The sequence below is a fragment of the Chrysemys picta genome, chromosome 12 (assembly GCF_011386835.1).
Source record: "Chrysemys picta bellii isolate R12L10 chromosome 12, ASM1138683v2, whole genome shotgun sequence".
In the NCBI taxonomy this organism is placed as follows: Eukaryota; Metazoa; Chordata; order Testudines; family Emydidae; genus Chrysemys; species Chrysemys picta.
The window spans coordinates 22,362,845-22,423,792 of record NC_088802.1 but is presented as its reverse complement, the minus strand read 5'-3'; the positions used below and the strand labels follow the sequence as shown (position 1 = coordinate 22,423,792).

Genomic DNA, 60,948 nt, shown 5'->3' with positions numbered 1-60,948 from the left:
TATAAAAAAAATCATAACACCATATACAATTATATATATATATATATTGACAGAAGAATGAGTTTCAGCAGATCATGACCTTTCATATGATACCTTACAAGGCATGTTTTTTATGAAATATCACAACCATATACAAAAGATGAATATGGGGGGTTACAGGATGCTATTTTGAGGTACAGTGCATCGCAGATTGATTGCTTCAACAACCAGACAGCTTCCAAAACCTCAGGCTAAATTATTATCTCAGAGTCTCTGCATGTTTTTTTGGTGAAAGCTACATTTACTGACTGCTTTGCTCAGTGCTTCCTTGACCTCTCTGTTTCTCAGGCTGTAGATGAGAGGGGTTACCAGGGGAGTTAGGACCGTGAAGCAAAGAGAGAGCACTTTCTTCAGAGCTCTGAGTGTATCACGTTTTGGTAGAATGTGGACAATCATTATGGTTCCATAGAAAATTGTCACCACAGTGAGGTGAGAGGAGCAGGTAGAAAAACCCTTTTATCTCCCGGTCGTGGAAGGGATTCTCAGGATACTGCCAAGGATAAACACGTAGGACATCGGGGTTAGTAGGAATGGAGGCAGGGTGAATACGGAGATTATTATGAAATCCACCAACATGCTCAGGTGAGTGTCACTGCACGAGAGTTCCATCAGTGGGATGGGATCACAATAGAAATGGTCAATTTCATTTGGGCCTCAGAATATTAACAGTGATATGAATAATATTAAGACGGTACTGGCCAAACAACCATTTAACCATGACCCAGCAACCAGCTGGAGGCGAAACCTGTTATTCATAAGAGTTGAATAGTGCAGGGGTTTACATATCGCTAAATACCTATCATAGGACATTGTTGCTAGGAGATAGCATTCCGTAGGAGCCAGAGGGCCAGAGAAATACAGTTATGTGATGCGGCCACTCACTGAGATGGTTCTGTCCCCAGTCAGCACACTGGACAGTAACTGGGGCAGGAAGGTCGAGGTGTAGCAGATCTCCAAGTAGGACAAGTTGACTAAAAAAAGGACATGAGGGGTGTGAAGGTGCTGACCAGTGACAACAAGCACCACAATGAGAGTGTTCCCAGCCACGGTTGCCATGTAGATCACCAGGAACAGTAGAAAGAGAAGAATTTGGGTTAGGGTTAGGTCGTTTGGTTTCTCCAATCTGTGTCTGCCATGGGTTGGGGCTAGGAACAAAAAAACAAGCTGGGCAATTGAATTGGAAGAACATAGCATTAAAAGTTAATCAAGTCTTGTGAATTAATACCAGAAATATTGAGAATATTCCCTTTCTCTGCTGGTTACAGGCTGAAATTTTAAGGCTAAATGTAGATTTCAGAGCAAACTGCCAGGAGTCTCAGTCCGAGGAAAGAACATTTTTACCCATGTAGACCTCCCTCTGCCATATCAGAGCAATGACTAATATAACAGTCTATATCTCTGGTAGAGAATTGGTGTGATCTGTCATACCAGACCTTGGCTATCTATCATATCCCATCTTGTGACATACTAGAGCTTAACAATGATGCTTAAGTTCTATATTTCACTTCTGTCAATAGCCAGAACCATGCCAGGTCGTAGGAGTCAAAACCAATATGTACGTCAACTAAAATCTTGGACTCAGATTTTTCATTGAAGTCTAGTTTCCATATTTATTGATTTCTTGTTAGAAATAATGGAAATTAATCTAACCATATGGAAAGATGCGGCCTCCTGCAGTAGGTTGCCTCACATCCTGAGGAGAGGGCCCTGCATGCAGTAGAACTGTCCAAGACACCTGGGGCTGACCAGATACTGTGTCCTGAGAACTAATCCTCTTGGGATGTGCATTTATTGCAATCAGTTTTAGGGATACTCATTGTAACAGGTTCCCTCCCTCTGAACTGCTCTGTGCAGCTGGCAGCAGCAAAGTAACTTCTGCCCTACAGGGTCACATGCCGAATCCCTCCTCGGTGCCCGTTTCACAGACCGGACCCCAGAAATGGCCTCAGTTCTATGAGTGCCCTGGCAAACTCCCAGCTGGGTCTCGACAGTCCCAATATCCCTGGCTTGTGAGTCTACCTCTTTGTTTGCCCAACCTCCCTGCCTCCAAGGGCCCTGGGAGCCTGGTGCTGTTGCTTTGCTGGAGCTGGTCACAGCCAGGTTTAGTTCAGATAAGAGCTATAATGTGTCCAGAGGTCATTGCTGGTGCCTGGCTGTTCATGAAAGGATAGTGGACATGCACCATCCCTTGTAATCTGAGCAGATTCCCCAAGCATTTTAGACAAACTCACTGGTTAAGATTAAAGATTAAAATAAGTTTATTAGCTACAGAAAGATAGTTACCTAAGACTTATAATCACTTAAAAGCTATCTCTGACCTTTATGCCTAAGAAATAAAAAGTAAACACGCATTCTAAATCCTAAATGTCATTAGACTCACTAAGATTTGAATCAAAAAGCTTTTCTCACTCCACTGGATGTTGCAGCCAGGTTACAGTTCTTAATACACAGGCTGAATTCCCTTCCCAGCTTGGGACCAACCTCCCCAGTTCAAAGTCGTTGGCTTCCCAGAATTCTTGTCGCCTCCAGAATAGGTGGGGGAGGAGAGAGGTGGTCTCATGATGCCACTGTCCCTTATTTTATACTGTCAATTCATGTCCCTGGAAAAATACTGGCCCAGACATGTCCTGGTGGGCTTTGCTGAGTCACAGTGTTGAGCAATTCCCATTGTGTTACAAAATTCTAAACCTCTCGTTTACAATTCCCATGCTGGTCAATGGATGGTGATGGTCATTTAACATCTGCCTGTGTGTGGGTCAGCTCCTATGTTATCACTGGAGAACTAACAGTGGGCAACTCCCAAACTTCCAACATATTTCAACAACAGCCATATAACAAAAACTCATAACACCATATACAATGATGATATACATATTTTGACAGAACAATGAGTTACAGCAGATCATGACCTTTCATATGATACCTTACAAGGCATGTTTTTTATGAAATATCACAACCATATACAAAAGATGAATATGGGGGTTACAGGATGCTATTTTGAGCTACAGTGCATTGCTTCAACAACCAGGCAGCTTTCAAAACCTCAGGCTAAATTATTATCTCAGAGTCTCTGCATGTTTTTTTGGTGAAAGCTACATTTACTGACTGCTTTGCTCAGTGCTTCCTTGACCTCTCTGTTTCTCAGGCTGTAGATGAGGGGGTTTACCAGGGGAGTAAGGACCGTGAAGCAAACAGAGAGCACTTTCTTCAGCTCTCTCAGTGTATCACGTTTCGGTAGCATGCAGACAGTCATTATGGTTCCATAGAAAATTGTCACCACAGTGAGGTGAGAGGAGCAGGTGGAAAAGGCCTTTTGTCTCCCGGTCGTGGAAGGGTTGATTCTCAGGATACTGCCAAGGATAAACACGTAGGACATCAGGGTTAGTAGGAATGGAGGCAGAGTGAATATGGAGACTATTATCAAATCCACCAATATACTCAGGTGAGTGTCACTGCAGGAGAGTTCTATCAGTGGGATGGGATCACAATAGAAATGGTCAATTTCATTCGGGCCACAGAATACTAACTGTGCTAGGAATAAGACAAAGATTGTAAGAGCCAAACAACCATTTAACCATGACCCAGCAGCCAGCTGGAGGCAAAACCTGTTATTCATAAGAGTTGAATAGTGCAAGGGTTTACATATCGCTAAATACCGATCAGAGGACATTGTTGCTAGGAGATAGCATTCCGTAGCTGCCAGAGAGGCAGAGAAATACAGTTGTGTGATGCAGCCACTCACTGAGATGGTTCTGTCCCCAGTCAGCAGACTGGTCAGTATCCTGGGCAGGAAGGTCGAGGTGTAGCAGATCTCCAAGTAGGACAAGTTGCCCAGAAAAAAGTACATGGGGGTGTGAAAGTGCTGATCAGTCACAACAAGCACTACGATGAGAGTGTTCCCAGCCACGGTTGCCATGTAGATCACTAGGAACATTAGAAAGAGAAGAATTTGAAGGTCAGGGAGATCACCGAATCCCAGGAGGATTAATTCTGTGACAGTTGTTTCGTTTCTCCAATCTGTATCTGCCATGGGTTGAGTCTAGGAGCAAAAATACAAACTGGGCAATTGAATTGGAAGAACATAGCATTAAAAGTTAATCAAGTCTTGTGAATTAATACCAGAAATATTGAGAATATTCCCTTCCTCTGCTGGTTACAGGCTGAAATTTTAAAACTAAATGTAGACTTCAGAGCAAAGTGCCAGGAGTTCCAGTCGGAGGACTAAACATTCGTACATATGTAGACCTCCCTCTGCCATATCAGAGCAATGACTAATATAACAGTCTATATCTCTGGTTGAGAATTGGTGTGATCTGTCATAGCAGACCTTGGCTAGCTATCATATTACATCTTGTGACATACCAGAGTTTAACAATGATGCTTAAGTTCTATATTTCACGTCTTTCAATATCCAGAACCATGCCAGGTCTTAGGAGTCAAAACCAATAAGTACGTCAGCTAAAATCTTTGACTCAGATTTTTCATTGAAGTCTAGTTTCCATATGCATTGATCTCTTGTTTGAAATAATGGAATGATGCCGCCTGTGGCAGGACACAACTGAGAGTATCAATTCATGATAAAATTGCTTTGAGCAGGGCAGTTACAGCCCAAAGCTGGAATTCCTTTACTATTAAGGCACCAAACCAGCCAAAGAGAGACGACTTTGGTTTAACTCACTGGCTAACCATACGTCGCACAAACAATTCCCTTAGACACTCCAGTTTACCAGTATCACCACCAGCACCGCTCCTTATGTGGATGACTGGTTATAAAAACCAATATCCCAGTAAAAGAAGAAAGATTCTCCTGATCCCAAAGGACCATGCCCCAGACTCAGGTCAATATACAAATCAGATCTTACCCACAAATCACGTTGTTGCCAATCCTTTAGAATCTAAAATCTAAAGATTTATTCTAAAAAGAAAGAAATATAGATGAGAGCTAAAATTGGTTAAATGGAATCAATTACATACAGTAATGGCAAAGTTCTTGGTTCAGGCTTTTAGCAGTGATGGAATAAACTGCAGATTCAAATCAAGTCCCTGGAATACATCCACAACTTGGATGGGTCATTCAGTCCTAGTTCAGAACTTCAGTTTGTAGCAAAGTTCCTCCAGAGGTGAGAAGCAGGATTGAAGACAAAATGGAGATGATGCAGCTGCCTTTTGTAGTCCTTTTGCAATGTGGCTTGTTCTTCCTTTGTCTCAGATACAAGCTACCCAGCACATGGCAATGGAAAACCTTAGAGCTGTGTCTATAGGCATATTCCTGTATATCTTTCTGAGTCACAAGGTGTATCTGCCTTCTCTCATTGGGTCAGTTGTATAGCTGATGGTCCTTAATGGGTCATCAAGCAGGCCAGGCTGATGCAAATTGTGTGGGGTGTCACCCAGAAGCATAGCACAAGTTTGAAATACAGACAGTACAGAGCCAGTACTTATAACTTTAAATACAAACATGATTCATGCAAACAGGAAGCATAATCATAACCAGCAAATCATAACCTCCTCATAGACACCTTACGTAATCTCCCTTATACAAGATTTGGTGCCACTACAGAATCTTGGTTGCAACAATGGTCTATACAGTCACAGTTTGTGTCAATAATGTCACAACATATATCCTGGTATATTCAGCATTTAAATGCCCTATAGGAAAAGGAACAATTTTCATCCCCACACAGAAGATCAGTTTATGTTGTAAATTATGAAATGGAGTAAATTCTCCCATAGTTGCTGTGGTGGTGATGGTGACGTGGTCTGGACCTGGCAATGCCTTTTCTGTTTCCTGATGTTGACTATGTAGCACTAATAAAATACAGCTCTTTGAATAGTGGATCTTAGGAAGGGACAAAACCAGGCTGATGTGCAACCCTGACTGGGGAGTGACCCACCGCACTCCATACTGATTGTGGGATGATAATATAAGAACAAGAAAGGCACTGGGGGGAAGACTCTGTCCCTGAACTCAGAGTCTAGAAACAATCTGGCATGTGTCATCTGGGCTAGTAAGACTCCATCAGCATTCGCCACCCCATTGGGGCACACAGTGAGCCAGATTCTCAGCTGGTGTAAATCAAGGTAGCTCCATTTGTGTCAGTGGGGCAGATCCCCAACTGAGGACCTGTCACGAGACATGGATCTCAAGCTCCATCTCTGTGAAATGGTGCTATGAACGCTGACTGGCACTGCTGTGGGAAGGTGAGGCTAAAACTGTTAATATTCACCTGAAGAAGAGCTCTGTGTAGCTCAAAAGCTTCACTCCTCCACCAACAGGAGTTAGTGCAATATAAGATATTACAACACCACCTTGTCCATCTACTATTCACAAAGCACATTCATGCCCCTGTTTTTTCGTGGTAAAGGCAGTCAGGAAGATGGTGCTCACCTGTAACCACAGAATAGCCCAAGCTTGAAGTAATGAGCTCTTATTGCTCAGGGCTTGGCCGCCAGGATGTAGGTTCGTCAGCTGAGGTTCTTGTTTCTCTTCTTTCTGCAGAAACTGGATTTTCTCAGTGAAGAGACCTGCAGTTACCTGAAGGAATGAGCAAGTACATTTCATCTACTTTTTGAAAATGAGCTTCTCCTTCTATTTAAAAAGTGTAAATGCTGCCTCATATTTGTATTCGGTCTTTTCTCTTTTTAATATGCTTCCACTTCAACCTTTCTCCCACTAGGTTCATTTTGTGTCTCCAAAGATTTGTAGCTAATGATGCCCAATGGGAATTGTACAGCGTGACTTGTATAATTGCAATTTTTTTTAAGTTTAATGAACCTATGTGTAAAATATTTGAGATCATGAACAAACACCAGCTTACATTTTTGGAATATGACTGTCCAAGGTGATGGCCTATTATAATGTACTTTCACTGCCCCTTTATTAATATTCAATATATGCTGCCGTCTAGTGGGCATTTCTGAAAATAGCTGCCCATATATCACCCTTACAACATGTTTTCACTTAGGGAAGAAAAAACAAATGCACAAATACAAAATGGGGGATAACTGGCTTGGCAGCAGAACTGGGAATTCTGGTGGGTCACAACCTCAACATCAGTTAGCAATGCGATGCTGTTTCAAAAAAAGCAAATGCAATTTTAGGTTCATTAACAGAGACATAGCATGCAAGTCTCAGGAGGTGATAGTACCGCTCTGCTGGGCTCTGGTTAGGCCTCAGCTGGAGACTGTGTCCAATTTTGGTCACAAATGTATAGCAAAGATGTAAAGAAACTGTAAAGGATCCACAGGCAAGCGACAAAGATGATCAAAGGGATGGAATGCAAGCCATATGAGCAAAGGCTGAAGGAACTGGGTATGTTTAGTTTGGAAAAGAGGAGATTGGGGACGGGGTATGATAGTGGTCTTCAAATACTTGAAAAGCTGCCATAAAAAAGATGGAGAAAACTTGTTCTCTCTTGCCACAGTGAGCAGGATAAGAGGCAATGGCCTCAAACTGCAGCGTAGCAGGTTTAAATAAAATCTCAGGAAAAACTGTAAGAACAGTAGGAAAATGGAACAGATCGCCTGGTAGGGTGACCAGATGTCCCATTTTTAAAGGGACAGTCCCGTTTTTTGGGACTTTTTCTTATACAGGCACCTATTACCCCCCACCCCCTGTAATGTTTTGTCACAGTTGCTATCTGGTCACCCTATCGCCTAGGGAAGTCGTGGAATCTCGTTCACTGGAAGTTTTCAAAAGGAGGCTGGACAGCCATCAATCTTGGATGGCTGAGACTCAACAAATCCTCCATCTTGGCAGGGGGTTAGACTAGATGACCCTTGCAGTCCCTTCTAACCCAATGGTTCTATGCTGCCACCTAGTGTCCATTTTACAGTATAACTTTCCCATTATTTTGTTGGCTAGTGAAATGTATTGGTTATTATTCAGTATTTCTGACAGCCCCCCCTTTCATTTCCTGTACTCTGCTGCCATCTAATGTCGATTTCCCAGCATGACAGCCTTTTACTCTGCTCTCCACTAGAGGATTCTTCTTCCTATAGCTGCCTCTTTCCCATTTTTGACTCTCATGTCACCTGGTGGACGTTATTTAGTATAACAGCCCATAACTCACTCAATAATATCTGATACTATCCACAGTTCATTACATAGTGTAGAGTTCCTTTTCTCTTCAGTGCTCTTTCCCCACCACTTATGCATCATTATACAGCTTCACCTCCCTTTCCACTTCCCTCTGTTGGTCATTTGGAAACTTAATTTCTTCTTTCTTGCCCTTCCACTTTGGCTGTTGGCCATTGGGCTGCACCTCTCCCATTCCTCTGCCCTCTAGTGCCCCTACACAGCATAACTATATCCTTCCTCATTTCTTACCCATTGCTAGGTGTCAAGACTCCTTCCCCACTCTGAACTTTAGGGTACAGATGTGGGGGCCTGCATGAAAACTTCTAAGTTTAACTACCAGCTTAGATCTGGTCCGCTGCCACCACTCCCAATGTGCTAATTCCCTTCCCTGTGTAGCCTTGAGAGACTCTTCACCAATTCCCTGGTGAATACAGATCCAAACCCCTTGGATCTTAAAACAAGGAGAAATTAACCATCCCCCCGCCTCTCTCCCACCAACTCCTGGTGGATCAAGATTCAACCCCCTTGGATCTAAAAAACAGGGAAAATCAATTAGGTTCTTAAAAAGAACACTTTTAATTAAAGAAAAGGTAAAAATCATCTCTGTAAAATCAGGATGGAAAATAACGTTACAGGGTAATCAAACTTAAAGAGCCCAGAGGACCCCCCTCTAGCCTTAGGTTCAATTTACAGCAAACAGAGGTAAACACCCTAGTAAAAGGTACATTTACAAGTTGAGAAAACAAAGATAAAACTAACATACCTTGCCTGGCTGTTTACTTACAAGTTTGAAATATGAGAGACTTGTTCAGAAAGATTTTGAGAGCCTAGATTGATGTCTGCTCCCTCTTAGTCCCAAGAGCGAACTCTCCCCAAAACAAAGAGAACAAACAAAAACCTTCCCCCGACCAAGATTTGAAAGTACCTTGTCCCCTTATTGGTCCTTTGGGTCAGGTGTCCGCCAGGTTACCTGAGCTTCTTAACCCTTTACAGGGAAAAGGATTTTGGAGTCTCTGGCCAGTAGGGATTTTATAGTATGGTACACAGGAGGGCTGTTACCGTTCCCTTTATAGTTATGACACGCCCCCCAAATCACAGATAGTGTTGGACAGCCGGCTCCACACTGGCTGTGATTTCTTCCTGGAGTGCTAGGAGAAAACAGAGTTAATAAGACACATGCACATAAGACATACTACTGCTTATATAAAAAGTAACAATATGTCCCACATTCCAAGAACAATTTTTAACCAGTTGATTCTGGGAAACTTTCCCGGGAGAGGGCATCAGCCACTTTGTTAGAAGCTCCTGAAATGTGTTGTATTTTAAAATCAAAATCTTGGAGAGCTAAACTCCACCGAAAAAGTTTTTTGTTATTCCCCTTGGCGGTATGAAGCCACTGTAGTGGAGCATGGTCTGTTTGTAGTTGGAAACGCCGTCCCCAAACGTATGGGCGTAGCTTTTCCAGCATGTATACAATGGCGTAGCATTCCTTTTCACTGATTGACCAGTGGCTTTCCCTCTCAGACAGTTTCTTGCTCAGAAACACGACAGGATGGAATTCTTGATCCGGTTCTTCCTGTATTAAAACTGCTCCCACACCCAGCTCGGACGCATCTGTGGTTACTAGGAATGGTTTGTCAAAGTCTGATGCCCTTAGCACAGGGTCAGACATGAGTGTCGCCTTAAGCTGGTTAAAGGCCTTTTGACACTCGTCAGTCCACTGAACTGCATTTGGCTGTTTCTTTCTGGTTAGGACTGTTAGTGAGGCAGCGATTTGGCTGCAGTGTGGTACAAATCACCTATAATATCCGGCCAAGCCTAAGAAGGATTGGACCTGTTTCTTTGACTTTGGAACTGGCCACTTTTGGATAGCATCCACTTTGGCCTGTAGGGGATTTATAGTTCCTTGACACCCCTGGTGCCTCAGGTAAGTCACTTTGTTTTGGCCTATTTGACACTTTTGAGCCTTAACAGTTAGTCCTGCCTGCCTGATGCGCGTGAAGACTTTTTCAGGTGCTCCAGGTGTTCTGCCCATGACTCAGAAAAAATGGCCACACCATCGAAGTAGGCAACGGCAGATTCTCCCAATCCCACTAGGAGACCATCTACAAGTCTTTGGAAGGTGGTGGGTGCATTTCGCAGCCCGAAAGGGAGTACATTGAATTTATGCACCCCTGCCTGAGTGACGAAGGCTGACCTTTCCTTGGCGGGTTCATCTAGTGGTACTTGCCAGTACCCTTTGGTTAAGTCTAAGGTAGAGATGAATTGGGCATGTCCCAATTTCTCCAATAGCTCATCTGTGCATGGCATTGGATAGTTGTCAGGACGAGTTACAGCATTTAGCTTACGGTACTCCACACAAAAGCATATTTCCCCATCTGGTTTGGGAACTACAACCACTAGAGATGCCCATGCCCTCTTAGAGGGACGGAATATACCCATCTGTAGCATGTCCTGGATCTCCCTTTTTATAGCAGTTTGGGCTTGAGGTGACTCCCGGTAGGGTGGGGTTCTAATTGGGTGAGCATTACCTGTGTCAATGGATTGGTATGCCCGTTCTGTCCATCCTGGGGTGGCTGAGAAGATTGGCAAAAAGCTAGTGCACAGCTCCTTGATCTGCTGCTGCTGCAGACGTCCAAGGGTCGCGGAGAGGTTCACCTCTTCCACGCCACCATTACTTTTTCCTTCGTGGTAGACACCTTCAGGCCACTCCGTGTCATCTGTTTCCTGGGCTGTAAACTGGGAAACCTTTAATTCTCTGGAATAAAAGGGCTTAAGAAAATTAACATGGTATACCTTAGGCTTTATGTTGGAGGTGGGGGATGCTATGAGATAGTTAACAGCTCCTAGGTGCTCCTGGACCGTGAATGGTCCTTCCCACGATGCTTCCATTTTATGGGCCTGGAGCGCCTTTAAGACCATGACTTGGTCTCCTACTTTGAAGGACCGTTCTCTGGAATGTTTATCATACCAGGCCTTTTGCTCTTCCTGAGCATCCTTTAGGTTTTCTTTAGCAAGGGCTAAAGAGTGTCGGAGGGTGCTTTGTAGGTTGCTTACAAAGTCTAGAATGTTAGTTCCTGGAGAAGGCGTAAACCCCTCCCATTGCTACTTCACCAACTGTAAGGGCCCCTTAACCTCGCGGTCATACACAAGTTCAAATGGTGAAAACCCTAAACTGGGATGTGGTACAGCCCTGTAGGCGAAACGCAACCGCTGCAACACTAGGTCCCAATCATTGGAGTGTTCATTTACGAATTTACGTATCATGGCCCCCAAAGTTCCATTAAAATTCTCCACCAGACCATTGGTTTGATGGTGGTAAGGGGTGGCAACGAAGTGATTCACCCCATGAGCTTCCCACAGGTTTTTCATGGTCCCTGCCAGGAAATTAGTTCCCAAATCTGTAAGGATGTCGGAGGGTCAACCTAACCTAGCAAAAATGTCTGCTAATGCCTGGCACACACTTTTAGCCCTGGTGTTGCTTAAGGGTACTGCTTCCAGCCATCGGGTAGCAAAATCCATGAAAGTCAGTATGTACTGCTTTCCTCTAGGTGTCTTCTTTGGGAAAGGTCCCAGAATATCCACAGCTACTCGCTGAAATGGGACCTCAATTATGGGTAGTGGCTGGAGAGGGGCTTTGATCTGGTCTTGGGGCTTTCCCACTCGTTGGCAAAACTCACAAGACCGGACATAATTAGCAACGTCCTTGCCCATTCCCTCCCAGTGGAAGGAGTTCCCCAACCGGTCTTTGGTTCTGTTCACCCCAGAATGGCCACTGGGATGATCATGGGCTAAGCTCAAGAGCTTTACATGATACTTAATGGGAACTACGAACTGTCTTTGAGATGCCAGTCTTCCTGGTGCCCACCAGGAAGACTCTCCTTGTATAAAAGTCCTTGTTCTACAACAAACTGGGATCAGTTAGAAGAGCTGAGAGGCGGTGGGATGCTCCGTGCCGCCGCCCAAGCTTTCCGAAGGCTGTTATTTGCTTCCTGCTCAGCCTGGAACTGTTCCCTTGATGCTTGAGACATCAGTTCCTCCTTGGACTGCGGACTGGGGCTTGGTCCCTCTGGAAGCGATGCAGGTGATGGGGCTGTTTCCGTTGACTGTGAACCGCTGTTTGCTGGTGCACTATGTTGTATATCAGGCTCTGGCTGAGCCTCTTGGGTAGGGTTATCTGCTGCTTCTGTCAGTTCAGGCTTGCTGGTGCCCTCTGGCATTGGAGTTGTAGATGGGTTTGCAAATGCTGTACTCAGTGCTGGCGATGGTTTTGGCGCTGGTTGTGTTGCCAGTTCTGGTTTTGGGACTGGCTTTGGCTGGGTCTCTGGGATTGGATCCTCTAAGGCTGTTGCAATCGTTGGCAGGGGATCCGGTTCCACCACCTTTGTCTGGATCTCTGGTAACACAGACGGGGCCCTGGGGAACGGCTCAGGAACAGGGATTGGGGTGAAAGCTTGCTTAGCCTGGCTGCGGGTGACTATTCCCACCCTCTTGGCTAGCTTCACATGGTTGGCCAAGTCTTCCCCCAGCAGCATGGGGATGGGATAATTGTAATAGACTGCAAAAGTCCACATTTCTGACCAGCCCTTGTACTGGACATGCAACTTGGCTGTAGGCAAGGTTACAGAGTGTGACATGAAGGGTTGAATTGTCACCGGAGCCTCCGGGTTGATGAGTTTGGGGTCCACTAGGGATTGGTGGATAGTTGACACTTGTGCCCCAGTGTCCCTCCACGCGATAACCTTCTTTCCTCCCACTCTCAAGGTTTCCCTTTGCTCCGAGGGTATGAGAGAGGCATCTGGGTGTGGGGATCTTTGGTGTGATTGTGGTGTAATGAACTGTAATCGGTTGGGGTTCTTGGGGCAGTGGGTCTTTATTCAGTCCCAGTTCATTACATGTAAAACATCACCCTGCTAAGGTATCACCGGGGCGACGTTGGTTGGTTGAAACTGGTGTGGTGGGGTGAGAAGGCGCCTGGGGTTTCCCTTGGGAGGTAGGTGGGGCCTTGGGTTGTCCCCAGTGGTAAGGTTTTGTTTCGGGTTTCCCCTTCTGATATTCGCTCCAACTGCTATTCGTTTTTTTCTTTTCTGCCACCTCCACCCATTTGGCTTCAATCTCCCTCCCTCGGTTACAGTTTTGGGCTTCCCATCTAGTATGTACCTTTCTATTTCCTCAAGAACACCCTCTAAAAACTGTTCAATTTGCATTAGGAAGGGCAACTCTTCTGTAGATTTAACATTTGCTCCTGATATCCAGGCCTCCCAATTTTTTCCCAATGTGGTAGGCATGTCGGATAACAGACACATCTGGTTTCCACCTTAGGATTCTGAACCGCCAACGGGCATGCTCGGGTGTTAGCCCCATTCGGATTCTGGCCTTGTTTTTAAAAAGTTCATAACTGTTCATGTGTTCCTTAGGCATTTCAACCGCCACCTCTGCTAAGGGTCCACTGAGCTGCGGCCTCAGCTCTACCATGTACTGGTCTGTAGTGATGCTGTACCCAAGGCAGGCCCTTTCAAAATTTTCTAAAAAGGCCTCAGTATCATCGCCTGCCTTGTAGGTGGGGAATGTTCTGGGATGGGAAGCGGTACCTGGAGAGGGGTTGCTAGGGTTGCCTGGTATATCCGGCCTAGCCCGTGCTAATTCCAGTTCATGCTTCCTCTCTCTTTCCCTCTCCTCCATAGCTCTCTTTTGGGCAACCTACTCTTCCTTATTTTCTAATTATTTTAGTTCCATCCGTCTCTTATGTTCATTTTCCTTTTCTGTTGCTTCCAGTCTAGCCAGTTCTAGTTTGTTAGCTGCTTACTGGTAGTCATTTCCCTGCTTTCTTGGGCTGGGCCACACCCCTCTGAAGTTCACTGAAACTGGGATGCACTCAACTCAGGGCTGCCTTAAGTAACAGAGACTTTCTAACTAGCTATCCCAGAGAGGTAGAAAGAAAAAAAAAACAATTCAGCTTGTAAATTCCTTTTGCCAGCTGTTTGCTCACTGCTTGAACCCTTCTCTTAACAAAGACCCTTGTTAAAAAACCTTAACACCTCTGCATTCAGGCAAGGAAAGATAAGATATGCATCTACCTTCAGCTCTGCTTTCCAAGCAGCTAGAAAGGAGAAAAAAAAATCTTACTGGCTTTTGGTTTAAAATGATCTCACCGCTCTGCCACCATGTCAAGCCTCCTTCCCCACTCTGAACATTAGGGTACAGATGTGGGGGTCTGCATGAAAACTTCTAAGCTTAACTACCAGCTTAGATCTGGTCTACTGCCACCACTCCCAATGTGCTAATTCCCTTCCCTGTGTAGCCTTGAGAGACCCTTCACCAATTCCCTGGTGAATACAGATCCAAACCCCTTGGATCTTAAAACAAGGAGAAATTAACCATCCCCCCTCCTCTCTCCCACCAACTCCTGGTGGATCAAGATTCAACCCCCTTGGATCTAAAAAATAGGGAAAATCAATCAGGTTCTTGAAAAGAAGGATTTTAATTAAAGAAAAAGGTAAAAATCATCTCTGTAAAATCAGGATGGAAAATAACATTACAGGGTAATCAAATTTAAGGAGCCCAGAGGACCCCCCCTCTAGCCTTAGGTTCAAAGTTACAGCAAACAGAGGTAAACACCCTAGTAAAAGGTACATTTTCAAGTTGAGAAAACAAAGATAAAACTACCACACCTTGCCTGGTTGTACTTACAAATTTGAAATATGAGAGACTTGTTCAGAAAGATTTTGAGAGCCTGGATTGACGTCTGGTCCCTCTTAGTCCAAAGAGCAAACTCTCCCCAAAACAAAGAGCACAAACAAAAGCCTTCCCCTGACCAAGATTTGAAAGTATCTTGTCCCCTTATTGGTCCTTTGGGTCAGGTGTCCGCCAGGTTCCCTGAGCTTCTTAACCCTTTACAGGTAAAAGGATTTTGGAGTCTCTGGCCAGGAGGGATTTTATAGTATTGTACACAAAAGGGCTGTTACCCTTCCCTTTATAGTTATGACACTAGGTGTTTGCTGTTCAAAATTATAATCATTGGGAACCAAATAACACAATAGCATGATTGGAACATTAGAGGCTACAAATACTCGTACAACATTAGCAGGTCTCAACAATTTATCAGGGGTTTGCCATTAATCCAGTGCATTTTGGTTTGTTTGGATTCTCTTTCCAATGGAAATCCATAGATAGAAACTACAGTGATAGCAGCCCAGCTCTCACTGGTGCCCAGCTCCCCTGCCTCTGCGCGAGTCCTGACATGCTCACAGTGGCTGAGCCAGCACTGCTGTATTGGCACCACAGGAGTTCTGCTCGTTGCTAGGCGGTAGACACTTCCTCTCACCATAGGTTATGTCATGCCCTGAGGAGAGCCCCTGCATGCAGCAGAGCTGTCCAAGACATCTGGGGCTGGCAGGACACTGTGTCCTGAGAACGAGCCCTCTCGGGATGTGCACTTGTTGCAGTGATTTTTGGGAACACTCATTGTAACAGGTCCCCACCCTTTCAACTGTTCTGTGCAGTTGGTGACAGCAGAGCAGCTGGTGCCTTAAAGGGCCACATGAAGAGTTCCTCTTCAGTGACCATTTGACAGATCCGATCCCAGAAATGCCTTCAGTTCTACGGGTCCACTGGCAAACCCCCAGCTGGGTCTGGACAGTCCCAGTGTCCCTGGCTTGTGAGTCTACCTCTTTGTTTGCCCATGTTCCCAGCCTCCAAGGGCCATGTGAGCCTGGTGCTGGTGCTTTGCTGGAGCAGGTCCCAGCCAGGTTTAGCTCAGATAAGAGCTATAAAGCTATTCCTGGTGAAGTGTCCAGAGGTCACTGCTTGGGCCTGGCTGTTTACATCCAGCCTGTTGAGTGTAATGAAGGTGGTTGGTTTGCAGGGGGGTATGGTGGGAATGGAATTAGCCGCAATTTCAGAGGTAGCTGATTTCCCAGGCTTACGTCCCCACATAGGCTGCAGCAGAAGTTAGTATTTTTATTGACCAACCATTTATTTTAGAGATATAAAAAAATGGTTAAAATTGTCTCCACTCTTCCTGGTGCCCAGTTGAAAAATCCATGATGGAAACATGGCTATGGCCATCTCCCACCCTGGTCCTTCCACTTAGATGGACAACACTGAGTGCTGAGACTTTCAATGGGAGTTTTCAAATTAATTTTATTGGGGCACTGTGACAGGACCCCCGGGGTACAACCTTGAGCTGTGGGACTGTTGTACCTCCTTACCTCTCCAGCCTAGGTTGTTTCTCATGATCCTTTAATAGGAGAAGCAGCAATCTCCTCTCCCTCTCCCCCCAGTTGCTGTTATCTCTCAGTCACAAGCATACACAGACACACTTGAATGCTCTTCAAGCTACTCATGAACTATACGGAGGCAGACATCAGCAAATACCCCCAGCCTTGCACCCCAAGAAATATATAATCTTAAACTGCTTAAGACCTTCTCTCGAACAATGCAAGCTCATTAATTAGTTCACCACTTCATCAAAGGATAGTGGACATGCACCATCCTTTATAATCTGAGCAGATTCCCCAAGCATTTTAGACAAACTCACTGGTTAAGATTAAACATTAAAATAAGTTTATTGACTACAGAAAGATAGATTTTAAGTGATCATAAGTGTTAGGTAAATATCTCTGATTTTTATGTCTAAGAAAAAAAAATACAAACACATTCTAAATCCTGAACTTTATCAGACTCAGTAATATCTGAATCAAAAAGTTTTCCACACCCCACTGGATGTTGAAGCCAGGTTACAGTTCTTAACACACAGGCTGAATTCCCTTCTCACCCTGGGACCAACCTCCCCAGTTCAAAGTCTTTGTCTTCCCAGTGTTCTTGTTGCCTCCAGAGTAGGTGGGGGAGGAAAGAGGTTGTCTCATGATGCCCCTGTCCCTTACTTTATACTCTCAAGTCATATCCCTGGAAAAATACTGGGCCAGACATGTCCTAGTGGGCCTTGATGAGTCACAGAGTTGAGCAATTCCCATTGTGTTGTGCTTGCGCAATTGCCTGTTACAAAATTGTAGACTTCTTCTTTATAATTCCCCCCGCTGGTGATGGTTGTTTAACGCTTGCCTGGGTTGGGTTACCTCCTATGTTGTCCCTGGAGAACTAACAGTGGGCGACTCCCAGACTCCTAATATATTTCAATAACAAACATACAGCAAAACTGATAATGACATATACAATGAAAATATACATATTTTGACAGAAGAATGAGTTTCAGCAGATCATGATACCTTATAAGGAATGCTTTGTATGAAATATCACAACCAAATACAAAAGATGAATATGGGAGTTACAGGGGGCTACTTCGAGGTACAGTGCAACACAGGCTTATTGCTTCAATCACACAAAATTTCAGGCTATTTTATTTTCTCAGAGTCTCTGCATGTTTTTGTGAAAGCCACATTTACTGACTGCTTTGCTCAAGGCTTCCTTGACCTCTCTGTTTCTCAGGCTGTAGATGAGGGGGTTTACCAGGGGAGTTAGGACCGTGAAGCAAAGAGAGAGCACTTTCTTCAGATCTCTGAGTGTATCATGTTTCGGTAGCATGTAGAAAATCATTATGGTTCCATAGAAAATTGTCACCACAGTGAGGTGAGAGGAGCAGGTGGAAAAGGCCTTTTGTCTCCCGGTGGTGGAAGGGATTCTCAGGATGCTGGCAAGGATAAACACGTAGGACATCAGGGTTAGTAGGAATGGAGGCAGGGTGAATACACAGGCTAGTATGAAATCCACCAAAATGCTCAGGTGTGTGTCACTGCAGGAGAGTTCCATCAGTGGGATGGGATCAAAATAGAAATGGTCAATTTCATTTGGGCCACAAAATGTTAACTGTGATAGGAATAATATAAGGACTGTACTGGCCAAACAACCATTTAACCATGACCCAGCAGACAACTGGAGGCAAAATCTGTTATTCATAAGAGTTGAATAGTGCAGGGGTTTACATATCGCTAAATACCGATCATAAGACATTGCTGCTAGGAGATAGCATTCTGTAGCTACCAGAGAACCAAAGAAATACAGTTGTGAGAAGCAGCCCCTGAATGAGATGGTTTTGTCCCCAGTCAGGAGACTGGCGAGCATCCTGGGCAGGAGTGTGGAGGTGTAGCAGGTCTCCAGGCAGGACAAATTCCCCAGGAAGAAGTACATGGGGTTGTGAAGGTGCTGATCAGCCATAACTAGTGCAATTATGAGCATGTTCCCTGCCACGGTTGCCATGTAGATCACTAGGAACATCAGGAAGAGAAGAATTTGCAGGTCAGGGAGTTCTCCGAATGCCAGGAGGATAAATTCTGTGACAGCCGTTTGGTTTCTCCAGTTTCTGTCTGCCATAGGTTGAGTCTAGGAACAATAAAGAAAACTGTGCAGTTGAATTGGAAGAACAAAGAGCTGAAAGGTAATCTAGTGTCATGAATTAATTCCATAAATATTCAGAAACTCCCTTCCCTCTCCTGCTCACTAGCTGAGGACATGTCACAAAACATGGATCTCAAGCTCCATCTCTGTGAAATGGTGCTATGAACGTCGACTGGAGCTGCTGTGGGAAGGTGAGGCTAAAACTGCTAATATTCATCTGAAGAGCTCTGTGTAGCTCAAAAGCTTCTCTCCTCCACCAACAGGATTTAGTGCAATATAAGATATTACAACACCACCTTGTCCATCTAATATTCACAAAACACATTCCTGCCCCTGTTTGGTGGTCAGGAAGGAAGATGGTGCTCACCTGTAACCACAGCACAGCTCAAGCTTGAAGCGATAAGTCTTATTTCTCAGGACTTGGCCACCAGGACGTAGGTTCGTCAGCTAAGGTTCTTGTCTCTCCTCTTTCTGCCAAAACTGGATTTTCTAATTGAAGAGACCTGCAGTTACCTGAAGGGATGAGCAGGTACATTTGATCTACCTTTGGAAAATGAGCTTCCCCTTCGATTTACAAAGCGTAAATGCTGCCTTATATTTTTATTCAGTCGTCACGCTTTTTAATATGGTCCCACTTCAGCGGTTCTCCCACTTGGTTCATTTTGTGTCTCCAAAGCTTTGTAGCTAACAATGCCCAATGGGACTTGTACAGCGTGACTTCTATAATTGTAACTTTTTTTTAAGTCTAATGAACGTATGTGTCAAATATTTGAGATCATGAACAAACACCAGCTTACATTTTTGGAAAATGCCTATCCAAGGTGATGGCCTGTTATAAGGGCAGCTATTTTCAGAAATGCCCACTAGATGGCAGCATATATTGAATATTATTAAAGGGGTGGTGTAAGTACATTATATCACCCTTACAACATGCTTACAACTAAATGCACAAATACAGAATGGGGGGATAACTGGCTTGGCAGCAGCACTGCTGAGAAGTATCTGGGAGTTGTGGTGGATCACAAGCTCAACAGGTGTCAGTAATGCAATGCTGTTGCAAAAAAAGGAAATGCAATTTTAGGTTTCATAAACAGAGGCATAACATGCCAATCTTGTGAGGTGATAGTACCACTCTGCTCAGCTCTGGTTAGGCTTCAGCTGGAGACTGTTTCCAATTTTGGTCACCAGTGTATAGAAAGGATGTAGAGAAACTGCCGAGGATCCAAAGGCAAGCAACAAAGAAGTTCAAAGGGATGGAAGGCAAGCCATATGAGGGAAGGCTGAAGGAACTCGGTATGTTTACTTTAGAAAAGAAGAGGTTAAGGGGGGACATGATAGCGGTCTTCAAATACTTGAAAGACTGCCATAAAAATGGAGAAATTTTGTTTTTCCTGAGATTTAATCTAACTGTAAGGACAGTAGGATAATGGAACAGATCGCCTAGGGAAGTCGTGGAATCTCCTCTGGAAGTTTTCAAAAGGAGGCTGGACAGCCATCAGTTTTGGATGGCTGAGACTCAACAAATCCTGCATCTTGGCAGGGGGTTAGACTAGATGACCCTTGCGGTCCCTTCTAACCCAATGGCTCTATGCGGCCACCTAGTGGCTATTTTATAGTATAACTTTTGCATTATTTTATTGGCTAGTGAAATCTATTGGTCACTAGTCAGTATTTCTGACCCCCCCCACCTTCATTTCCTCTACTCTGCTGGCATCTAATGTCAATATCCCAGCATGACAGCCTGTTACTCAGCTCTCCTTTAGAACCTTATAAAAGTGAGAGACATTTTCCATGCTCTCTCTCTTCAACCTCCATCTACAAATCACCACCACCAAGCGACTGAATCACTGATCAAAGGCAAGAGCCTGGCTGAAAGGCAACCAGTTAGCCTGTGGTGAAACGCATCTAAGTTGTAAGGGTACTGAGTGTTAAGATTACTTTAGAATGTGTTTTGCTTTTATTTCTTTTGGTAACTTCTCTGAATTTTTTGCCTATCACTTATAATCACTTAAAATATATCTATTGTATCCAATAAACTTACTTTTATGTTTATCCTCATCAGTGAGTTTGTCTGAACCGTTTGGTAAATCTCCTCAGGTGGCAAAGGCTGTGCATGTCCACTTTCCCTTGAAGTAAGTGGTGAATCAATTAATAAATTGTCATTGTTCTGTCCAAGATGGTACATCCCTGAGGTAGAAGGCTGGGAGCTGGTGGGATCCGGTTGGTGTCTTTCTCTGTGAGATTTATGAGTGGCTCTGGGAGCATTCATGCAATCTAACTGGGTGTGGGGCTCCACCTGCTGCTGGACTGAGTGATAACAGCACCTGGAGGGGTTTGCTTCTTGTCACTAGCAGAGCATTGTGACACACACCCCAGACTAGTGTGTTCAGGGGGAGAGCAGGTCTCACAGTTCCAGGTTGTACCCTGGGAAACCACCCAGACCGTTAAAGTTTCCCATTGGAGGAGAATCCAGTGATGTGGCCTCTTAGTGTAACTCATTTGTTTACACTATATACACCAGTCCTGGAACAGAGGTGGCCACAGACAAGAAGCAGTGTCTCCCCTCTTTTACGGATCTTTGCCTATATGCCAGGAGCAGGACTAGTGTGCAAGGACCTTTCCCCCACACAATATTTTCAGCCTAGGACACTAAGGATGAAAGCTGGGTCATCACCAGTGAGTGGGAGCTGGGCAAGGCAGCGTACTTCTCTGCATGACCTCTCTGACAAGTGTCACTGTGCTTCTTTCTAATGCTATTGCATCATGTGTTTACATATTTTTGATGCAACAGTCCACTGGTCTGTATCCTAATAACTATTGCAATAACTTTCCTATAGATCCATTGTCGTTCCTAGTATGTGCCCTATGGGTTGCCTGAGCATTCTGTGTGTTGGATTCTCATTTCTGAGAGGTTCCTGCCTTTTCCAAAGGAACAGAAAATAAATCGTTTGAAATGGGAAAGGAAATGTCCAGCCTTCTCTGTCCTGAGGCTACTGGGATTATGCACAGTGACCACTTTTTGGGGCAATCCTGTTTTAAAGTAAACTTCTTAGGTTTTCAGATCGCTTTGATTTGGCCAATGTTCATGCCAAGCAGCACTGAGGAATTCTCAAAACTGTACCTGAAAAAGTGCCAGTGAGATTGTAGAGATGACAGTTTGGAAGGGTTTTCCATAAATGTGTCCTTTTATAACAGCTCTTTTTGAGCCCCTGCCTAGTGACAGAATGGGAACTGGATATTTTGAGGATGTCTAAGTAGTCTCTCCTATCCCTGGCATTACTGACTGAAGTGATAAGGAGAGAGACAATGTATTCTAAGTCACATCCTAATTGAAATACCTGAGCAGGTGAAAAGCAGCCCTATGTACAGAGTAACTGCACAGGAGTTGTTCTAAGGTAATAAACCTGTGGGCATGTCATGGTCATGGTCATTATTAAACTGCAAAGCATCACTGTTTGCAATGTCAGGGACTGGATATTTACATGGATATCAGTAATGTCCAGAGATATCATAATTAATGACAACCAACATTCTGGAAGGGATATTAAACCTCATGCTTCAGGGCTTGAGCCAATCTCTAAGTATCAGAGACCAAAGTGAGAGCTATATGGGGAGCAGATTATTCCACTTCTACCTCCTATGGGATTCTTCCATCTTCCTCTTAAACATCTGACTATGGTCCCTGTCAGACAGGATATTAGTCTAGATGGACCTAGTGTCTGATCCAGTCTGGCAATTCCTATGAAAATAGAATAGGTAAATCTGGGGTCATTCTGCTCAAAGCACAGACCAGTATCTGAGTTCTGGAATATTTGAATAAGATACTAGTTGAAGAGGCCACATTTGACAGGATCTATTTCCAACCACTAAAGGGCAGTTCCCCCCCACACACATTTCCTTAAATTATTTTTATATTGTCTCCATACACCTGCTTTCCAGAAGTCGGTATAAAAGCATGAAGTTCTCATTTTTGTAACCCAAGTTTTCTCGTATGAACCAAAAAAATTATTATTCAGATTTTCAGCAACAAACCACTTGATTTATTTATTATTAATTTGGTTGCAAAATAGATTGGGAAAACATTATTCTCAACCCATTTTGGGGTTGGTTTGTTTGTTTTTATGGTGATGGTGTTTGAACTTTTTAATAAGGATCCCACTTCAACCTAGCTTTTAGCTGACTAATTTTGTTTCTCCAAATCTTTGTTGCAAACATTGCCCAATGTGACATATCGATTCCTTATGTAACCCTTCTGCCAGTTGGAGTCGGCAGCAACAAGGGCCGGGTTCAATATCTAAGGGATCCTTTCCAACACTACAACACAAAACTGAATCCAGCCCCAACCCAGTAACCTGAGACAATTTCACACTACCCATTGAGCACCTCTAGAGGCAACAGTTTCCCTCTCACAAGCACAGAGTCTGAGAGCGGAAAAGAAAGTTTTAATAAAAAGGGGGAAAGTAACCTGGCATTAACTTGGGAAAACGCTGCAAGCAGAATTCATAACATAAAATCATGAGCAAAACACCTAACCCAGAGTACGTTGGACAGTGTCCTTGTGCCTCAGGTTCTTAAGTCCAGCAACCAAAAGTTCCTTTAGCGTGCCCCTCTCTTCACCACAACCCACCCACAGTTATTGTCCTTGGTCATTAAAGACCCAGAGTTCAGAAATGTATCTGCGTGAGTTCACCTCCCACCTGGGGGAGTTGGGGAGAAAAAAGCACCTTGCTGGCTCCGCTGCCCAGGTTCTTGCCCTGACATCTGCCACTCCGCTGGCCACTCCCTGTACCCTCTGGAGTGGTTTGAGGGCCCACAACTTAATATAGCTCTCTGTGATTTCAGCTGTTAGTGGGCAAGGCCAACTACTAGTGTAGGCTGGACAGTCTCTGGCATCAGAGACACTGCTGTAAAACAGGTCTAATGCTTAGAGCTGGTAATTAGTGATTTCAATTCTGTTGTTTTACAACAAGACTTTCAAGTGAGTCTTACTAAACTCTATTATTAAACAGTGGAGAAAAGAAAGCCACACCACAAGCTACCTGTCCCCACCCTCTCTCAATTCCACTCAGCTTTGGCACCCCTGTCTTCCGCTGACTGAATGCAGTTTAGCTGAGGGTGAGTCCCTCCATCAGGGTATACCAAGTTTAGTTCCCTCCACCAGGGTATGCCAAGTACAGTTCTGCTACCCTTGATCCCTGCACAAGGATACACAACTCTTTATTACCCCTGCTCCAATAACAAAGCGACTTCTGATCCAACACCACCAAAAGTCATTATTTAGGCAAAACATTTCCATCGTGCCTAGGCAGAATAGGCATGTCTATGCAAACAAGGTCAGTTCATCACTAGCGGTCAGGGGAGTATTCATGCAGACCTTGCTTACAATTATAAAAGGGAAAAAATCCCACAGGTGAAAATACTTCACATAATGATGAAACTCTACTTGATGGCCTGTTCAAAGCTACTGCCCATAGAATAATAAATAATATTAAGCCTATATCTGCTGTCACCTACTGGGCCTTTCGGAAAATAGCTGCCTATTTCTCCTGCTTTGAATGTGCTGCCCTCTAGTGGACACCTTGCAGCATCACTGACCTTTCCTTTTCACATTACAGGACTTTATCCTGTTCTTAAATATATTGGCCAATAGGACGGACCTTTCCTCATTTCTTTCAATCTCCTGCCCCTAGAGTTCATTATACAGCATGACAGTCTATTGCTCTGTTCTTACTCTCTGCTCTCTTCTGCAGTTAACTACAGTGGATGTTGTAGCTTCCTCTTTCGATCCTTGATGCTCTTGTGTCCCCGTTGGTCATCGTTCCACCATGGTACACTTTTCCTATCTTTAGGTAGTGTTGGTAACCTAGGACTAGCTAGGCTGGCTGTCTCTGATTCCCTTATTAACACGGCTTCAGAATTCCTCCATATCTTCATTTATACCTTGCTCACTCATATTCCTCTCACTTTGGTTTCTAAAGATATTTCCAGTTCATTACATAGCATAGAGGTCCATTGATCCACAAAATTCTTTCCTCACCATTTACACTGATGCCATCTAATCTTTATGATACAGCTTTACCTCTTTCCACTTCCCTTTGCTGGTCATTTGGCATCATAACTTCACCTTTCTTGACTTCCACTTTGGATGCTATCCACTGGGCATCACCACTGCACCTTTCCCACTCCTCTACCCTCTAATGACCCTAGAGAGCATAATCACATCTTTCCTCATTTCTTACCTACTGCTAGGTGTGCACTGTTCCAAATTAGAGCCACTGGGAACAAAACTGTACAACAGCAGGATTGCAACATTAGTGGCTACAAAAGCACATACAATAGCAGTGGCTTTCGAAGGTTTAGCAGGTGTTTCCCATCCATCCAGTGCATTTCTGTTGCTGTGGGGTCTGTTTCCATTGGAAATGCATAGATTGAACCTGTATGAGAGAAAGCCTCAGACTGTGCAGAGCAGAGACAACACGACACACACACATACGCAGCCGAAAAACATTTGACTACAGAACCTACCATGACAGAATCCCAGTTACTCTCGAAGCTGAGATTCTCAGAGGTATCTAAGAGAGTTAAGCATCCAACTCCCATTTCAAAGGGATTTGGGTGCCTAATTCTGTTAGGTCCCTTGGAAAATGGTTTCTGCAGGGCTCAAGTCCTACCATTCTCTCTGATGCCCAGCTCCCCTACCCCTGGCCAAGCCCTGACGTTCTCCCAGAGACTGAGTCAGCACTGCCATTTTGACATCACAGGAGTTCTGCCCGCTGGTAGGTTGTAGCCGCTTCCTCTCGCCCTAGGTTGCCTCACGGCCCGAGGGGAGGGCCCTTCATGGAGCAGAGCTGTCTATGGCACCTGGCCTGTCTTGACACTGTGTCCTGAGAACTAACCCTCTCGGGACATGCACTCATTGCAATCAGTTTTAGGGACACTCATTGTAACAAGTCCCCTCTCTTTGAAATGCTCTGTGCATCTGGCAGGAGCAAAGCAGCTTCTGCCCTGCAGGGTCACAGGCCGAATCCCTCCTCTGTGCCCGTTTGACAGACCCGACCCCAGAAATGGCCTCATTTCTCCATGTGGCCTGGCAAACCCCTACCTGGGTCTGGACAGTCCCAGTGCCCCCGACTTGTGAGTCTACCTCTTTGTTTGCCCAAGTTCCCAGCCTCCAAGCGCCCTTTGAGCCTGGTGCTGGTGCTTTGTTGGAGCTTGTTCCACCCGGGTTTAGCCCAGATAAGAGCTATGAAGCTTTTTCTGGTGAATTGTCCAAAGGGCACTGCTGGGGCCTGGCTGGTTGCAGCCAGCCTATCTGAGTGCAGGGAAGGTGGGGTTGCAGAGAGGTATGATGGCAATAAGCATAATTTCACGGGTGCCAGATTTCCTAGGTTTACATCCCCATCTATGCTGCACCAGGAGTTAGTATTTTTATTGTCCAAAAATAATTTTGATCAAAACCAGCTTTTTTTATGGAAATAAAATTTGGTTAAAATTGTCTCAATTCTGCCTGGTGCCCAGTTAAACTCCATGATGGAAATATGGTTATCGCCACCTCCCTCCCTGGTCCTTCCACTAACATGGACAACACTGACCCGAGTTCCTGCTGGATTGTCCATTGTGTCCTTCGGGTCACAAGAATTGCAGCACAAAACATGATGTCACCCATTGTGCTTTGTAATCTAATTCAGACAGTCAAATAGAAATAAAACTTTATTATCTAACACAGAGAAACAATGAACAGGGCGCATACAAAGGGATTTATTTTGATCGTTAGTGGATTTTGTGCCTTACACAATGTCAGACCTGTGCAGTTTCAAACGCTGTACACACTCCTCACATAGGGTGAATGTTTAGCCAAGACCATGGACAAAAATACCATCATACTCCATGTATCAGTGCTGAACATGAGAGAGTGACAGAGCTCTCCACAACTTCATTTTCTCTATGATGTGTTACATGGAGACAGCATGGAACTGTAAACACTCTCTCAGTAACTCCATACAGAACATCTCCATCTTTTTCACATTACAGGTGAGATTTTCAATGGGGGTTTTCAACTCAATTTCAGTGGGGGCTGATAGCCTGAGGTTTTCACAGCTGCCTGGCTGATTTAGGCAAAGTTATTCTCTAGGAGTCTCTGCATGTTTTTCTGAAAGCCACATATTTACTGACTGCTTTGCTCAAGGCTTCAATGACCTCTCTGTTTCTCAGGCTGTAGATGAGGGGGTTTGCCAGGGGAGTCAGGACTGTGTAGCAAAGAGAGAGCATTTTGTTTAGGAAGCTTAATGTGTTGCATTTCGGTAGCAGGTACACAATCATTAGGGTTCCATAGTAAATTGTCACCACAATGAGGTGAGAGGAGCAGGTGGAAAATGCCTTCTGCCTCCCCATGGTGGAAGGGATTCTCAGGATGGTGGCGATGATACACACATAGGATGTCAGGGTTAGTAGAAATGGAGGCAAGGTGAATACACAGGCTAGTATGAAATTCAACAATACGATCAGGCGTGTGTCCCAGCAGGAGAGTTTTATCAGTGGGATGAGATCACAATAGAAATGGTCAATTTCATTCGGGCCACAGAATATTAACTGTGACATGAATAATACAAAGATGTCAGTAGCCAAACAACCATTTAACCATGACCCAGCAGCCAGCTGGAGGCAAAACCTGTTATTCATAAGAGTTGAATAGTGCAGGGGTTTACATATTGCTAAATACCGATCATAAGACATCGCTGCTAGGAGACAGCATTCTGTAGCTGCCAGAGTACAAAAGGAATACATTTGTATGAAGCAGCCACTGAATGAGATGGTTTTGTCCCCAGTGAGGAAACTGGCCAGCATCCTGGGCAGGATGGTGGAGGTGTAGCAGGTCTCCAAGCAGGACAAGTTCCCCAGGAAGAAGTACATGGGGGTGTGAAGGTGCTGATCAGCCACAACAAGCACCACAATGAGGGTGTTCCCAGCCACAGTTGCCACATAGATCACTAGGAACATCAGGAAGAGAACAATTTGCAGGTCAGGGAGATCCCCGAATCCCAGGAGAATAAATTCTGTGACAGACGTTTGATTTCTCCAGTCTGTGTCTGCCATGGGTGGAGTCTAGGAACAAAAAAGCTAACTGTGAAATTGAATAGGAAGAACATAGACCTGAAAGGTAATCAAGAGTCATGAAGTAATTCCATAAATATTCAGAAACTCTCCTCCCTCTCCTGGCTACCAGCTCAAATTTTAAGGCTAAATGTTGACTTCAGTCAAAGTGCAAGGAGTCTCAGATCGACAACAGATCTTTTGTATCCATGTAGACCATCTTCTGCCATATCAGAGCAATGACTATATCAGTCCATTTCTCTGGTAGCTGAATACTGATAATCAGATCAGTCTCTTTCTTTATCTACTATTGTATTCCATAGAGTGACATACTGAAGCTTTACAATGATGCTTAAATGCAGTATTTCATTTCTGGCAATTGCCAGAATCATGCCATGACTTAGGACTCAAAATCAATATATACATCAAATAAAATGTTGAACTGAGATTTCCAGTGCAATCTACTTTCCTTAGGTATCGGACTTCTGTTAGAACTAATGGAAATTAATCTAACAATGTTTCCTGGTATATTCAGTATTTTAATGTCCTGTAAGAGAAGGAATAATTTGCACCCCCCTCACAAGAGATCAGTTTATGCCATAAATTTATGAAGTGGAGTAAATTCTCCCTTAGTTCCTGTGGAGGTGATGGTGACATGGTGAGGGGCTGGCAATGCCTTTTCTGTTTCTTGATGTTCACTATGTAACAGTAATAAAATACAACTCTTTGGAAGTTGGATGTTAGGAAGGGAAAAAACTAGGCTGATGTAAAACCCTAAATGGGGAGTGACCCTCCCCATGCCATAATGATTGTAGGATGATAACACAAGAACAAGAAAAGCACTGGGGGCGGGGGAGAAGATGCTGTCCCTGAACTCGGAGTCTAGAAACAATCTGGCATGTGTCATCCTGGCTAGTAAGACTCTATCAGCATTTGCCACCCCATTGGGGCACATAGTGAGCCAGATTCTCAACTCATGTAAATCAAGGTAGCTCCATTTATGTCATCAGGGTAGATCCCCAGCTGAGGACACGTGACAAGGCATGGATCTCACGCTCCATCGTTGTGAAATGGTGCTATGAACGCTGACTGGCACTGCTGTGGGAAGGTGAGGCTAAACCAGCTAATATTCACCTGAAGAAGAGCTCTGTGTAGCTCAAAAGCTTCTCTCCTCCACCAACAGGAGTTAGTGCAATATAAGATATTACCTCATCACCTTGTCCAGCTAATATTCACAAAGCACATTCATGCCTCTGTTTGGTGGTGGTATAGAAATACAGTCAGGAAAATGGTGCTCACCCGTAGCCACAGCACATCCCAAGCTTGAAGCGATGAGCTCTTATTTCTCAGGGCTTGGCTGCCAGGAGGTAGCGTTCCTCAGCTGAGGTTTTTGTCTCTCCTCTTTCTGCAGAAACTGGATTTTCTCAATGAAGAGACCTGCAGTTACCTGAAGGGATGAGCAGGTATATTTGATCTACCTTTGGAAAATGAACTTCCCCTTCGATTTACAAAGTGTAAAGGCTGCCTCATATTTGTATTTGGTCTTCACAGTTTTTGGTACGGTCCCACTTCAACTTTTCTCCCACTTGGTTCATTCTGTGTCTCCAAAGCTTTGTAGCTAACAATGCCCAGTGGGACTTGTACAGCATTACTTGTATAATTGTATCTTTTATTAAGTCTAATGATTCCATGTGGAAAATATTTGAGATCATGAACAAATACCAGCTTTCACTCTTGAGAGATATCTGTCAAGATGATGGCCTGGTATAATGTACTTGCCCTACCCCGTTATTAATATTCAATATATGCTGCTACCTAGTGGCCCTTTTTCTAGTATAGCTTTTCCATTATTGTATTGGCTACTAAAATCTTTTGGTCACTACTCAGTATTTCTGACACTCCCCTCAGTTCTCCTCCTCTGCTGCCATCTAGTGTTGATTTCCCAGCCTGTTTCTTTGCTGTCCGCTATTGGATTCTTCTTGCTATCATAGCTGCCTCTTTCCAGTTCTTGACTCATGTCACCTGCTGGCCATTATTCAGTATAACAGCCCATTTCTCACTTCCCAACATCTGCTACTATGCACAGTTCATTACATATTGCAGGGGTCCTTTTATCTTTAGGGCCCATTCCTCACAATTAATAAACCGTTATTCAACTTCACCTTCCTTTCCACTTCCCTCAGGTGGTCATTTGGCAACATAACATCTCCTTTCTTGCCCTTCCACTTTGGCTGCTATCTACTGGGCAACGCCGCTACATCTTCTTTGTTCCTTTGCCCTCTAGTGACCCTAAAGAGCATAATCACACCCTTCCTCATTTCTTACCCACTGCTAGGTGTGCGCTGTTCCAAAGTATAGCCACTGAGAACCAAACCGTAGAACAGCCTGATTGCAACATTAGTGGCTGTAGTAGAGAGAGCCTGAGACATAAGGCCTAAGGCCTGAACAGAAGTCAGGCCCTTCTGCTATAAAGCAAAGTCAGGCTGTGAGCAGAAATCAGGCTGTTACAAAACATGCCTGCTGACAGGTTCACTCTCTGATATATGAACTTCGCAAGAACAGGGCTGGCATTGCAAAAACAGAAGCAGTCCTAGGCACTAAGCAGTCACGTAAACACATTCCAGAGGGATGGTACCAGAACACCCCGATACCAAGAACGGTAGAAGCACGCCCCCCAAAGATAAGAGGAACATCCTGCTTCCTTAAAGATAAGGTCAGGGTGACAGTAAGAAGGATAGAGATGTTTTGATAAGGTATTGGGCGGTAACAAACCATGTCAGGGGGCAGTCACTAAATATGTCAGAGTGGCAATATGAAACTTGTTTGTATCAGTGTAAAAAAGAGGAGTAGCAAAGGGGGTTTCTTTGTCTGGCCTAGGATGGAATGGAAATACCCGCTGTTCACTGAGCCGTGTCTATTTTCATGGGCATAGATGTTCTAGTGTAACTGTAGACACTGATGAAGGCAACCAGGACCGTGCTTCATCGGCAATAAACCTGGACAAGTATCTTCACTACTGAACAGGAGTCTGGTGGTTTTATTGGGCAGTTCGACCAAAGTCTCCTGTACTGGCTACCTGTCCAGAGCCAGCGCAGCAAACGAGAGAACACACACACGCAGCCAAAACATCTAATGACAGCGGCTACAACAGCAGCGGCTCACAAACTTTTAGCAGGGGTTTCCCATCCATTAGGTGAATTTCTGTTGATGTGGGGCTTAGCTCAGATAAGAGCTATGAAGCTGTTCCTAGTGAAGTGTCCATAGCTCACTGCTGGGGCCTGGCTGTTTGCATGTGACCTGTGTGAGCACAGTGAAGATGGTGGATTTGCAGATGCATATGATGGGAATAAGCACAATTTCAGGGGTGGCAGATTTCCCAGGCTTGCGACCCCATCTAAGCTGCACCATGAGTTAGTATTTTTATTGTCCAAACATTTATTTTGATCAGAAATGGCTTTTTTATGGAAATAATAAATTGGTTAAAATTGTCTCCACTCCGTCTGGTGCCCAGTTAGAAAGTCTATGATGGGACCATGTTTATGGCCACCTCCTTCCCTGGTTAGATGGACAACGCTGACCTGAACTCTGTTTAGATTCTCCATTGTATCCTTATGGGCATAAGAAAGGATTTGTAACTACAAACATGAAGTCATCCTGTCACGGATATGCAGCTCCAGTGTTCTTGAACAGCTCTGGAACAGTCCCTGGGAGGACCCCTTCAGTGTGTCAGCCCACTTAGGGTCACACTTTCACTAAGGTATACCTCTTGGCTTCACCACATCCTGGGACCCAACTTTGGAGCCTTCAGCACCCCTGCTTCTCACCGTGAGCTCCCCTCAGCAAGTCCACCTGAATTGGACACCTGGGGATGACTTGTACACCCAAAGGGAGCAATGCACCCTAACTTCCTGGCTCTGGAGTGACTCTCAGCCAGTGTTGTAAAAGCGGGGGTGGGAGAGTGGGGGGGAAGGGTCGAGATTATTATCTGTCTGGAACACAGCATAGAAAGTCCTTAGTCAATTCAGAGAACAGAAACTTATAGCATAGTCCATTTGGGTCAGTTCGAAGCCCAGAACCCTATGACCCCTTTTTAGTCCCAGTCCAGAAGCTTCTCCCCTGCCTCCAGAAACCCAGGCTTAAGAACCCCACCTGGCCCCTCCCCAGTCCTTTGTCCTCCAGCTGGTCACACCCGGCTGACTTTCTAGGGTAGGTAGGCCATCCATCGTTGTTTGTTGCTAGGTGCCAAATATCCAAACAATTGTAGTGACCATTGTCTTCTGAGACTCTCCATGGGCATGGAGCCTAGGCCCCAGGCAGCTAGGCAACGGTCACACCTGTGTCTCTTTGTCTCTGCAAAGAGTAAACATCCCTTCCCCCATCACACTCTGTACCTTTGGGGAGCACCCTGTAAACCCCCATATTTATCAATGGTATATAATTGTAATACTTCATGTAAAGCATGCCATGTAAGGTATCATGGGGAAGATTATGATCAGCTGAAAAACATCGTTTTCTCGAATTATGTGTAGCATGCGTGCATATGAAATTATAAGATTGTGCTTTATGATTATCATTAAAATATGCATGCTGTAAGTTTGGGTGTAGCCCAGAAACCAACTCACAGAGTGACAAAGGAAATGATTAACGACTGGGCAGGCATTGAAGATCATCGCAATGTATTGTCCGGTAAGGCAGGGACGAACCCAATGACTCACCTGGCAGAAGACCACACCAGGGAATTACTCAACCCTGTGACTCAGCAATGTCCTCCCCTCCCCCCACCAGACATGCTTGGACTTGTCTTCCAGAGTACATGGCTAATATATAAAATGGAACACAGGGGCACCAAAGTTTGTCCTTTCTCCTCCCCCCACTTAGAATGAAGGCAACAGGAATGCTGGAGCTGGGGAGACTGGTCCCAGGCTAGGAAGGAAGCCTGTGTAAGAAAGACTGTCCCCAACCTGCAATATGCAGTAGGGTGAAAAAAACTGCTTAAACTAGATATTGTCTAAGTGTAACCAGGTTGAGAGTCTAGACCAGGGGTAGCCAACCTGTGGCTCTAGAGCCACATGCGGCTCTTCATAAGTTAATATGTGGCGCCTTGTATACACACCAACTCTGGGGTTGGAGCTACAGGCCCCAAGTTTCCAATGTGCCGGGGGGTGCTCATTGCTCAACCCGTGGCTCTGCCACATGTCCTGCCCACACGCCAACCCTTACTGCCCCCTCCCCTGGGACTGCCGTGCCCTTGCTCCTCCCAGAGCCTCCTGCACGCCACAAAACAGCTGATCAGGAGGTGTGGGGAAGGAGGGTGAGGCACTGATTGGCGGGGCTGCTGGTGTGTGGAATGGAGTGAGGGTGGGGAGATAGCTGATGGGGGATTGCTAACATATTACTGTGGCTCTTTGGCAATGTACATTAGATCACGAGTGGCCAACCTGAGCTTGAGAAGGAACCCGAATTTACCAGACTGCGGGCTTATCTTTTATTTTCTTTTGGGAACTTTTCTGAACTTTTTGCCTATCACTTATAACCTCTTAAAATCTATCTTTTGTGGCCAATAAACTTACTTTTATGTTTATTCTTACCAATGAGTTTGTCTGAAGTGTTTGGTAAATCTGCTCAGGTAACAAGGGCTGTGCATGTCCACTTTCCCTTGAAGTAAGTGGTGAATCAATTAATAAATTTGAATTTTTCAAGAAAGGATCTTGAACAGTGCAGGACAGTATATTCCTGAGGTACAAGACTGGGAGCTGGGCAGATCTGGTTGGTGCCTTTCTCTGTGAGATTTCATGAGTGACTCTGGGAGCACTCAGACAAGCTACGTGCATGTGGGGCTTCACATGCTGCTGGATTGAGTGATAACAGCACCTGGAGGGGTTTGCTGATTGTCACTAGCACAGCATTGTGAGAGACACCCCAGGCTAGTCAGTTCAAGGGGCACAACGGTCCCACAGTTACAGGTCATACCCTCCACCTAGTTAAATATTCAACACATAGGGGAAACTGAGGCATACAAAATATTCATACAAAACATTATGAAAAATGCCCAGTTCATCACATCTCTTCCCCCTTTAAGACTGAACCGAGCGGGGTCACTTCAGGCAGTGACCTGGGGAAATTCAGGTACCCCTTTCTGTGAGAAAGCATCTGCCATAAGATTTGCACTCGCATTAAGATGAATAACTTTCATATCATAATCCTGGAGGATCAGATTCCATCTCAAAAACTTGGCATTAGCCCCTTTCATTTGATGCAGCCATGTCAGGGGAGAATGGTCAGTATACACAGTAAAGCGTCCCCCAAATAGATATGGCTGCAACTTTTTAAGAGCCCACACCCTTGGTCAGGCTTTCATTTTCTAGGATGGCCTAGTTCTGATCCCAGGGAAGCTGTTTCTTGCTCAGGTATACAATCGGGTGTCTGTCCCCCTTAGCACCAGCTTGCATCAGAACCGCACAGCCCTGTGTCTGTGGCATCTGAGAACACCAGGAAGGAATTACCAAAACCAGGCCCTGTCTTAGAGCCTCCTTCAGGGCAGGGACAGTGCTCTTTACAGACCACTTTGTCCGGCTTGCCATTCCTACATTGTTCAGTGATGGGGGCTGCAAAGGTGATAAAATGGGGTACAAACCTCCGGTAGTGCCTCGCCATCCTAATAACGGCCTGTGACTATTTCTTGATTTGGGGAATGGGCCAATCTCTGATCGCCTCCACCTTGGTGGGCTCTGGCCTTATGTGGCCGCTCCCCACCTTGTGGCCCAGGTACGACACTTCAGCCTTCCCCACTTTACACTTTTCAACCTTTACAGTCAGTCCTGCCTCCTAGAGGTGACCTAGCATCCTCTTCACCTTGGACATGTGTTCCTCTGAGATCTGGCTAAAGACACAGATGTCATCAATGAACGGCAGGGCAAAGTTCTCCATCCCCTGAGCAATTGGTCGACTAGGTGGTATGGAATGTGGCAACCTTGAAGCAGAAAGGTAGGACCAGGAACTCAAAGAGCCCTATTGGGGTGATGAAGGCAGATTTCAGTCTGGTGTTTGGGTCCAAAGGCACCTGCCAATAGCCCTTGGTGAGATCCACAGTAGTGAGGTAACATCCCCCTCTAATTTGTCCAGGATCTCATCAGGCCTAGGGATTGGGTAGGCATCTGTCAAGGCTGCTTCCCCACTTTGAACTTTAGGGTACAAATGTGGGGACCTGCATGAAAACTTCTAAGCTTAACTACGAGCTTAGATCTGGTCCGCTGCCACCTGTCCCAAATGCTAATTCCCTTCCCTGGGTAGCCTTGAGAGACTCTTCACCAATTCCCTGGTGACTACAGATCCAAACCCCTTGGATCTTAAAACAAGGAGAAATTAACCATCCCCCTCCTTTCTCCCACCAACTCCTCGTGGATCAAGATCCAACCCCCTTGGATCTTAAAAACAAGGAAAAATCAATCAGGTTCTTAAAAAGAAGGCTTTTAATTAAAGAAAAAGGTAAAAATCATCTCTGTAAAATCAGGATGGAAAATAACATTACAGGGTAATCAAACTTAAAGAGCCCTGAGGAATCCCCTCTAGCCTTAGGTTCAAAGTTACAGCAAAAAGAGATAAACACTGTAGCAAAAGGTACATTTACAAGTTGAGAAAACAAAGATAAAAACTACCACGCCTTGCCAGGCTGTTTACTTACAAGTTTGAAATATGAGATACTTGTTCAGAATGATTTGGAGAGCCTGGATTGATGTCTGGTCCCTCTCAGTCCCAAGAGCGAACAACCCCCAAAATAAGAGCACAAACAAAAGCCTTCCCCCCACCAAGATTTGAAAGTATCTTGTCCCCTTATTGGTCCTTTGGGTCAGATGTCAGACAGGTTACCTGAGCTTCTTAAGCCTTTACAGGTAAAAGGAGTTTGGAGTCTCTGGCCAGGAGGGATTTTATAGTACTGTACATAGGAGGGCTGTTACCCTTCCCTTTATAGTTATGACAGCATCGGATACGGTGATGGAATTAAGCTTCTAACAGTTTACACAGAATCTGAATGATCCATCCTTCGTGGGCACCAGCACCCCGGGTGAGGCCCATGCGCTGGTGGACGGCTGGATTGTCACTAAGGCCAGCATGTCTCTGATTTCTCTCTCCCAGTTCCTGGACTGTTTTCCCAGTGACTCTATATGGGGAAGACCGGATGGGAGGGTTTCCTTCCATCTCCATCCAGTGGATAGCCAGGTTAGCGAACCCAGGCCTGCTGGGGGACAGTGGCTGGTGAGAAGGCAGCACCACTCTGATCTGTGCCTGCTGGGCAGGGGTTAGCTGGTCAGAGAGGGGAATTGATTCCAGTGGGAGCCCGGCTGCTGTCTGAGGGAAGAGATCCACCAGGCGATCTCCCCGCTTCTCCTACCCCTGCCCATATATGGCCAGCACCCAACCTCTCCCTATCAAAGTACAGCTCCATCATGTCGCCATGGTACCCTTGGTGGCTGTGAGCCCGGTTGGGCAGCTCCACCACATAGTTCACCACATTCCGCTGCTTGATGACCTCAAAGGGCCCATCCCAGGCAGCCTGGAGATTCTTATTCTTATTCTTCTGCACGGAGATGAGAACCATCCCCTGGTCCCGAGTACCATAGAAGCAGGCATGCAGTGAGCGGTCGCACCCAACCTCCTGTTTCCCTTGGGCCCAGGCTAGGTTCTCCCTGGCCAAACCCATGAGCTCAGTGAGTCTTTCCCGAAAAGACAGCACATATTCCACCACCCAGTCCCCATCAGAAGAGTCCTTCCCCTCCCATCTGTCCCTCAAGTCCCAGGGTCCCCTCATTCTCCTCCCATACAGCAACTCGAAAGGGGAAAACCCTGTGGATTTCTGAGGCATTTTTCTGTATGTGGAACAGCAGGTGGGGTAAATATTTGTCCCAGTCCTGGGCATGTTGGTCCATAAAAGTCCTCAGCATCTTCTTCAGGGTCCCATTAAACCGTTCCGCCAGCCCGTTGGACTGAGGGTGATATACAGAGGCCCTGATGTGCTGAACCCCACATTTCTCCCACAAGCAGCAGAGCAGGGCTGACATGAAATTAGATCCCTGGTCTGTAAGGACCTCTCTGGGGAACCCCACCATGCTGAAAATGGTCAGCAGCGCATCTGCCACGGTGTCTGCCTTGATGGAGGACAGTTGCACATCTTGGGGTAGTGGGTAGTGAAATCTACCACCAGTATGTATTTCTTCCCTGACTGGGTCTCCTTGCTGAGGGGCCCCTCTATGTACACAGCCACCTTGTGAAAAGGTTGCTCTCTGATGGGCAAGGGCCTCAAGGCTGCTTTACACTTAAACTGGGGCAACAATTTGGAATCTAGGGGCACGTCTACACTACGAAATTAGGACAATTTTATAGAAGTTGATCTTTAATAACCAATTTTATACAGTTGATCGTGCATGTCCCCACTAAGCACATTAGGTCAGTGGAGTGCACCCTCAATACCGTGGCTAGCATCGACTCACGGAGTGGTGCACTGTGGGTAGCTATCCCACAGTCCCTGCTTCCCATTAGAATTCTGGGTTAAGCTCCCAGTGCCCGATGGGGCAAAAACATTGTCACGGGTGGTTTTGTGTACATGTCTCGTCTCCCCTCCCCTCCCTCCTTGAAAGCAATGGCAAACAATCATTTTGTGGCTTTTTTCCTGGGTTATCCATGAAGACTCCATAGCATGGAGCCCGCTCAGATGAACACTGCTTTTATGAGCATTGCAAACACCTCGTGCATTATCCTGCAGTATGTGCAGAGCCTAGCTAGGAAGATTGTGAGGAGGACATGAACACAGAGGCTCCTGAAAGCATGGTATGTGACAATCGGAATATCATGGCAGTATTGGGGCATGTTGATACAGTGGAACGCCAATACTGGGCTGGGCAAACAAGCACAGACTGGTGGGACCACATAGTGTTGCAGGCATGGGATGATTCCCAGTGGCTGCAAAACTTTCCCATGTGTAAGGCCACTTTCAAGGAACATAGTGATTTGCTTTCCCTACCCTGAAGTGTAGGAATACCAAGATGAGACCTGCCCTGACAGTTGAGAAGTGAGTGGTGATAACTGTGTGGAAGCTTGCAATGCCTGACTGCTACTGGGCAGTCAGGAATCAATTCCGAGTGGGCACATCTATCGTGGAGGCTGCTGTAATCCAAATAGCCAGGGCAATCAATACCCTTCTGCAAAGAAGGGTAGTGACTCTGGGAAATGTGTGGGTCATAGTGTTGCCGACCCAGAGGGCCCGAGGGGGGCAACAGGTTTTGTTGCCCTGTGTGTGTCACACAAATAGACACACCAGGGTGGAGAAGCAAACCAAATTTATTCAAGAGATCTGAATAGGCACTAGGAGACCAGCATGTCTCAAATCAAGCACAGCAAATACAAGCAAGTTTCCCATTTTATATTCCAAGCTGCTTGTGTACAAGCCTTTGTTCTGTCCCTTCCCCCTACCCCTCCCTTCTCGACAGAAGTTACAGCTGGCAGTACATTGTGGTGTGTTAGAAAAGTTCGAGTCCACATGGTTATCTTTGGCCTTGCAAGCTAAGATGTAGTAGGCTACTCCCTCCCCCTTTCCCCCTCATTATCACTAATGCTTCTGCTAGTGTGAGTGAAACTGCAGCTGTCTGCTAAAAAGCTGACCATTACATATTCTGCTTCAGCATTTAGGCTGTTAGCATGGAGGCGGGTTAAAGTTCACAAGATGGAGTTACTGTGGCTCACTTAGACCCAGAGCAGGGGTGTTTCATGGGCACTTATGGCCTTCCACCCCCCGAGTTACCTGGTAGCTATGCCTAGTGAGGCCAACAATTCCCTCCTTTGAGAACACTCAACAAACCTTTGGCAGAGTTTTCTCATACTCTAAAGACAAAATGCGATTAAGCTCCATGCAATTGGGATCATCAATGAGAGGATATAAAGGAACTTCTGGGGAATGGGAGGTGCAAATCTTATGTATGAGCACTTTACAGAAAGCGAGCAAAAGAAAAAGAACAAAACATATCACAACACCTGTGAGCAAGAGGTGAACAATGCCTCCCGCTAGTCCCCCTAGACCAGGTAATCAACCCCAAAGGGAATCAAAAAATAGTGGGTTCTTCTTCCTGGGCCTTCCACTGGGTCAAGGCCCGTTCGGCTGACAAGATGTGCTTGTTAATATCCTGTGAAAACTCTGGGACATAGGTACAACATTCTTCTCCAATAAGGGCACAGACCCCTCCCCGTGAGGCTAACACATAATTTAGGGCCTGGCTGTTTTGCAGAGCCAGCAATCGAACCTGGTACAGCTCAGAGCTTATGCCTTTTTCTATGGCCAGGATATCATTGGCAAACTGGGTGAGAAATTTAGAAAGTCTCCTGTAGAGTTGGGTTAGCCGTTCCACCCCATAAGTAGGGAGGAATATCATCCCAAACCTGTCTCCTTCTCTGATGGGTTCAATTGTAGCTCTCAAGGACCGATAGTACCTGGGGTGACCTGAGGGAGCCTGGGTCAGAACACGGAGGGGAGGAGCGAGATAGCCTTTATAACAGCTACCATGCCAACCATGAGGAAGCCATTTGTAGGCACTATTACCACAAACCCAGAATGCTTCACCATAACTAGCCTTTCCATTTTTATCTTATAGGTCCCGTAGGGTGGCTTGTGGGGAAAGGGCAAAAAATGCAGTGCCGGTTTGCCAACCAGTGGCATTTAGTACAGGAACAGTGAGACTTATATCAGGACCAATATAAAATCTACATGTACTAATGCCGGCAAACCAGGTATGATTACTTGTACTGGCTTGCTGAAAACATATGAGACCAACAGGTGGAGAGCGTAAACGAATAGGCTGGGGCTTAAGAGTGCTACTATAGTGGGAATTCCAAGAGCCATTGTGTAGGCCATAAGGAGCTTCCGCAGTACAGTTGGATCACAAACTTAAATTGTCAGAGGTGCTGCTGCTGGTAACCTTTGACAAAAGTCTGACCAATTTTTGGGAACTACTCTCCAGGGCAATCCAGCTGAATGGTGGGGAGTCTGGGCACATATCCAACAGTGGGAGAGATTGAACTCACGGGCAAAATACCCTGAGCCGTTTATGGTTGCTTGGGATAGGAACTTGGCAGATAGCCTCCTTTCTTTCATTTGAGAGCTGCCTCTCTTCCTGCCTTATGTGAAATCCCAGATACTGTGCTTCTGAGAGAGCAATTTGAGCCATGCTCCGAGCTACCCGGTATCCTCGGAGTCCAATAAAGTTCAGGAGGCTCACAGTGGCTTTGAGACAAGGGATCAGACCCACAGCAGCAATTAGCAAGTCGTCTATGTATTGCAGGAGGAGGACTCTGAATTATTTCACTGCTTCAAGTCTCTGGCCAGAGCCTGGCCGAACAGAGTGGGGGAATTTTTAAATCCCTGGGCCAATACCGTCCAGCAAAGCTGCTTTTTAACCCTTCTGTTGTCCTCCCACTCAAAGGAGAATATCTCCTGAGATTGGGTGTCGACTGGAATCGTGAAAAAAGCATCTTTTAAATCTAGGACCGAAAAATGGGTATACTGCTGCCCCCCTTTTCTTGGTTGTCAGCCAAGTCTTAGCTGTGAACAATGTCCTTGGATGGGGCCAGCATGACTGAGCTTGCTAGCTATATTTTCCAGTAGCTCGTTCTGTTCTTTTTCCTTCTCCCTTTCTTGGCTTCTTTTAACCTACAAAGGAACCTTCCACTCTTCACTCATACACCTTTTCCCAACAATGAACACATACACATTGCCATTATACACCCTTCCAGTAAAATAACTTCTATACAGATCTTTGAAGCAACAAACCAGGATGAGCACACCCACTTTCAAGGATTCCACTCGGTACAACCTCTGGTGTCCAATAGCTTTCCTTTTAAAATCTTAAATGCCTTTTTTGTGCCTCCTCCTTAGCCTTAGCTATAACTTAATTCTGCTCCACCTCAGACAACAAGGTTCTCATAAGTATATTACAATCATCCCAATCAGGCTTATGGCTTGCTAGACACCCTTCAAACATTGAAATAAACTTGCTTGGATTCGTGGAGAATTCCCCTGCTTCTGCCTTAAAGGCAGCTAGGTGCACTGAGCTAAAAGGAACATGAGAATACACAGGCACAATCTGGGCTGCACGATCCTGTGTTCCTGGATGGGCTACCACATTCTCAGTAATCAACGGATACAATCCCACTGAGGGGGTACTCTCTGGAGCCTGTGGGGGTGCTGGAGCCAAAGGGGATACCGATTCTGCCATTACAACTGTGGGAGGGTTCTGGGGATTAGCAGCAGGTACTACCGAGTTTGTTGTAGTCAAATGGCACTTGTGCAAAATATCAGGCCTATTTCTTAACATCATAAACGTATACGCATAGAGATGTTCATTCCATTTACCTGTTCGCTGACAAAACAAAAGTAACTGAAGGATTGTGTTGTAATTAAGTGATCCTTCCGGTGGCCATCTTTCCTAGCACTCTAGCTGGTATTGAGGCCAGTCAACTGTACAGAACCTTTTTAATTTACTTCTAAGCATCGAATCTGACCCAAACACATCCCAATTTGCTAGAATGCATTCTAAGAGCGTACACTGTGCCCCGCCGCCTCTACTCTGTCCCTGCCCCATACTCCAGGGAGAAACTGGACTGTTCCTACCTTATCCAAGGGTCCGGTTCCTCACCGTCACCCACAACTGCTTCTGCACTACTCGAGCGCGTTGCACCGTTGTGCCCTCCGGGGTCGATGACTCTACGTCTCCGCCGAGGCCCCCGATGAAGTCACCTGTGCGTGCTGGGCATCGGTCGTCGCCATAGTCCATTGACCTCCAGGAAGGATCCGGGCACGGCTAAATTTCAGCCTCGAGCCCCACATTGGGCGCTGTCAAGGCTGCTTCCCCACTCTGAACTTTAGGGTTCAAATGTGGGGGCCTGCATGAAACTTCCAAGCCTAACTACTAGCTTGGATCTGGTCCGCTGCCACCACTACCAAATGTGCTGATTCCCTTCCCTGGGTAGCCTTGAGAGACTCTTCACCAATACCCTGGTGAATACAGATCCAAACCCCTTGGATCTTAAAACAAGGAGAAATTAACCATCCCCCTCCTTTCTCCCACCAACTCCTGGTGGCTCAAGATCCAACCCCCTTGGATCTAAAAACAAGGAAATATCAATCAGGTTCTTAAAAAGAAGGCTTTTAATTAAAGACAAAGGTAAAAATCATCTCTGTAAAATCAGGATAGAAACTAACTTTACAGGGTAATCAAACTTAAAGAGCCCAGAGGAATCCCTTCTTGCCTTAGGTTCAAAGTTACAGCAAACAGAGATAAACACTCTAGCAAAATGGTATATTTACAAGTTGAGAAAACAAAGAACAAATTAACACGCCTTGCCTGGCTGTTTACTTACAAGTTGGAAATATCAGAGACTCGTTCAGAAAGATTTGGAGAACCTGGATTGATGTCTGATCCCTCTCAGTCCCAAGAGTGAACACCCCCCAAAACAAAGAGCACAAACAAAAGCCTTTCCCCTACCAAGCTTTGAAAGTATCTTGTCCCCTTATTGGTCCTTTGGGTCAGGTGTCAGCCAGGTTACCTGAGCTTCTTAACCCTTTACAGGTGAAAGGATTTTGGAGTCTCTGGCCAGGAGGGATTTTATAGCATTGTACACAGGAGGGCTGTTACCCTTCCCTTTATAGTTATGACAGATGCCAAAACTGTTGCTGGCCCAGAGGGCCCGAGGGGGGCAACAGGGTTTGTTGCCCGGTGTATGTCGCACCAATAGACACACTAGGGTGGAGAAGCAAACCAAATTTATTCAAGAGATCTGAATAGGCACTAGGAGACCAGCATGTCTCAAATCAAGTGCAGCAAATACAAGCAAGTTTCCCATTTTATATTCCAAGCTGTTTGTGTACAAGCCTTTGTTCTGTTCCCCCCCACCTCTCCCTTCCCGACAGCAGTTACAGCAGGAAGTACATCGTGGCGTGTTAGAAAAGTTCTCGTCTGCATGGTTATCTTTGGCCTTGCAAGCTAAGACGTAGTAAGCTACTCCCTCTCCCTTTCCCCCTCGTTATCACTACTGCTTCTGCTAGTGTGAGCGAAACTGCAGCTGTCTGCTAAAAAGCTGACCATTACATATTCTGCTTCAGCATTTAGGCTGTTAGCATGGAGGCGGGTTAAAGTTCACAAGATGGAGTTACTGTGGCTCACTTAGACCCAGAGCAGGGGTGTTTCATGGGCACGTATGGCCTTCCATCACCCCGGGTTACCCGGTAGCTATGCCTAGTGATGCCAACAATAGTGGATGGCTTTGCTGTAATGGGGTTCCCTAACTGTGGTGGGGCTATACACGGAACACATATCCCTATCTTGGCACCAGAACACCTTGCCAAAGAGTGCATAAACCACAAGGGATATTTCTCAATGGTGTTGCAAGCTCTGGTGGATCACAAGGGCCATTTCACCGACATCAACATGATGCTCGCATCTTTTGGAACTCCTGGCTGTTCGGAAAGCTTCCAGAAGGGACTTTCTTCTCAGACCATAAAATTACCATTTTGGATGTTGAAATGCCAATAGTTATCCTTGGGGACCCAGCCTACACCTTGCTCCCGTGGCCCATGAAGTCCTACGCAGGCAGCCTGGACAGCAGTAAGAAACAGTTGAACTATAGGTTGAGCAAGTGCAGAATGGTGGTAGAATGTGCCTTTGGGCATTTAAAAGGGCGCTGACACAGTTTGATGAATAGGTTAGACCTCAGCGAAAGCAATATTCCCGTTGTTATTGCTGCTTGCTGTGTGCTCCATAATATCTGTGAGAGTAAGGGAGAGATGTTTATGGTGGGGTGGGAGGTTGAGGCAAATCGCCAGGCGGCCAATTTTGAACAGCCAGACACCAGGCCAATTAGAAGAGCACACCGAGGCAAGCTGCACATCAGAGTCTTTGAAAAACAGTTTCATGACTGACCAGGCTATGGTGTGACAGTTGTGTGTTTTTGCCCTTGATGGAAACCCACCCCCTTTGGTAAATGTACCTCCTTGTAAGCCAATCCCCCTCCTGTCCTTCGACCACAGCTGGCACAGGAAATAAAGACCCTATTGTTCTGAATCCATTCATTCTTTATTTATTTAAAAAAATGAGATAACTGACAATGCTGACTAATAAAAGGAAGCCTGGGTGTACAAAGGGTTTGATAATGGGGAGGGGTGGGGGAGGAGGGAAGGACAAGGCCACATTGCTTATTGTAGCCACACTAAAAATCAAAGCTGTTTGAATGACAGCCTTCTGTTGCTTGTGCCATCCCCTGGAGTCAAGTGGCAGGTAGGGTGACGAGACATCAACTGAGAAAAATCGGGATGGGGGTGGGGGGTAATCCGAGCATATATAAGAAAAAATACCCAAAATTGGGACTGTCCCTATAAAATCGGGACAACTGGTCATCCTAGTGGCAGGGTGACTAGAGCCTCCCCTACACACATTCTTGGGCATCTGAGTGAGGAGGATATGGAAATTGGCAAGGAGGGCAGGTGGTTACACAGTGGATGGAGCAGGGATCTGAACTCTAGTTTCCTTTCTTGAAGCTCCACCAGACACCTCATCATGTCTTTTTGCTCCCCCATTAGTCTCAGCATTGCCTCCTGCATGTTCCGATCTGGCTTGTTATATGCTTTCCTGGGCTCTGCCACCGAATGCCTCCATGCATACAGCTGTGCCCTATCAGTGTGAGAGGACTGCATGAACTCTGAAAACATGTCATCGCGAGTGTGGTTTTTTTGCCTTCTAATCTGCGATAACCCCAGGGACAGAGTTGCGGGGGGGGGGGGGAGGGAAGGGAGAGTAGACTTTTAAGAAGATACATTTCCGAGAACAAAAGGGAGACTCTTTCACAGTGAATCAAGCAATTCACAGCAGACAGCATGTGGTTTAGGTACAAGGTCGCATTTTGCCTTTTATATTGAGCGCCTGCCGGTATGGTGACACATCACACACAGCTCGGCAACAGAATTGTTTTTGGAGGCAGCCATGGTAAGCCAAAGGGTACCTGGGGTTGGTTTCTTCCATGTTCATAACATATTTGAATGGTTTCATATTCTCTGGGTTGATCCCTTTTAGCCAAACGCAAACAGCCCAGCATGCCTGGGGTCTAATGTGTTGGGGCTCACCAAACAGAGGGGATTAATGGTCCCTTACAAAACATCATTCATTTCAACCATGAATTATATCACTCTCCTGAGGCTGACACAGAAAGTTAAAGACTGAATGTTGCTTGAATGTGACCAAAACCCAGGATCATCCATTACCATGCTTTGTGCTGCAATGATTCCAGACTACTTGCTACTGGCTTGGCATGGTAAAATGTACTAACATAGAGGACAAAATAAGGCAGCTCTCCCCAGAAACCTTCTGCAAAAGCTTTCAGAGTACCTCCAGGAGAGCTTCATGGAGATGTCCCTGGAGGATTCCCGCTCCATCCCCAGACACATTAACAGACTTTTCCATTAGCTGTACATACTGGCCGCGAATGCATCCCAATTATTCAGGGCAAATCAAACATTAAACAGAATTGCTTTTAACCCCTGTAGTGTCGTGACAAATGTGCACTCACCAGAGGTGCCTTCTCCGCCTTCAGGGTCCGGGAACAATAGGCCCTGGGAGTGTATTGGCTCCAGGCTAAGGAAAAGGTCCTGGCTGCCAGGGAGAACAGATTCTCTGCTTGCCTGCTGCACATTCTCCTCCTCCTTCTTCTCTACCTCATCCACAAAATCCTCCTCCATGTTGTGTGAGGTTGACACCTTGCAGGTGTCCACGGAGAGTGTTGGGGTACTGGTAGGGTCCACCCTAGAATGGCATGCAGCTGATCATTGGTATCCATGTAGACCACCCTCTGCCATATCACAGCAATGACTACTATAACAGCCCATTTCTCTGGTAACCAAGAATTGATATGACAGATCAGACCCTTTCCTTATCTACTATCATATCCCATCTAGTGACATACTGAAGTTTAACAATGATGCTTAAATGCAGCATCCACTTCTGGCAAGGGCCAGAATAATGCCATGTCTTAGGAGTCAAAATGAATAAATACATCAACTAAAATCTTGGTCTGAGATTTTTCAATGCAGTCTAGTGTCCTTAGGCACAGATCTTGTGTTAACTATGTAGCAATATTAAACTACAGCTTGTTTTGTCGATGTTGGGTCCCCAGAGGCGGTGAAGCTAAGAGGCCTACCCTAGAGAATTAAAAGTTACAGCATATCCCATCTGGGTCAGTCCCAGAGCCCTCTGTACCCCCTGTAGTCCCAGTCCAGAAGCTTCTCCCTGACTCCAACATCGCACACTTAAGAACTCCCCCTGGCCCCTCCCCAGTCCTTTTTCCTCCAGCTGGTTACACCCAGCTGGATTCCTGTGGAGGTTGATCCATCTATGGTCATTTTTTGCTAGGTGCCAAATGTCCGGGCAATTGTAGTGGCCATTGTCTCCTGGGAATCTCCATGGGCATGGGCACCCAGGTCCCAGGCAGCTAGGCCTCAGTCACGCCTGTGTCTCTGAGATTCTGCAAAGAGTAAACAGCCCTTTCCCCCACCTAATTAAATATGCACCACATGGGGAAACTGAGGCACACACCATATTCATATGAAACATTATGAAAAATTCCCACTTCATCGTACACCCATTGTGTTTTATTTGTAATAGACTGGCTGAATTTGATTACAAGACTTTATTATCTAACATAGAGACACAACGAACAGGGGATATACACAGGGATTTACTTTGATCGGTAGTGGATTTTATGCCTTACAAAATGTCAGCATTCATCCCTGTATTTTCAGACACTGTGCACCCTTCTCACATAGGGTGAACTGCCAACACCATGGAGAAAAATATCATAATACAGCCTATATCAGTGCTGAAAATGAGAGAGTGACAGAGCTGTCCACAATGGCTCTTTCCTATAAGTTGTGTTACATGGGCACAGCAGGGGACCACAAAAGCTGTCTCAGTAACTCTATACAGATCATATGAATTCTTTTTTCATTTTAGTGCTGAGATGTTTTCAATGGGACTTTTCAACTTAATTTTGCTTAAATCATCCAGGCAGTTTTGAAAACCTCAGGCTAAGTTATTATCTTGGAGTTTATGCATGGTTTTGTGAAAGTCACATTTGCTGACTGCTTTTCACAAGGCTTCCTTGACCTCTCTGTTTCTCAGGCTGTAGATGAGGTGGTTTGCCAGGGGAGTCAGGACAGTGTAGCAAAGAGAGAGCACGTCCTTCAGGTCTCTCAGTGTATTGTGTTTCGGCAGCATGTACACAATCATTATTATTCCATAGAAAATTGTCACCACAATGTGGTGAGAGGAGCAGGTGGAAAATGCCTTCTGTCTCCTGGTGGTGGAAGGGATTCTCAGGATGGTGATGATGACACACATATAAGATGTCAGGGTTAGTAGGAATGGAGGCAGAGTGAATACACAGGCAAGAATGAAATCTGGCAATATGATGAGGTGTGTGTCACTGCAGGAGAGTTTTATCAATGCGATGGATTCACAATAGAAATGGTCAATTTCATTCAGGGCACAGAATTTAAACTGTAACATGAATAATATAAAGATGGCAGTAGCCAAACAACCATTTAACCATGAGCCAGCAGCCAACCGGAGGCAAAACCTATTATTCATAAGGGTTGAATAGTGCAGGGGTTTCCATATCGCTAAATACCGATCATAAGACATTGCTGCTAGGAGATAGCATTCTGTACATGCCAGAGAAGCAAAGAAATACAGTTGTGAGAAGCAGCCACTAAATGAGATGGTTTTGTCACTAGTCAGGAGACTGGCCAGCATCCTGGGTAGGATGGTGGAGTTGTAGCAGGTCTCCAAGCAGGACAAGTTCCCCAGGATGTAGTACATGGGGGAGTGAAGGTGCTGATCAGCCACAACTAAAGTGCAATGAGGAGGTTGTCCCGGCCACGGTTGTGATGTAGATCACTAGGAACATCAGGAAGAGAAAAATTTGCAGGTCAGGGAGATCCCCAAATCCCAGGAGGATGAATTACGTGATGGCCGTTTGATTTCTCCTGTCTGTGTCTGCCATGGGTTGAGTCTAGAAATGGCAATCCCTTTTCTGTTTTGGATGAGAATTCCCTGGTAGCAATATTAAACTACAGCTTGTTTTGTCGGTGGGTGTTAGGAGGGTTGCAAATCTTCCTAGTATTGCCCCTTACTTGTGGAGTGACTCATCACTCCTGAATGGTTGTGGGCTGATACAACAGGAACGAGAACGGAACTGGTGAAGAAAGATGCCCCTGAACTCAGAGTCTAGAAACAATCTGGAAAGTGCTATCCTGTAATCCGTGCTACCTTGTGATCCACCCCATAGGGACTCAGTCCTGTGTTCCATAAGGACTAACACGTCCCACTGAAGAACCTCAATGTTATCTATACTCTAAAGGCCTTCTCAGGTCGGGGGGCTGTGAGGGGTGAGGTGTTCAGAGAAGAGTGGCAAGAATGATTGAGATAGGAAAAACTACAATCTGAAGAGAGATTACAAAGATCAGGATTGTTTCCTTAGAAAGGAGAGGGATAAAAGGGGACATTATAAATAATGATCTGGAGAAGGCAGAATGTGGAACTTCTGTTTTCCCTGCCCCTCACTGCAAGAATAAGGGGGACATACAATGAAATTAAAAGGTGGGAAACTTAAAATCTATAAAATGAAATACTTGTTCACACAGGGTGTAGGTAAAGTGTGGCACTCACTGTGATGCTGGCAGACCAGGTGCCAGCTCCTACCAAGGTCTCCCTCTCTCAGTGGGATACTGACAGATACCCAGCTGCAATCAGAGAGAAGCCTTTATTACCTTTTGAAACCTCAGACTGAGACTCATTCACGGGTCTGTTTTCTTGCTTTAATCTTGTAAATAATTCTCATTTCCTTTTCCTATTTAAGAAATCTTCATATAGTTCACTACAGCATTGGCTACAAGCGTTATTTTTGGTGTGAGACCTAAAGTGCAATTGACCTGGGGGAAGTCGGGAGTAACCTGAATATTGCTGTGATTCTTGGCGTAAGGGGCCGTGTACCACAGATACGCTCACCTGGGTGGCAAGACAGACTGGCGCAGCCAAAGGGACTATTGGTGACTGTCAGGGCTGCTAAACTGGATAAGGAGTTTGCACTCGGTGCAGTTGGTTGGTGAAATCTAAGTTTAGACCTGACAACCAATGAGGGGTTTGTGCCCTGGTTTGTAACTGTCAGCCCTGAGTTTGGCACTCACACTCTTGCATCTCCATTGGGAGCATGACACTCACTGCCACAGGAAGTCATTGATATGAAGGATTTAATTGGATTCCAGAAGAGATTGATATCAATATCCAGATATCAATATCCAGAGTTATCATAATTAATGGCAACAACAGTTTTGGAATGGATATAAAGCCTCATGTTTGGGGCGTTAAGCCAATCTCTAACTATTGTAGTCCAACATGACACATGTTTGGAGAGATCATCCCAGAACTGCTCCTGCAATGTTCTGACATTTTCCTCTGAAACATCTAGTACTAACGACTCTCGGAGAATGATACTGGACTGGATGGCCCTTGGGTCTGATCTAATCTGGCAATTCTTATATTATTACGTTCTCCTAAAGTGATACAGAGAAACCCCAAATTCCAATTAGTTCAAGAAGCTACACCTTTTATACTTCTGTCTCTGATAGGCTGTTACCTGAAAAAAAGTTGGCCTGGCATAGATAACTTTGTAACACTTTCTGGTGAAGATCGATACAAGAAATCATTTGCGAGGAAGTTGTCAAACTAGGGGATCTGGACATTAATTCTAATAGGAGATTAGGACACCCAATTCCTAGGTGGTTTTGCAAATCTCAATCTTAGCCCTCCTGCAATGTCTATATCTTGTTTATTGCATGATGTTTCAGTGGACCAGTGGATTCTCTTGCAACCTGCCTGACTCAGATATAGTGAAATAGTTTTTGTCCTTTACTTTTAACTAAGACCATTTGTTCTTTAAATTCCCTCTTATGCTCCTAATTTCATTATTAAAGTTTACCCACCTTACATGCCATTTGAATGTTCCTTTCTATCAGCTTAACTCAGTTTTGATTTCCATTATTCTATTCCAGGCTTCACCCTAGTTATCCTGAGCTAGATCGCCAACTGGTATCAATCAGCCGTAGCTTCCCTGGAGTCAATGGGCCATATCCCCAGGTGAGGACCTTTCACAAGAAATGTATCTCAATTTCCCCATTGTTAAATGGTGCTATTAACACCGACTGGCACTGCTGTGGGAAGGTGAGTCTAAAACTGCTAATATTAGAGAGACAAGATGGGTGAGGTGATATCATTTCTTAGACCAATCTTGGTCTGGCTGAGGGGGGAGCGGAGAGTCCCTCTGCTAACTGTGCCGAGTCCATTGTAATGGGCATACATCTGTTAGTGTACCTGTAACATATATAGGACGCAAAGACTGTGCTTCATTGACAATAAATTTGGTCAAGCGGCTTCGCCACTGAACCGAGTCTGTGGTCTTCTTGGGCAGTTTGATCAGCGTCTGCAGGACGATCTATCTGCGCAGAGCTGGTGCAGCACACAGAGAGAACACACACAGCCGACAAGTGACAACAGCCTTCAATGGAAGAATTGCACAAGTAACAATGGCTAACATGACTCAGGCTTACCTGATTGGGAGCTGAAGCCACACAGTTTAACAAACAAACAGGAAACTGAATGTAAAGTAAATTTAATCCATAATTTGCAAATGAAAGATTTGGATGAAAGAATCTCTCTCACACACTCACATCCCCAGTGGAAATATTTCTCCCAAGGAACTTTGATGTTATTAGTAATTACTAGTGTTTGTTTATTTAACAATATTCCCACCCTTCTGCTGAACAGTAGCTGAATTAACGATTTTGCAGATTGGTTTCCCATTGGAGTAGAATCCAGTGATGTGGAGTCTGGGTAATTGCTTAGCATAACTTGTTTGTTTTTACACTATATACACCAGTCCTTTTATCCAGGTGGCCATAGATAAAATGCAAGGAGTCCCTGCTTTTAGGGATCTCAGCCAGGAGCAGGACTAGCATGCAAGGACCTTCCCTCACAGAGTACTTTTAGCCCAGGACACTAAGGGTGAAAGCTGGGTCATCACCAGCAAATGGGAGCTGGGCAAGGCAGAAACTTCTAACTATGACCTCTCTGAGGAGTGTTGCATGCTTGTCTTGAATGTTTTTCCATCATGAACTAAGTGTTCACATATTTTCGATGCAACAGCCCTCTGTGCTGTATCCTAATAGCTATTGCAATAGCTTCTCTATAGTTCCAGTGTCATTCCTGGGATGTGCCCTATGGGTTGCCTGACCATTAAGTGTGTTGGAGTCTTATTTCTGAGAGGTTCCTGCCTCTCCCAAAGGAACAGAAAATAAATCACTTCAAATGGGAAAGGAAATGTCCAGCCTGCTCAGTCCTGAGGTTACTGGGATTATGCACAGTGACCACTTTTTGGGGAAACCCTGTTTTAAAGTGAACTTCTTAGGTTTTCTGATCTCTTTGATTTGGCCAATGTTCATCCCAAGCGTCACTAAGGAGTTCTCAAAACTGTACCTGCAAAAATGCCTGAGAGATTGTAGAGATGACAATTGGAAAGGGTTTTCCATAAATGTGTCCTTTTATAGTCAGCGCTTTTTGAGCCCCTGCCTGGTGACAGAATGGAACCTGGACATTTGGAGGCTGCCTAACTAGTCTCCCCTATCCCTGGTCTTACTGGCTCAAGAGCTATGGAGTGGGATAATGTATTTGAACTCGCGTCCTAATCGAAATATCTGAGGTGGTGAAAAGCAGCACTAAGTACAGAGTAACTGCACGGGGTTGCTCTAAGGTAACTAACCTGTGGGCATGTCATGGTTAATACTAAGCTGAAAAGCATCACCGTTTGGAATATCAGGGATTGAATATTTACATGGATATCAGTAATGTCCAGAGCTGTTATAATTAATGACAACCAACATTTTGGAAGGAATATTAAACCTCATCCTTCAGTGCTTGAGCCAATCTCTAAGTGTTGGAGATCAAGCTGTGAGCTATATGGGGGACAGATTATCCCACATCTGCCTCCTTTGTGGTTTTTCCACCTTTCTCTTAATCATCTAGGTCTGGTCACTGTCAGGCAGGATATTGTACTAGATGGACCTAGGCCTGGTCTACACTACGACTTTAGGTCGAATTTAGCAGTGTTACCTCAATTTAACCTTTGAACCGTCCACACAATGAAGCCCTTTTTTTGACTTAAAGGGCTCTTTAAATCGATTTCTTTACTCAACCTCCAATGAGGGGATTAGCACTGAAATCGGCCTCGCCAGGTCGAATTTGGGGTAGTGTGGTCGCAATTTGAAGGTATTGGACTCCGGGAGCTATCCCAGAGTGCTCCATTGTGACCACTCTGGACAGCGCTCTCAACTCGGATGCACTGGCCAGGTAGACAGGAAAAGGCCCGCGATATTTTGTATTTAATTTCCTGTTTGGCCAGCGTGTTTGTGGAGCTCATGCAGAGCTCATCAACATGATGTGCACATTGCCGGGGCACATTGCCCGGCCTGTGCTTTGTGAGAAGTCTATGACCATGTCCCGCTCGTCACCGCGCTGCCATCGCCTCCTCGCCTGGTTTTGCGTGAAACAATTGTCTGCCATTGCTCTGATGGAGGGAGGGGTGACTGACGACATGGCTTACAGGGAATTAAAATCAACAAAAGGGGTGGCTTTGCATCAAGGAGACACACAAACAACTGTCACACAGAATGGCCCCCTCAAGGATTGGACTCAAAACCCTGGGTTTAGCAGGCCGTTGATTTCACAAAACAAATCGGGTCAATTTCTTCTTTTGATCCATCTATCTTTTACATCTTAGGCTGGCAGCAGACGGTGCAGTACGACTGTAAGCCATCGTCATCTCCTGGGTGCTCGCCGGAAGATGGGAATGACCTGGCTGAGTCGCTCCCATGTCTGCCCAGGCGCCCCGACCAATCTCACCGAGCACCCAGGAATATGACGACGATGGCTACCGATCGTAATGAACCGTCTGCTGCCAAAAGTCAATGAGCTGAGGCTGTGTAGCAATGCAGTCCCACGCCTGCCTGCACCCTGGAGACGTACAGCGATGGTCAGCTGAGTGGGCTCCATGCTTGCTATGGTATGGTGTCTGCTCAGGTAACCCAGGAAAAAACGCATGAAACAATTGTCTGATGTTGTTTTCACGGAGGGAGGGAGGAAGGGAGACAGGGGCCTGACGACATGTACCCAGAACCATCTGTGACACAGTTTTTGCCCCATCAGGCATTGGGATCTCAACCCAGAATTCCAATGGGCGGCAGGAACTGTGGGATAGCTACTCACAGCTACCCACAGTGCAACGCTCCGAAAGTCGACGCTAGCCTCGGTAATGTGGACGCAGTCCGCCAACTTAATGCACTTTGTGTATGTCCCCATACAAAATGCTCTATCGACTGTATAAAAATGATTTCTAAAAAACTGACTTCTATAAATTCAACCTAATTTCGTAGTATAGACATACCCCTAGTGTCTGATCCAGTCTAGAAATTGCCATGTTCCTATGGAAACAGAATACGTAAAACTGGGGTCATTCTGCACAAAGCACAGACCAATATCTGAGTTCTAGCAGAAGAGGACAAATTATCTTAGTTACTAGCAGAAGAGGGCACACTTGACAAGGTCCAGCTCCATCCACCAGAGGGCAGTCCCCCCAACACATTTCCTTATTTTGATATTGTCTATAGATCTATTCCATTTCTGTATCACACAATTCTACATACAACCTGCTTTCAAGAAGTTGGTATACAAGCATGAAGTTCTCATTTTTTTAACCCAAGTTTTCTCACAGGAACCAAAATAAAATGTTGTTTAAGCTTTTTGGCAACAAACTACTTGATTCATTTAATTTATTTATTATTAATTTGATTGCAAAACAGATTGGGAAAACATTATTCCCAATCCATTTTTGAGTTGATTGGTTTGTTTTTATGGTGATGGTGTTTGAACTTTTTAATAAGGGTCCCACTTCAACCTATCTTTCAGCTGACTAATTTTGTGTCTCCAAATCTTTGTTGCAGACATTGCCCCATGTGACTTATTGATTCCTTATGTAACCCTTCTGCCAGCTGGAATCAAAAGCAACAAGGGCCGGGTTCAATATCTAGGGGTTCCTTTCCAACAATACAACACAAAACTGGCCTGAGCCCCCAACTAGTAACCTGGGACAATTACACATCACCCCTTGGGTGCCCCTAGAGGCAACACTTCCCCTCTCACAAGCACAGAGTCTGAGTGTAGAAAATACACTTTTAATAAAAAGGGGGAAAGTAACCTGGCTTTAACTTGGGAAAATGCTGCAAGCAGGATTCATAACATAAAACCATGAACAAAACACCCACTCCAGAGTATGTTGGGCACTGTCCTTGTGCCTCGGGTTCTTAAGTCCAGCAACCAAAAGTTCCTTTAGCGCGCCCCTCTCTTCATCACACCACACTCACAGTTATTGTCCTTAGTCAGTGAAGACCCAGAGTTCAGAAATGCATCTGTGTGAGTTCACCTCCCACCCTGTGGGGATGGGGAGGAAGCACGTTGCTCGATCCACTGCCCAAGTTCTTGCCCTGATATCTCCTGCTCCACCAGCTGCTCCCTGCACCCTCTGGAGTGGTTTGAGAGCCAACCACTTAACACAGCTCTTTGTGATTTCAGCTGTTAGTGGGCAAGCCCCACTACTAATGCAGACTGGACAGTCTCTGGCATCAGAAACACTGTCCCAAAACAGGTCTAATGCTTAGAACTGATAATTAGTGATTTCAATTCTGTTGGTGTGTAACAAGACTCTCAATTGAGTCTTTCTCAAGTCTATTATTACACAGTTGAGAAAAGAAGATCCAAATAGTGTTTGGTATCCTTCAGGAATGCTCACATCACAAACTACCTCTCCACACCCTCTTTCAATTCCACTGGGCTTGGCATCTATGTCCCCTGCTTAGCGAATGCAGTTTAGCTGACAGTGAGTCCCTCCATCAGGGTATGCCAAGTACAGTTCTGCTTCCCTTGATCCCCACAACAAGGATACACAACCCTTTAGTACGCCTGCTCTAATAACAAAGTGACTTGTGATCCAACACCATCAAAAGTCATTATTTGGGGAAAGCATTTCCATCATGCCTAGTCAGAGTGGGCGTGTCTATGCAAACAAGGTCAGTTCATGAAGTCTTCTTCCCCAGCTCATCACTAGATGACAGGAGAGAGTTCATGCAGACCCTGATTACACTTATAAAAGCGAAAAAAATTCTCACTGGGGGAAATACTTCACATAATGATGAAACACTAGGTGATGGCCTGTTAAAACCAGCTGCCCCTATAATAATAAATAACATTTTGCCTATATCTGCTACCATCTACTGGGCATTTCAGGAAATAGCTTCCCATTTCTCCTGCTAAAAATATGCTGCTCTCTAGTGGACACCTTACAGCACTTCCCAGTAGCTGTCTCTTTCCATCCTTGATGCTCTTGTGTCCCCATTGGTCATTATTCAGTATAACAGCCCATTTCTTGTCCCTTAGCATCTCCTACCATTTCACATTCCTTGTTCCACCATGGTACACTTTTCCTCTCTTTAGGTAGAGTTGGTAACCTAGGACTAGCTAGGCTGGCAGTCTCTGATTTCCTTATTAACACAACTTCAGAATTCCTCAATATCTTCATTTATACATTGCTCACTCACATGCCTCACTTTGGTTTCTAAAGATATTTCCAGTTCATTACATAGCATAGAGGTCCATTCATCCACAAAATTATTTCCTCACCATTTCACTGATTCCTTCTAGTCTGTATTACACAGCTTTATAGCTGTCCACTTCCCTTTGCTGGTCAGTTGGCAACATAACTTCACCTTTCATGACTTCCACTTTGGCTGCTATCCACTGGGCAGCACCGCTGCCCCTTTCCCATTCCTCCACCCTCTAGTGACCATAGAAAGCATAATCACATCTTTCCTCATTTCTTACCTACTGCTAGGTGTGCGCTGCTCCAAATTAGAGCCACTGGGAACAAAACGGTACAACAGCATGATTGCAGCATTAGTGGCTACAAAAGCACATACAACAATAGCAGTGGCTCTCAAAGGTTTAGCAGGGGCTTCCCATCCATCCAGTGCATTTCTGTTGCTGTGGGGTCTGTTTCCAATGGAAATGCATAGATTGAACCTGTAATAGAGAGAGCCTGAGACTTAAGGCTGAGTATAAGGCCTAAGGTCTGAACAGTGGTCAGGCCCTGCTGCTTTAAAGCAAAATCAGGCTGGGAGCAGAAGTCAGGCTCTTACAAAACATGCCTGCTGGCAGGTTAACTCTCTGATACATGAACTTGGGAATAACAGGGCTGGCATAGCAAAAACACAAGCACTCCTAGGCACTAAGCACTCATGTAAAACATTCCAGAGGGATAGTACCAGAACACCCTGATACCAAGAATAGTACACACACACTTCCCGAAGATAACAGGAACACAGTGACCCCTTCTAAAGATAAGGTCAGGATGACAGTAAGATGATGTAAGGAGCCAGGGTGGTCTCCTTCCTAACCAGAGGGTAAAGAGCCACTTTCTCTGCCTGAGTGAGCGGAGCCAGACCAAGCTTACTCCAGCCCCCGGAAGGGGAGGGGTGGAACAGGAAGTACAAAAGGCGGGGCCCTTAGCCCAGTGAGGGCTGCACCAGGGACGGAGACAGACACAGACTGCTGGCTGTTCCCTAAGACCCTGCTGCTGGTCCAGAGGAGGTCCTGGACCCAGGGAAACCTGACCTGGAAGAAGGACTCTGGATACCAGGACTGCCAGTTGCAGAGTACCCAGAGGAATGGGAGGAGCCGGGCAGCGGCCCGAGCCTGAGTAAGCCAGACGCTGAGGGTGAGTTGGAGGTACCAGGACTACTGGCTGCAGAATACCCCGACGTGTGGGAATAACCCAAGGGACCTCTTTGAGAGACAGGGTAGGAAGTAGCCCGGGACAGAACTGGAGAGTGCTGTGAGTCACCATGTTGCGGACAGATCCTCGCTGACCCAGCGGTGGAACCTTCTCTTCCCGCTCCTGGCAGGGCCCTAGGCCGGAACGCAGTGGATTCGGGTTGGCCTGCGTTCCCCTACCCCTGTCTCAGGTTGGCTGAACTCTAATAATGAGCTTCAGATGCTTGCTGGCGCTCCCCTGACTGAGGCGCATGCCACAGACTCTTGCCGGAGCTCCCCTACCTGAGGGGTGCGCCACAGACTCTGACGGATACTCCGTGGCCGTACCAATTGCGACCGTGCACCCCCCGCCGCTAATTTGACGGAGGTGACCAAGGGCTTTCGGAAAAGCAGTAGCTCCACACCGCCCCCCAGCAACTCGGTGGAACACCAGAGAACTTGACGTAGATGGATAGACATGTTCAGATCGAATCAACATGTACAAGGTAATGGGTGGTAAAAAGCCACGCCAGGGGGCAGTCACAACTATATCAGAGGGGCAATACGAAACTTATTTGTATCAGTGTATAAAAGAAGAATTTCAAAGGGGGTGTCTTTGGCCAGCCGAGCGGGCAGTGGAAAGTCCCTCTACTGACTGAGGTGTGTCTATTGTCATGAACATACATATCTTAATATCCCTGCAGAGTCTGTTGGGTGCTGTTACTGTGCATTGTTAGCAATAAACCTGGCCAGGCACCTTTGCTACAAACCGAGTCTGTGGATTTATTGGGCAGTTTGACCGATCTGCTGTCTGCGCTATCTGTGCAGAGCTGGGACAACACAATGAGAGAACACACACAGACGCAGCCAAAAAGACATTTTATGACAGAACCTAGGGTGACAGAATCCCAGTCACTCTTCAGGCTGAGATTTTCAGAGGCATCTAAGACAGTCAAGTGTCCAACTCCCATTTCAAAGGGATTTGGGTGCCTAATTCCTTTAGGTCCCTTGGAAAATTGTTTCTGCAGGGCTCAAATCCTACTGTTCTCACCAGAGCCCAGCTCCCCTGCCCCTGGCCACGCTGTGATGTGCTCCAAGTGACTGATCCAGCCCTGCAATTTTGACATCACAGGAGTTCCGTCCGTTGGTAGCTTGTAGCCACTTCCTCTCGCCATAGATTGCCTCACGTCTTGAGGGGAGGGCCCTGCGAGGAGCAGAGCTGTCTAAGGCACCTGGGGCTGGCTGGACACGGTGCCCTGAGACCGAACCCTCTTGGGATGTGCACTCATTGCAGTCAGGTTTGGAGATACTCATTTTAACAGGTCCCTTCCCTTTGAACTGCTCTGTGCAGCTGGCAGCACCAAACCAGCTTCTGCCCGGCAGTGTCACATACTGAGTCCCTCCTCGGTGCCTGTTTGAGAGACCTGACCCCAGAAATGGCCTCAGTTGTACGGGTGCCCTGGCAACCCCCAAGCTGGGTCTGGATAGTCCCAGTGGCCCTGGCTTGTGAATCTACCTCTTTGTTTGCCCAACCACCCCGCCTCCAAGGGCCCTGTGAGCCTGGTGCTGGTGCTTTGTCGGAGCACCCAGCTCCCAGCTGGGCTTAGCCCAGATAAGAGCTATGAAGCTGTTTCTGGTGAAGTGTCCAGAGGTCACTGCCGGGGCCTGGCTGTTTGCATCCAGCCTGTGTGAGCGTCATGAAGGTGGTTGGTTTGCAGAGGGGTCTGATGGCAATAAGCACAATTTCAGGGGTGGCAGATTTCCCAGGCTTACGTCCCCATCTATGCTGCACCAGGAGTTAGAATTTTTATTGTCCAAAAAATAATTTTGATCATAAATGATTTTTTATGGAAATAAAAAAATGTTTAAAATTGTCTCCACTCTGCCTGGTGCCAAGTTAAACTCCATGATGGAAAGATGGTTATAGCCACCTCCCTCCCTGGTCCTTCCACTTAGATTGACAACACTGACCTGAGTTACAGCTGGATTCTCCATTGTGCCCTTAGGGGCATAAGAAACTGCAGCAAAAAACATGATGTCACCCATTGGGTTTTATTTCTATTTGTCTGAATTTGATTACCATCTTTATTATCTAACATAGAGAAACAACGAATAGGGGATATACTGACGGATTTACTTGGATCATTAGTGGATTTTGTGCCTTACAGAATGTCAGCTCTGTGCAGTTTAAAACATCATTCACACTCCTCATATATGCTGAATGTTTAGCCAAGACCATGGACAAAAATACCATCATACTGCATGTATCAGTGCTGAACATGAGAGAGTGGCAGAGCTGTCCACAACTTCATTTTCCTATATGATGTGTTACATGGAGACACCATGGAACTGTAAACACTGTCTCAGTACCTCCATACAGATCATCTCCTTTTTTTTCACATTACTGGTGAGATTTTTAGTGGGAGTTTTAACTCAATTTCAATGGGGGCTGATAGCTGGAGGTTTTCACAGCTGCCTGGCTGATTTAGGCAAAGTTGTTATCAAGGAGTCTCTGCATGTTTTTCTGAAAGCCACATATTTACTGACTGCTTTGCTCAAGGCTTCCTTGACCTCTCTGTTTCTCAGGCTGTAGATGAGGGGGTGACGCCCGTATAATAACTCGAAGGGGGAAAACCCAGTTGAGGCCTTTGGTACCTCCCGGATAGCGAACATAAGGTAGGGTAGTAGGGTGTCCCAATCCTTCCCGTCCCGACTTACCACCTTCCTTATCATTGCCTTGAGAGTTCGGTTAAACCTTTCTACCAACCCATCAGTCTGCGGATGGTAGACCGAAGTTCTCAGGGTATGTATATGGAGCAGCGTACAGAGGTCCTTCATTAGCTTTGACATAAATGGGGTTCCTTGGTCGGTTAATATCTCCTTTGGTAGCCCCATTCGGGCAAAGATCCCCACCAGCTCTTTGGCTATAGTTTTAGAGGCCGTGTTCCACAGGGGGACGGCTTCTGGGTAGCGAGTAGCATAGTCCAAAACAACAAGAATATATTGGTGGCCCCAAGCCGTCTTCTCCAGGGGTCCCACTAGGTCCATGGCTATTCGCTCGAAGGGGACCTCTATGATGGGAAGGGGTACTAAAGGTGCCCTCAGGTGGGGATGGGGACTGTGCAGCTGACACTCCGGGCAGGAGGCACAGTACCTCTACACTTCTTCATGTACTCCGGGCCATAAGAACCATCGTAGGACTCGTGCCAGGGTCTTCACTACCCCCTAATGCCCCCCAAAAAGATGACTATGAGCAAGACTTAATACAGCGTTCTGGTGTTTTTGAGGTACTAGGATCTGCTGTACCTTCTGCCCCTGTACTGGTGCAATCCGGTATAAGAGATCCTTCTTCATTATGAAGTAGGGTCCTGGTCCCTGGGTTTTCCCTTCCACTGGGACCCCATCTATTTCAGTCACCTCCTTCCTAATGTTGTCATACCTTGGGTCTTCTGCCTGGTCCCATTCAAAATTTCCTCTCCCGGGGCTAATCTGCCCAAGATCTAGGGGCCCAGTCTCTGTTGCCTCTACTGGTTCAGAAGCATTAAGGTGGGGGTCAGACTCAGGTGCTTCTCCCTCCTGCGTGGCCTCCTTTTCAGCTGCACGGGTCCGCCTACCTACAAGACTGACCCTCTGGCTTTGGGTCAGTATTCGGGTTCCCAAGGCCTTAGCTGCCCTTCTTTCCCTTTTTGTCTTTCTACCCTGTCTGGGAGTGGAGAACAAATCTGGGGATATTTCAGAGAAGATTGGGGGTTGACAGTCTGCTGTGGATGCCTCATCAATTCTAGGTTCCCCATCTTTCTCCAATCCCCTTACTGGGAGTAAGTTTCCAAACCCTGGGAAGTCTCTCCCTATGAGCACCGGGTATGGGAGTTTATGGACTACACCTGCTGCTACCTCAGTAGTGTTCCCTTGGATCTCGATTTTACTGGGATGGTGGGGTAGTAACTAACTGTCCCATGGACAAATGTTATCCCCGTATGTTTAGCCTGCAGCAGCTGACTATGCTTCATGAGCTTCCCTGAGATATGCATGATAGCACTCCCTGAATCAACCAGTGCCGTGGTCCCTACCCCATTTAGTTTCACTGGTCTGGTATACATATGTGGGGTTAATGAGGCCCCCACAAGGTGCATTAGGGGGCATGGATCTGCCCAGTTCCCCAGGTTACACTGCATAGGCTCCTCAGCATTGGGACACTGTGCAGCTATGTGTCCCCACTGATCTCAAGGCCAGGCCTCCTGTAGGGCTGTCCTCTCAAAGGCCAGAAGGTATGCCTCTACATAATCCTCCCTTGTCATTTTCTGCAGCCAATGGCTGGCCCGTATGAGCTGCGTCCCATCATGGCCGCGATTCAGCTCTGTAAGGGATGTTACCTGGTTTACCAGTTCCAGC

At 45.7% G+C, this 60,948-nt stretch overlaps 3 protein-coding genes and 1 pseudogene across 3 annotated transcripts; all 4 read right to left on the bottom strand.

Annotated features, from left to right (window-relative positions):
- Positions 1 to 243: 243 nt before the first annotated feature.
- On the bottom strand, positions 244 to 2,599 carry LOC135974546 (olfactory receptor 10A2-like; annotated as a pseudogene).
- Positions 2,600 to 3,100: 501 nt separating this feature from the next.
- LOC135974631 (olfactory receptor 6N1-like) lies at positions 3,101 to 4,069 on the bottom strand. The gene has a single exon (XM_065563052.1). The coding sequence runs from the start codon at positions 4,067 to 4,069 to the stop codon at positions 3,101 to 3,103; it is 969 nt and encodes a 322-aa protein (XP_065419124.1).
- Positions 4,070 to 17,346: 13,277 nt separating this feature from the next.
- On the bottom strand, positions 17,347 to 18,448 carry LOC135974632 (olfactory receptor 6N1-like). The gene has a single exon (XM_065563053.1). It carries the CDS (start codon positions 18,446 to 18,448, stop codon positions 17,486 to 17,488), a length of 963 nt encoding a protein of 320 aa, XP_065419125.1. The 3' UTR covers positions 17,347 to 17,485.
- An 8,076-nt stretch (positions 18,449 to 26,524) lies between these two features.
- On the bottom strand, positions 26,525 to 27,565 carry LOC112060720 (olfactory receptor 6B1). Its single transcript, XM_024112467.3, is given in 2 exon segments — positions 26,525 to 26,633; positions 26,636 to 27,565. Coding segments are annotated over 2 exon segments (981 nt in total). The 3' UTR covers positions 26,525 to 26,582.
- Positions 27,566 to 60,948: the final 33,383 nt, after the last annotated feature.

What these genes read in the sequence shown, in the direction of transcription:
- LOC135974632 (XM_065563053.1), bottom strand. Translation starts at nt 18,448, where the DNA reads ATGGCAGACAGAAACTGGAGAAACCAAACGGCTGTCACAGAATTTATC.
- LOC135974631 (XM_065563052.1), bottom strand. Translation starts at nt 4,069, where the DNA reads ATGGCAGATACAGATTGGAGAAACGAAACAACTGTCACAGAATTAATC.